Source organism: Mycetomoellerius zeteki, unplaced genomic scaffold (genome assembly GCF_001594055.1).
Source record: "Mycetomoellerius zeteki isolate Tzet28-1 unplaced genomic scaffold, Tzet1.0 scaffold124, whole genome shotgun sequence".
Classification (NCBI taxonomy): domain Eukaryota; kingdom Metazoa; phylum Arthropoda; class Insecta; order Hymenoptera; family Formicidae; genus Mycetomoellerius; species Mycetomoellerius zeteki.
Window position 1 is genome coordinate 1182205 of NW_017256169.1, and position 72089 is coordinate 1254293.

Here is a 72089-nt window from a genome sequence, read left to right on the forward strand (position 1 = left end):
TTTTTTTTTTTGCGGATGATGTAGGACTCGCAAACACATTCCGCGTGTAATCATGTAATAGTCATGTAAGGAATATATCACTGTTGATATGTTAGCACTTTAAATGTGACGGAGTAAGTTCGGAACAAACGAGAAGAAAAACTTGTAAAACTTTCGACTTTCTAGCGCGGCACGCGCAGCTGCACGCGAAAATCCGAGGGTGACATGTAAAACTACGCGAGAAACCCCACTCCTGCGTCAGCGAGATAATAAATGGCGTCTTTGCCTACGAGAAAATATGGTATTATCTTCTTTTTCCAAACAGATGTTCGCGTCATTTTCAAGATTTATTTGTCAAGAAAGATCCGAAAGATCATTATTTATTTTTCATTTTTATTATTCGCGTACGAAAAGAGAACTCTTGGTTGCTGGTTCTTAAAACTTTTGTTTCGAGATGTCTGGACATAGTTTATTGTTGGAGAGGACAAAACGACTTGATAATGAAACTCTACGAAGATAGCGTACAAAAATAGATGAGCTTTAAACATCAAAGGATTGGCTTAATGAGCTCTAGTTTCGCAATTTATTACGAAATCAAGAAGTAAATAAATAAATTCCAAAAACAAATAAGAGTCAACGTAATGAAGTTGGTGCGCAATTAAATAAAATTTTGTATTGTGGAAATTCATATAAAAAATTAAATTAATTATGTAATTTATAATTTTTCTATTTTTTTAATGTGAATTTCTATAATACAAAATTTTATTTAATCGCACATCAACTTCAGCGCATTGACTCCTATCTGCCCTTAGTATCTTTAATTATTATTGTTCTCACACACATTAATTCTTATTATTTATTTCAAGAAATAAAGTAACAATCGCAAATATTTTTCCAGATTTGTTATATACTATATATATATATAAATATATGAACAAATCTGAAATTTTTTGACATCTTGGAGCAGAACTTTGTCATCTTTCAACTCTTTCGTAATTGGTTCGAAATCAAATCCATTTATTAAATGTCTAGAATTAAACCAATTAAAAACAACAGGAGTAGCAAGTGTTAGTATATTAAAAATGACGTTAAATATTTTTGTAAATAAATTTTGAATTAGAACTTTGTGAGTTTTGTGTAAGAGAGTAACATGAACTTAATGAAAGAACATGTTTGATTACCTACTCACAGTCCTGAAACCTAAAAACAAATCCCTGTAATTTCCATTTGCTTGTAATTATAAAACTGTTAATGTCATGTCAAATTTAAAAAAAATTGAATTGCAAGAACAAAGGTAAAATTAAAGCGGTTGCTGTCAGCTGGTAATTTTGTAGCATTTTTATTTTCTCTTCTTTCATTTCGCTGGAAGAAAGGAAAGTAATTTACCGCGAAATGGGACGATCGAAAGGAAGTAGTTACAACGTTTACAAGCAGTATATATTTAACGTAGACGGCTAGAATTAGGAAATGTTTTGGTACGATCATGAATACATATTGGCACGATTAAATTCAACGCGCAACAATTTTATATCGAATCGACCCATTTCTCGTGGTTCATATATCGGCCGATGCTGGGACACGAGATGCGAGAGGATCTCTGAACAGAACAGTAAGTATTACATAAGTACGGAAACATATACCGCCATTCAAAAATCTACAAATTCTAAAACTGTATGCAAACGTTTGTTCCACATTCAATCTGCACACTTTACATTTCTGATTTAATCCTCTTCTCAATCATTCCTTAATTATTTATCTAGACACATAGAGAAGATAAACTTCATGAAATTGAAATATTCCAATTTTCCCCGTTTAATTTTATTATCGTTGCACGAAGTCGATGATATCGTTACAATGAAAAAAAAATTAATTTAATTTAAGTCTGTTTTTTTCAGCTGTCCTTTTCCACATTCTTGCTTCTCTGTTTCTATATTTTTTCCCTCACGATAAACATGACCTACGCTTGTTTCCCATATATGCCGAATACGTAGCTGAAAAAAATGGTTTATTCACCTGCTTTTCAAATACAAGTATTTGAAAACGTTTTAGAATTCTCATATCGTATCGCAAAACTCTGAGACGCAAATTAAAAAAATAAAAAAAAATTTTACAATGGATATCAATTCTAGTACAAGAGAAATACGCGGCAATTTTTTGGAAAAAAGCAACTCTATTTATCTCCTCTTTAAGTGGTGTTTGAAAATGTGCTGTTTTAGAATTCTCACATTATGTAAAACTTTGAACGCAGATTTAAAAAAATAAAAATCGAAATTTCACAGTCTATTCTAGTACAAGAGAAACGCAATTTGTTTGAAAAGAAATTTACGTTTCCTTCAAGTGGAATTTAAAAATGCTGTTTTAAAAAATGTTTCTCATATCGTGTTGCAAAACTGTGAATCATTGGAAATTAAAAAAATAAAAATAAAAATTTCATAATCGATATAAATTCAAGTAATGGCTCTATTTATCTTCTCTTCAATAGCATTTAAAATATGTGTTTTAGAATTCTCATATTGTGTCGGAAAACTTTAAGCATCGCAGATTTAAAAAATAGAAATAAAATTTTTAAATGGACATAAATTCTAGTAAAAAAAAAATGCGCGGCAATTTTTTAACACAAAAAAGAAAAGCAACCTATTTATCTTCTCTTCATGTAGCATTTAAAAATGTGCTGTTTTAGAATTCTCATATCCTGTCGCAAAACTTTGAGACACATCTCAGATTAAAAGAATTGAAATCAAATTTTCACAATTGATATAAATTCTGGTGCGAGAGAAACGCGATTTCTTTATTAGTAGATTTTAAAACAGCATAACGTCTTGTAGAATTGTAAAGTAGAACGTGATGTGAAGACTCTCACTAATTTCGGTTTTGTTTAATGAGCACGAAAAACATCATCGCGAGATTCGTTTTGAGTACGTCATCGCGTATACAAGGGAAGAGTAAAGAATTTTTTTTCTTTACACATATCGTAGTGCAACACGTTAGCGTTACATATATGTATATAATGTACAATGCGATAGTTAAAAAAAGTAGAGAGCGGTAGTTCCGCTATATATCATGACGCGTCTTGAATTATTTTTAGAAATTTCGTTGCTTTGTACAGAGCACAACATCAAAGTAAAGAAGATACGCCTTCGTAACGATCATAAATATATACAATATATATAATTGTGTGTATATATGTATTTATATATTTATTATATTTTATTATATATAAAACAAACGACTCTCTCTAGGCTGTACGAAACAAGCTCAAGGATGCCTGTTTGAGCTTTCGCATGCTGGAAACGGAATCGAAATCGACTTTAAGATCTAGCAAAAATAAATTGTACCTTTTAGAATATTCTTTAATGAGAAGGTATATAACAAGCGAGTCGAGTTTATTTTTACTTACTGACGTAACGATCGATATGAGATTTTATAAAAATACACGATAGCCTTAACGTTGATCGACTGGCATGAAAACTATTCAATGTCGCATCGGATTTCGATTCAATTTCAAGCCTCGACCGTGTTTCAGACGAAGCATAGACGATAAGCTGCCTTCGAATTAATTTTACATCGTCGGAAGCTACTTAATTTATCGCGGTGTGCTCGTCGTTTCCGGCCGGAAGTCGAAGTACCACCGAGTCGCATTTTAACATTATAACTTAATTTGCCGGGAACGAGCGCTTCCCGGCCGATTGTCACGGATAGAAGTTTTGTGTAAAGCACTTGGACAGTTGTTAGAGGTTCCCAAAACATTCGCGAGATTATGCCTTCGCATGCGGCGTCTGTGTGAGATGGCGACTTTGAGCGAGGAGCAAAGGCACTGCAAAGCAACGTAGATATTAACCAGGAGATTTTGATACATTAATAAGGTAACAATTAATTAAACTATTAAAAAAAATTCTAGCGTGGTCAAAAGATTATTTTGTATTCTAAACAGATTACGTTCGCGCATTTCAACCAAAGTTTTTCTTTCAGACTATATGTATTTATAGGGATCGGATCTGTCCAGAGCGAACGTTCGACGTTTGAAGAAAAAAAAATGGGCTGAGAATGATCCAAGGAAGATTCATTGTCTCAATAAAAATTCGAAGATATAATCCTAAAAATACGGCGATCATTTTACTTGCGATCATTTGATCTTGCGTTTGAATCTGCGTTTAAATTGTGATTAAACCTTTAGAGCTGACATCAAAATCTATACACAGTTACTGAGGTGATTTCTAAGAGAATTAATTTATGTTATTTTAGCATCAAGTTGTCTGCAATTACATTTTTATTCCCTCCATCTGCAATCTGGATCTTTTTTGTTCAACCCAAGTTTTTTTACTGTTCTATATGTATAGATTTTCAAAAAATATGGAAAGATTTAGAATTACTTACTTAAATTATTAATTACTTTAAAAAATTTAAAATTACTTAAATTTAGAATTACTTTAAAATTACTTTTTTCAATATCTCTATTACATTATCAAATAGTTTTTAATTCAAATATTAAAATGTTTATTTAATAAACATTGAAATTTGAGCAAAAATAAGGATGAAATTTGAGAATGAAATTTTGCTTGTGTCAAAAAATGCCCAGATTGCAGACGAAGAGTTAAAAGACACTAAAGTTACTTTCAAGAAATCAAAATGACATAATTCGTATAAAAAGAAATGAATGCTAAATACATTTTAATAAAAATAGATGCATAAAGAAAATTGAATTGTTTGACAAAGAGATTTATAATTGAATAGGTCCAATAGACCTACCGCCAGCTATGGAAGGTTAAAACCACAATTGAAGTTTCGAGCGTTCGCTCGATTGCATAAAGCGCGTCCCATTTGAAATGTTACCGCGCAGAATAGACAGTTCAACGAATGACTCGACCCACAATTGTCCTCTCCTCGTCGTACAACTGCAATCCGACTTATATTAATCGAGACCCGTCCCAGTTACCGCTTATCAACCAGCGCGGTAAAACTCTCTGAAGAACATTTAATGAGTTTCTCGCGGTTCTTGAAGTATCGTGGAAAGCGATGCGGAAATATTTTCTTCGACGATACCGCAGCTCAGAACACAAGTTTGTATTCGTTACTTTGGATCGAGTACACTCGTCAATATGTAAAACCTTCGTCTTTGTTAACTCACGCACGTACAACTATTTTTCAAGAAATAAATCGGCTAGATACTCTTGTAACAAATATGCATTCTGTAATCTTTCTTAGACTTTCTCATTTTACATGTTTTTCATATCTTTTTATCTTTTTATCGACACCAGATATTATTTATGCATATTCGCAATATGTAATTATTATACGTATACTATATATATGTATACGATTTGATTCACATATTTTTTATCGATTTGACTGATTGTCAAATCGATAACGTTATAATATGCCTTTCATTATCAATCTCGTTTCTTCTCATGACAGTGCATCTTATCACTGAAACTTTACGTTAAGTACGTAAATACACGTATCATTATGCGACAAAGAGTACGATCAACTTGATATTATAAATGCTTTGAAGAATTCTTTGATTAGTCATTTAATGAAATTCCCTCTTCTGATTGGTCAACTTGATGCTACAAATGCTTTGAAGTATTCTTTGATTGGTCAATTAATAAAATTCTCTCTTCTAAATGGTCAATCAAACGTTTCGAAACATTTGTAATAAGATCGCACCCAAAGACAATAAGATATCGTATAAAATCTTATTACAACCTGACTAATTACTCTAAATTGAGTCATGTATCGCAGTCGTCTTTCCCATTCATCTCCCATTCACACATCAATCTCGGCATCGAAGGACCAACGAATGCTTAGTTGAAATGTCATCCTAGACATGGTACCACGCAGTGTCCTATGTCTCTCTTCCGTCGCTTGTCAATTCTTCTCGCACAGAGCGGGTTGAGATTTAGACCCTTCCTCAGGCCTTATCAGACATCGCTGAAGAAGTCGCCGGCACCCAGACGATTGCCATCCTGCATCGTTTCAGGATATCGACCAGGCGCCAGCAGCCAGCCTCACGTTTTAGCGAACTTGTAGACCACACCAAAAACCAGCACGCTCACCAGCATCAGCACCATCGCGGTCACCACTTTGGCGAAGGCGTTCAGCCCGCTTTCCGTCGGCTGCTGAGACCTCCCGCTTGGGACGCTCTGTTTGGCGGCAAGACCGCGCGCTAGAGCAGGAAAGGCCAGACTCTGGGTGAAGGTTAACTTGTGGAGGGATTCCGACAGCGAGTACGGACCCACGGAACCGCGGGCTGCGGCCCTCAGTAAAGCATATTCCAAATCCAGAGCATCGAACATGCTGTATCTGCTAATGAAGAAAAAACCATGGAGATCTTTTAATTTTATACGCCACGCGTTAATTATCATTTGTTCTAGTTAAGTTGTTTTAGTTAATTGTTTCTATATAACCATTTATTAATAAAATTTATTTAATAATTACTATATACTATTTGACTATATTACATTATTTGAGATAACATATTCTTGATGCACCATCTTTAAAAGTTCAATAAAAGTAAATAGTACGTTTGAAAAGTAATAAATTAAGAATAGTGTAAGAGAGTATAGTATGCAAGTTAATGATTAATAAAGTATTGCAATAAAACATTGATATAATGAAATATTTTTTTTAATTAAGCAAAATTTTTAATTAAGTAATTAAAGCAAAAATTTGTAGCGCTACAAATTTAAAAATTTAAGCAGCTGTATCTTCGTTAAAAGTAAACAAAATTTAAATTTAAAAAATTAAAAAATTGGATTTTGAAGTTTAGAATCTCTATTTTCGGAAGAATACTATGTCTTTCGAATTTCTGTGAGTTTCATCATTTTTACATATAGAAAACGAGCTGGATAAAATAGGAAATTTTCTTGTCGCTTTGTAAGGTGGTCACGTGTTCAAAAAAACTTAGGAAATTTTCAACTTTCTAATGTGAAAACGTTCGTACTTCGAGTTGTTTTCGGTGAAAAAAAATGTGATCGCACGCTATTAAGAAAAAATAAAATGGAGTCTCTTAAATTAAAAGCTGTATTGTTCCAGCTTGGTCGGAAGCGCCGAGATGCTAGAGGCGTATGTAGACATTGTCTCCAAATATCAATCATGTCAGGAGCGTGATACCAACATAATTAACCTTTAGAGGGCGGATGAGTCAATTTTTCAAATCTTACAGCTTTCCTTTAAGTAAGATTTATTACAGTTTCTTGCCTCAAAACATGACACCCTTTCAGAGCACTATATACAGTAGTTTCCCGTCTTTCTGTTACAGTAATGTCAATATTTAAAAACGGACAAGTTTTCTAAAAATTTGTTATAAGAGATTTTGAATTCACTGAATTTAAATTTAAATAACTAACTAACAATATTTTTAACGTCGACAAATAATAATAAAAAAGTATGTATAATGCTTGAAAATCGAATGAGATAGGCACATTACAATATAAGCAATCAAGCACGAATAAGGTTTATTAGGCGTAAGTTTTTATTTGCAAATATATATAGTAATCATTGGTATTCACCTAACAGTTAATTTTAATATTTGGAGTCTGATAGAACAAGTACTAGAGCAAGTATAGAAATTACAATATAAAAAATAAAACAACACTTATATAATGCTGCCATTCTGTAAAAGTTAAAAATGAAAGTTACAGTAAAAAAGGTCCGCACGTAAAAATTGGAAAGTCCGCAGTTATAAAATATTAAATCATTTTATTTTAATTTTAATCTTTAATTGCGATTCAGATATATTTATTCTTATAATAATTAAGTATTATTGTTACAATAAGGTCTGGCACAATTGATATTCGGGAATAATATCTATATACGCTTTCATTTCGACGTTCCCTCATTCCGACCAAGATGGAACAATACAACTTTTACAGTTCCTAGCAATTTAAGAGCGACTCCATCTCATTGTCAGTTTTTCTTAGAGAGTGTAATCAAATTTTTTCTTTGCTGGGAATAGCTCTAAGTGTAATGGTACGAACCAACGTTTTACGAATTATTAATGTGTAATGTAAATTCAAACAGATTTTATTAATAATGTGCAACCACATTTACGGTGCTGTATTTTTATGGGCCCTAATACTATTGTTCATTTATTTTTAAAAATAAATGAACTATTCAATCTTCTTTTCTTACATCCTAAAAATTTTTATATTATTTTACATGCATTATTTCTATATTTGTTATAATTAAAAGTAGGTATATTATCTCTTTAATTATTTATTTCATTTAACTATAGATTAAATCATACATTGGCAAATTTTTTGACAATTTCGAAACCTCTTTCACGATTTTTAACAAAACCTTCGGTAGCGAATACAATTCCCCCATCGTAAGTTCTTACTTCAAAGAACTTATGATGGGAACTGTTCGCAAACGAAGGTACAACGACATAAAGTGGGCCTCTATCAAGCAATTCAATGTCTTGGCCTTGTGAGAGATTCTGCGTGCTCGCTTGTGAGATTGCAGAATTGCTACGACAAAAAAAGAACAAAATTGGGGCGCGGTTGATCTCAAGATTGGGGGAGAAAAGCGATTTTCTCGAGGTCCTCATAGAAAGAACCACTCGGTATTTGTGGCAAGAACCCGTACAAGTGATGAATAATTCTACCGACACCTACATATACACGCGCGCGTGCGCGCATACATATACAACCGTAACGCTGATACGTCGTGACGTATCTTCCTTATATTTGCATTGTGTCAAGGTCGTTCCTTGACACGAGTCAAGACCGAGTCCGACATCGACGCGTATTCTACAATAGATTATTTCTGCCATTCCATCTCTGAGACCTTGCTTGAAACGCACATACGCGGCCAAGGATAAGGTCAGAAAATAAATACTCGCCGATACTTCATACTACACAAAAAAAGATGAGAAGAAGATATTTCTTGCAATAATACTTATTGAATTTATAGTCACTACTCCGAGATCCTATTCACCACAATATGGGCTGACTTTGCTCATTTATTACACTGAGAGAAAATTATTAGCTCACACAATACAAAGCGTTCTGTTGAAAAATGTTGCTATTATATAGCTATTATATAGCAAAAATGATCTGTACTGTATGTGTTAGTATTTATAAATGCTTAGTATTATACAATAATTATGATTAAAATTTTTAGTTATTACATTTATAATGTTAAAATTATAATTATATTTTTATAATTCTAAAAAAATATATATATATAAAGTTAGCATAAAAATTATTATAATTTATAATATGAATATCTGCATAAAAATCCGATGTCTAATTAAAAATTATGGTCAAATGATATAGCAATTGCATTTTTTCTTTCAGTGTATGAGTACAACATTAGGGGAATTACCCTTTGTTTATCATAATAATGTAGATAGTCAAAGTTGTACCTATATGTTTATTATATTTTTTATTCATTTTATGTCATTAATGTGGTCATTGTAGAAGAGAATTAAAGTAAATAAAAATAAAAAAATAAAAATAAAGAAGATCATTAGCTGAAGATATCGGGTAAATGTATCAAGTCAATTACCTGCTGCTACGTCTCCTGTCTTGCGAGTGCATCGACACGATCGCCGAGCTTGGCATCGATCGCAAACTGCTGGTGGTCGAACTGGAGGGACTTGGTGGCGCGGGTCGATCCTCGTGGTCCTCGTCCAAAGACATTTTGTCCGGCGATGGCGGACTTTTCACTCCCACGTTATGATGGTTGTGATGAAGATAATGCAGCTGCAGTCGCGCGTGATCCGGATGTAGCAGGCTGGCACGACGCGATTGCTGCGGTGTCATCGCCGGACTGTTGCAGGTGGCACCGCATGGCGACGGCGACGCCTTTAACGCATTTCACAAAAATTAAGGTATTTTTTTCTTGTTATGATAAGGCAGGAATTAATTCGTGCAAAAAGTTTTTAATAAAAACACGTTCAACGTTTGTCCTACGCGAAAAGGATTTCGAATACTACAAAACATCCGTCCTCACATTGTTAAATGTTAAAGGATCAGCTTTAAGCTAATTCCTTGAGTTAAATAACATTTTGTTATTTTCAACTTTCAAGTGTGTTGTAATTGTTATAAATATTATTTTCATTGAAAAAAATGTGATTAAAAAACAACACTCGTTTAATCAATCCATTTTTGTGGTTGAATTGCTTAATTTCAAAGTAAATAGCATTCATATTAACGTATATACTTATTGTTAATAAATAATAAACTAAAAGACCCTGTACTAACTATACACCGAGAACTATACATCAATTTTCCATATAATTAGTGCGAATCTTGTGAGTCAAATTTAATACGTTTCTTGAATTAAATTATTTAATTTCATTGTTTTAGTTCTTTTATACAGATCGGAAAAAAGAGCCATTATAGTGGCGCAAGGAATATTAAAGCAAGGAATATAATGAAATAATAAATTATAACATACCTTACTCAAGGAAAAAGTGTAAGATTTTAAAAATAGATCCCGTCCTCTAACGTCTTAAATTAACAATGTATTGAGTAGGAGTATAGTGATGAGTTATAGAAATGATTAAAAATAACTCAAATTGGATACGATTTTACGTTATGAATTTAACGACAGTAAAATTTACGGCGTAAAAATGCCTTGAGAACACTTATGTTTATTTAATTCACGCAAGCACAGTTGAAGAGTATTGATTTCTAAGTTTAGAGATTTAATAAGGAAAATAATATCACACGTAAGAGTCACACCTGGATGGATTCGATGCCGCTGTCGTTGACGTTTTCCTGCACGTCTGGGAATATAAAAGCTGGGGCCTGTTCGTCGGTATCGGCTCTGGGCGAGTCGCTGGGCCATACTTGAAGAAGCGGAAGTGCCCCGCGCGTTTCGTTGCAGACCTCGGCGATGACAACGTTGCTCGTTGAGCGACCCGTTGATATCCCCGTATTGAGGCACAAACCCAGCTCTCTCAATGGCTTCTGCTGAACGATTTAATAGTTTTATAATTTTATCATAAATTCTATATACTGTAGCGTGTAAAAATCTCCGGTCACATAGATTTTTCACGTTTTTTTTTTAAGATCGAAGTAATTTTTCCTAGTTGGTATATTATCCTCATTGTCAATGTGTTCGTTAAATAATAAAACTAATTTTTTTCTCTTATGTTAGCAATCCTGCTTCCCGTTGGTATATTTGATTTTGATCCTTTCCATACTCCAACTCGAACTGCATTGATTTTGAAGTAACAAATTACCCTTTTGCTTCCAGATGGGACGGAAATATATTCCCACAAAAATAAAGATAACCATTTCTTTTTGAGCTCATTTTATGAAAATGAAAAAGGATAGAACTATTTACAAAAAATCAACAACACCCTTTTGAGTTTTACTTCTTGATCTGCATATCTTATCAAATATGAAAATAGGATAAAAGTGAAAAATACATATATCTTCCACAAAAATTAAAATAGCAAATTTTTTCGCTAATTTTATTCAAATTCATGACTTATATTTTGATCCGTCATATTGAATCCTCCATTTTGAAATTTTGACTACAGATTCATAATGGGCGAATTAGATGCTAATTATTCCTAGAAAGAAGTCAGGCACGAAAAGATTAAAATGTTAATAACTTCCTGTGTTGCTTGTATAATAAAAATGGGATCACGCACAGTGATATACCACCTTTTTGTGTTCGCAACGCAAAGCTTCAACAAACCTTTTTTGCCATAGTATTGTCACAAAATTTTACAAAAAAGATGACATACCGCTGTATGATATACGATGTATGATTCCATTTTTGTTATAAGCAATACAAACATGTCTTAATATTTAGAGCTGCTGCTCTAAACTGAAACAACGCAGAGTGCCAGTTAGAATTAGAGTAGAGAAAAGACCAAGGACAAATGTGGTCAGTGGTAACAGGTGGAGGGTTGCTAACATAAGAGGAAAAAATCAATCTCATTACTTAACGGACATACTAGCTGTGTACATAATACATGCCATTTAAAGAAAATTATATAAGAAATTAACGTATTTATATAATTCAATTATATAATATCAATCAAAATTAAATCAATATAAAACTAATAAAAAATTGTCTTTGTTTTTAAAAGAAGACATGAAAAATCCATTTGGCCAGAAACCTTTACATATCAATGCATTTTTTTTTTTTAAATCTTATCTTTTTTTCTGTTCTTCGCAAAGATTCTTCAAACTGGAAGACGTGTCGGAATAAAATGCACTTTGAAAATGCTCATCAGATTACCTTGAATACGAATAATAAAAAGGAAAAATTTTAATTTTATTGTTTGCGGCATGCACTTGGAACTGTATTGACTTTGAAATATTACGAGGCTCGCGTATCGCGCGACACGAGAACGCGAGAACGCCTTGCGACTTTTAGCTGCTCGATGACTCTCGATAAATATCGTCGCTAGAAACTTCGTAATGTCGCCATAGCACGAGACAAACATTTTCTGCGTTCGCGCCACATAAAAGGCCGGTCCTTCACGGCTGGGTATTAGCATGTGAAATATTGAAAAGAAATATTTTTAGCCATGGTCGCGTTTCAAGAGCAGATTAATCGATGCGATACTCAGTTATTTCGCTACCGCGAGCTTTACTTCCATCCTAATGACGTTTTAAAAAGAGTAATAAAAGTAACAGAGAGAATCTCTCGCGTATATGACTTGTTTATCAAGATGGAAGAATAGCTTGACGCACCTGGCACGATGGGAACATCAAGTCTCAGTTTATCAGTCATCGTATAACAGAGCACGGATTTTCACGGATTGTTATTGTAAAATTGTGATAAATTGAAACTTCCGCGCGATACGCTATTCTGAGAGCATTCGTCACGAAATATCGTGCACATGACTTCTTATCGTTCATTCGTAATCCTACAAAATATCTTTGAGGTCATATCAGAGATACGATTATATTAATTTTCTTAATATATACATCTGACTAATTGTAGTTAAGAGTTTGATAAATTTCGAAAAATACGGTCAATATTTAAAAAATTAATTAACGTGTTTTTATGAAATCATATTTAACATGTCACGTTAGTGAATTGTTAAAAGTCTTAAGTTAAGAGAAAGTTTTTGATATTTATAATTATAATTGCATGGTAAAACATTTTTAGTTATTACTGTAACGCTTAGAATCGTTTTCTGGCACAACCATTTATATTTTTGATATATAAAGTAAATGTACACATCAGTTAGTGGGCAGTTAGTGGACTGACCCAATTATTGGACAAAATGATAAAAATTTTTAATATTAAGCTCTTAATAAAATGTACGATTGTAAATAAATTCATCGTTTATAAAAATATAACAACGAATGTATATATTTATATAGAATGTAATTTATTTAAAATGTAATTATTAACCGCTTTCTATAGAATTTCTTATAAGATGCTTATTTACATCATCAAGGATAAAAATTGCTTGTCAATAGTATTAAATTGCTTGTGATATTACTACTGCAGTTTTGATTTAGGATTGTGTTTCAAGATAAATAATCAACACACAGTTTGCTTGAACTGGAAATTGTATAAATTCACAAGAAATATTATTAGGCACAAAGAGCTGCCTTAATTAACTAAAACATTTTTCACTTATGTGAATTTATTTAGTCGTGCACATCAAAGCTTAATATTTAAAATTTTTGTAATTTCGTTCAATAATTGGGTCATGTCCACTAATTGATACGCTAATTAGTTTACCTTATAGAAATATATAAATGTAATAATTATTATAATTATTATTAAGTCGTTTTCTCTGAGATAACTGTATATTTCTTTTTGTATATTATAGAACTATAAATATAATTATTACTAACATTTAGCAGTTAAAAATATTTTATCATGCAATTATCATAAATGCCAAAAATTTTTTCTCAGTATATCAAGAAACAGTAGTATTTCGCACCAAGTATATTTTTCGTAAGATACATTCATTCATATGAACGGAGCAGGACATTCTTTACCTTTTCTTACGTTTTCTTAGGAAGGAAAAGGAATTTTCTAAAAATAAACTATTATTATTTTTAAATAAGTCGATATTATCAAAAGATGCATATATTGGAAGAGAATATAGATTTCTCCAATAATTGCGATTGAAGAATAACAGATTTTATTTTTTTTTAAATTCGAGCTTTTATCTCTATGATTATATTTGGTTCACATAATTCTTTTATTGATAAAATATTGATACAACCTGGATGAAACTTGGATCTCGAATAACATCATTATACAAACGAAAGAAACGGAAATGATATATGTTTTTAAATCACGAACTATGAAAATAGTTTCAACTACTAAACGATACCGATCAGATTTCATCGTCCAATTTAACGTGAATATATTTTTACACTGATTATAAATCAAAATCGAAAAACCTGCGTTATCGTTATGTTACGTCATGATCAGCCAAAATAAAATGTAAAGCGCAATCTGAGCTGTCATCTTCATAATTTTTCAATGAGTTATTATTCCTACTAATCCTACCCTTGCTCGTGCCTCACCTTCGGCCTTTCGCACCGGAGCATATTCGTCGCAAGGGCTCTCTCTCCGTCGATCGAGCGATCTTGATTTTTATTAAATGCCTGCGACGACGTGTTGTGTGCGGACAACGATGGATAATAATACATGGTTTAAAGTTCAAAATGTCTCGCACGTCTCGCCGCGCGAGAATCGCATTCACGCAGACTGGCGCGCGTCCATCAACAGGGCGCAATCGGGGGATAAACTGCTCGCTGGTTTCCGGTGCGGCGAGTTTGCAAAGGTCGCTTCGGTGTACAAAAAAGCGTCGAGAAAAAGTCGACAGGCCGCAAAAGCAACGCGAAACGAATCGATAAAACGCGAGCATGAGGAAGTGCGGCTGTTTAAAAAACGCGTAACTTATTCCCCCCCCCCCCGAAATCTGGATCTGTCTCTCCCTCTTTTTCTCTCTCTTTCTAGTTCTATATATAATCATTTTCTGCAAAATATTTTTACCATAAAGAATAGTAAAGGAGAAGATAGTATATTACGGTCTCTCCATTTATATTTTATACAATAACTTTATTAATAATCAGGATTTAAAATTAAAGCTTAACATTCTCTTTTTTAGTCAAAGTGTTGTTCAATCAATTCTAGACTCAAAGTTATGAAATATTTATTACTTAAGACGTTATTAATTTTCTTTCAACGTAATTTAAATAGTTATATTAGTAATGTATTGTCTCATTGTCAGACAATTATTACATAAAATTATTCTGGTAGGTATATAGCAGCAGCTTTATACTGGTGCCTCACCATTTGTGTATTCACATGCTTTCGCATTCAATGTAATTTCATGAGTACACATTAAATTAAATTAAATTAAATTAAATTAAACTGAATTAAATTAAATTATTTATAAAAATGTGGTGATACTGCGTATTAAAAAAACAGAGATGATAATGTGAACCCCCAATAAAAATAAATTAAATTTGTTTAAATTAAAAAAATTAATTTTGTTTAAAAAACACAACATTTGGTTATAGTATCCATAAATAATCATGAAAATTCACTATCTAAAATAGCGGAGATATTAATCTTTAGACTGCCGGCATTTTTTCATTAAAATAGTGGTTCTTTTTCCTCAAAAATTTTTCTATAAAAGTAACGTACACATGACGCAAAATTTCGAGATTTTTGCAAAGCCACAAAAGTGGCTTTCCCGGCGAGGAACGTACGATCAAATATAAAAAATGTTTATTTTCTCAAAAATAGTGTATTCGCAGGTTTTTGGTGTCACTGATTTCAATTCTGAACATAGATTTAAGAAATCTCGAACCCTAAACGTAATACTGACAACGTAAATGAATATAACATATAGATTTATACAGAGAACTTTCCTTTATTTAGCATTACTCAGAGCTAACGACAGATGTAAAAAGTTTATAGCTCCTTTTTGTCTTTTCTTTTTTGTTTGATTCTTAAACTTATTTTTTATATTTTTTTTACTTTTTTCTTGTTTTATAAATTTTTTACTTTTTTATATTTTTTTACTTATTTTGTATATTTTTATATATTTTGGGCAACATACACATATATATGTTTAATATAATTAGTATTTAAAATACCACCAAAAATGGTATTTTAATCCACACTCAAAAACTACAAAAATAGCTTTCCCGGCAGTTTAAAGGTTAAGAGTAGGACCATTATATCTACAAGAACCATATAATTCCATCCTTTATATTTCGAATATTTTTTCTATTGTACAAAAAAAGGACTGATTCAAGTCCTTCGGGGAGTAAAGCCAAGAGTTGATTAAAGAAGAATACAAAACGGATCGATAACATGCGAGCAGGAAGTGTGTGGCGATATGACGAAGGGTCGTACCCAAAATATATATCGAGAAATCGAAATACGAAGCTCGTAATTATTGCTCCGTGACAGACGAGAAAAGAAAAAACAACAGTCGCAAATGGAATGAAAATATTGAAAGCGTGTCGTATGTCCATCCGATGTCTTCGCATTTTCTCCTCTTGACTCTTCTATTCCACGCCATTACTTAATGTTTGCACTGACAAGCAAAACCCATTACACTTTTTTTTTACAGTTTTAAGGAATGATTTTGAATTACGTTAAAGGTCATAGAGAGGGGAATGCACGGTGTTTAAATCAATTTCTTTTTAAAGTACGAACTCGTTTCCGTTGTAATAAAAAGTTGGCTCGTCGCAAATGTGATTTCTTTTCGATAGTAGAGGTCATCTGCCAAGCAATAAAAAAGATAACTCGATTAAAAGTTAACTCAGAAAAAATATCACGTTTGTTTCATCCCCCTTTTTTGGAGAGAGGCTCCTAGAATTTTCGTCGCATCGCTCGCTACAATCGCGATCGATTCAAGCCGCAAGAAACGCAGCACAAATAATCGAACGTTACTTTGATATCCGTCACACTCGAACGTAATTTGCGTGCCAGATGTATAAACGCTTTTCGATTCTCTTTTTTCTTACGAGACTTCCGCCAAATGGAAGCTGTGAGATGCGAACTTGGCGGCAGTCCAAATTGACCAGTGGAAAACCATGCGAAAGAGCGCGCAAAAGATTATACGCGTGAGGAACAACTACGAGAGTATGTCTCTCGGAAAAAGCTCTTCCTTTCATATTCGACTTCAATTAATTTGAAATCGACGAGGAGTCGAAAGATTTGCAATTGAGAGCATACGTCACTGATCCGACGAAATGAGCGTAGCCCACTTAAGATGTGGCGAATTTTTACGTTCGAACAAATCTTGCAAACAGAAGTTATCAAACTTCAAAAATCACTCCTAAAGTCAAACAATTTCGCAGAAAGTTAAAGTAAATTGTGTCGTGCTTCTTGTGTCGAGAAACTCCGCTGCACAAATCTCGTAATGCATTTTCCCGAATGTATTTAATCTAACAGCCATGTACGCGACAATAAAAATATCGTGTACTTTAAAATATAACAAAGTTATCGAGCTAAAATAAATTACATTTCTTCTTTTTAATATTTATAAAAAATATATTTGTGTTGAGAGAGAGAGAAGTCGAAAATTTATTGCGGTAATTATAAATGATTAGGCAGGATTAATTTGTCAGAAATTCGTGAGATTGCGAGATGAAAAGTCTACTCTGTTTGAAAACGTCGCCATCCGAAACTTTCGTTCCCCCACATTTTATGATATTCACCACATTTTATGATATTCACCATATTTTATGACCCTCACATTTTATGACTCCCATGATTTATGATACTCTTGCAAAAATATCGTGTCTCTCGTGTGTATGTATGTCAGTTTTCGTGAATAGGTTTAAATAGCGATCCCATAGTTTGTCTTGCCTATTCAATCCAACTTTCTACGTGGGGAGGAAACTAATACAATTTTAATGTAATATACTCCTTTGTGAGATTCTGCCTAAGGTTTGAAAGGTCATTAAAAATGAATTGTAAGGATAGCTAATCGATTGGAAACACAAAAGGGTGATTTAATAATACCAGGGTGGAGTGTACCGATTCATTTAACTGCATAAAGAGACATGTGCTTGTTCGTGACCATGACTCTAAGATCTCGTCTTCTTGTTTGGCCTTGGCACGCGTCGGCGGTCGATGAGGGCAAGAAAAAAGGCGGAGACCGTTTCCTGGCATGATGCCTGTCTCGACTGAATGAAAAGACTTTTGCTCGGAACCATTAAACTTTCCAATGTTTTTCGCACCGTTATCGCGTATGAAAACAGTTTCGAGAAACAGAGTGGACTCATGATCTCGCGATCTCCGACATATTGAGCCTGTCTAGCTATTTAATTATCATAATGGAGTTAAATCTCCCACTTCAACATAAATATTTTATGAAATATTAGACATAATAACTTAGAAGACATATATAACTTATTTTAGCTTCATAATTTAGCTATATTTTATAATTTTACACAGTATGTTGATTACGAAATTTTAAAAATGGGAGAATGAAAAAACTCGACAAAAGCGCTGTTAAGTAATATAAAATAAAAGGGTCAAAGGAAGAATTTCTCATACAAAATATAAAACCGTCTGCCGTATGTTTGTTACATTAATCTTCCGCTAGTGTTAGAGTGCAGAATGCTGCTTGTAAACTGAATTCAACAAGTTTTCGTAGCAGTCACATCTCACAATCAGTGTAATCTAATTCAATGTTGTAAAATACATTTCAGAAATGTACAGAAGTGAAAAAGAGCCAGAATATAGCGAGATAAGTTCATTTTGCAAAACGCACATTTACTGTAAAAATTGCAAAAAATTATACAAATACAAAGACAATGGATTTGCAAAAAATATACAGATATGATAAAAAAATATTTAAATATATTCCGTTTATTTTAGCAACAAGGTTATTGACTCGTTTCCTACGATATCAAATGTTTGCGTTGAAATAGCTGCGGTTTACAGATCGCTTAGAACATTCTCCCCGACCCACCTGTATGCTTCTTGCATAGCTGACTTTCGTTAAAGAACGCGACGGATTCTCAATCAAGAATCTATTGATATTTCAATTTCGGGGTTTAAAGACTATTTCTATATTATGTCAATGTAGATGAACTTTAATCTCTTTAATTTATTCCTTAATTCCATTAATTCTTAAAATTAAAACAAAATAAAAAAAAATAAAATCAAGAGTTAAACTCAGGTAAAACATACAGTCGTAATTAAGTCATAATGATATCATAGGACATCATCATGACGTCATTTGATATTTAATTGATGAACTTATAAGTGACAAATAAAGTCATGATAATGTCGTTATGATATTATTCCGATTTCTGTGTTCTACTTGGAAAGTTAATCTAAATTGATAAAAATGGGCATAAGTAACTGAGAGCAGTTTATATACCGACCAATCCTACAGAATATTATATGACAACATCGTGAAATAATTTCAAATATCGATCGCACAAAGAATTAGATCACTCCTTTCAATAGCGCTTAATAACCCGTTTGATCGATAGACCAAGGAACTCATTTACATTTATATTCCACGTTCAAAAATCGTTTTCTATAAATTATGATCGTGTTAAAATGAAATCGAGAAGGGATCAACGAACGCGTGCGAGAGTTTACGTATTCACTTGGAGGAACGGGGTGCGCGGCGCGTCGGCCGTCGACGGCAGGGAGGATCCTACCTGCATGCTCCTGATCGCATGCCAGAAGATCCCGGCACGATCCTCCGAGACGTCGGTTTACGTGGTCCAGGATTATGACGGGTGCTCTCTCGGTACGCTCGATCTTCTCGGGGTTCGAAGTGCGACTGGATCCGGCCGCGCGTGCGGCAGAACCGTGTGCTTCGCCCCGCGGGGATTGCCAGTGGTCCGGCGGCAACAGTACGGGAAGGGGTAGAAAACCAGGCGGCGGAGGACAGATGAGAGGGGGTTGTTTTCGCTGAGCCGGTCGAGGGTGAGAGTAGTGGTAGGCCGACGCTTATCGGACTCACGAGCTGATGAGCCGACATTGGCAGGTGGGAGAGCTCGGATGTGGTTTGACGACAGGTTAAATTTTTCAGAAACCTCCCTTTTAGGGGGTGAAAGGAAAAAACTCTTTGTCTCCATTTCTCTTGTTTATTATTTCATTGTACTGAATGCGTAACTGTCGCGTCGAGTAAATTTTATTTTCTAATAAATTTTCTCTTGCGCGACAAATATGAGCGTTACGCGTAATCAAAAATAAACTTTGCACTCTGCACTCGCTACATTCTTTCATTCTTTCAAATTATTCATGCACACGCAGAGATTTTAATTAAATTGCTGAGATTCAAGTTAATTTCCCTTAAGCTACGTAAGACTTTTTACGCTACTGCTATTAACTTTTTAATTATCTTGATAATTACATTAAAATAAAAAAGATCATGTTAATTAAGAAAGAAAAATAATAATGTCAAGATAATGGTTTTAAAATGTATCCATTAGTAGAAGTCTAAAGTTAGAAATTATTAGAAGTTTAAAGTTAGAAATCGTTTCAATATATCGAAATATGAGTTTAATAAAGTCTAATGGGTTTAGTTTTATTTTCTGTTGGTGAATCGAACAAATGTTATTGGTTGCTCTCCCGTAGCAGCCATTGCAATTGATTGTTAATCCACAGCATCTGCTACGTTCCAATTACATTTTGCTAATTAAACTAATTGCGTCTTTCATAACATATGGAAATACGAATAATCCATTAATTGTTGTAATTTTAGTATATTCATTCTGGATTAATATTTATTTAGATATTTCGATGTGATAGTATAAATATATTTTAAATACATATACAATAATGACACAATAATGACAAATTTCGATCATTATTGTCAAGAAGTAATTATTTTATCTAGCATGTGACTCAAGTTTTAAGAAACGTATGGATTGAATCGTACAGCAAGAAAAAATAAAAATAACGCTAAAATCGAAAGACAACAAGAATTAAATCATATTTAATAGAAATCTCCAAATAACAGCGAAAAGAACGACATGCCTTAAATCGTGAGATGCGACTCTAGGCTCAGGATGAAAATACAAAGTTGTCAAACTTACTTTTTATAAATTATTTTAAGCATAAAAGGAAAGTTTTTATCTTTTATTGAAGGCAAGTATACAGTAAATATACAGATAAAATCAAGTAAATAAATAATAACGATGAAACAGTGAAGATACAAAAGAGTGTTATTGATACGTCAAAAATTGAAAGATTGACTCGAGAAAACTGTCAAGGTTGACATCTGGAGGACACAACGACATATCGAAGACCTTCAAAATTTGGGGCACAAGTTTAAAAATATCTCCTTCCGGTACAAGCAAGCTTCATCCTGATAAATTGAGAGAGAGGGAGAGAGAGAGAGAGAGAGAGAGAGAGAAAAGAGATATTTACACAAAAGTCTGCAAATACTGTTCTGTACCAGTCGTCGCTCTTCGATGTCCTGTCCGCTGACAACGCGGCGAAATTAACGTGAAAATGGGGAGCATTCAGAAATGAAACGTGTGGAACAAAATATGAAAGAGCTAATGAAACACTGGAAAAATAAACACATGGCGGTTGTGGTCGGGATAGACAGACGTAATTTATTATGTCACGGAAAAAGCTCGAGAGAGCCGATAAAGAGTGTTAGATAAAGGTATAGAATAATGCATCTGTCGAGATACATTCGCCATCAGTATTGTCGGGAATACGGGTAGGAATGGAGAAGCTGGTGGTGTATGGGAAGAACGTGATTGCGCTACTTCGAGAAGAAAAATAGATAATCGTGAGAACACGGGAGGATTGTGGGAGGACAATATGAATTTCGAAAAGAGGGGATTCACCCTCGACGAGCCGAGAACGTTCAGCAACAAATGGTTCCGCAGGATGGGATCGTTCGGAGGGTGCACTAGACGAGGCTGAAGGGAAAAAACACGGAAAACGAATTAGAAAAAGAAGAAAACATACGCGGTGACGGATGAGGAGAAGGGTGCGACAATGGGATCTTTTATGTCTTCTAACTACCCTGTCTATCTCTTATACATTGCAATACAACAAAAAGGTTTTATTCCCAGATCCTTCGGGAGATTCGAAGAACCTTGCGAAGACGTGTCCCTGTAGTCTCGGCAACACGTCGTACGCACACGATCGAGTGTAGCTCGCCGTCGGCGCCTCTGATTTCCCAGTCCATCGACTTCAATAACCGAGTGCATCCCCGAGGTCGCTAGACTATCGCGATGCAGGAGATATCGGATCAGATGCACCGTTGGTCACAGGTGGAGCGAGATAAATCGAATAGAGGGATGAGAGGAGGGGCGACCAAGGTAAGACGAGGACGCGGCTACGTGAGGAAGGGGACGAGAGGACGCGACGCCGGCGCGGCAGGAACCCCGTAGGTCAAGGTCATCCACCACCGGCCGTACGCAGGGGTGAGCACCGGCCATACGTTACGGCCCTGGGAAGTCCCGCTTCTAACTCCACCGGCTCGTGTGCAGGATGGACGATCTTCCGGCTCTCCTCCGACCCCCGCTGAAATCGATATACCTACACCTATTCCCAACAGCTCGACCGGTCCGTATGTGCAGACAAACAGGACCGTGGGTTCCTGATGCGCCACGCAATGCGACTGCAACGCAATTTCACTCTGCACGTATGCCGTAGGGCGCGCGTGACTTATAACGATAAACGAGCCGAGTTTGACGATGTTAAACGAGAAGGAACCGTCGCTATCGCATTTCTCGACACTTGGCATTTTCACGCATATAAGCGCTAAAAAAAGGTCACCTTTTTTGGCGGGGTTGTATATCATCTCTAAATTGCCTCGACGTGCGGGCGATCAATGGCGTATCGTGCATCATATTACGTGATCGATATGCCGTAAGTCTTCCGAGACCGATCCATATCCGGTAAATTAAGTATCGACGAGGACGCGCGTAGCCCATTTAGTTTGAAGAAAAATCGACAGTCAAGGTCTCGTGCGATCGGAAGGGATGAATATCTCCAGGGTGTAATGCTTGCGAAATTGTGCATCGCTTATCGAGACGTTCTATCGATCATTGATAGATAAATATGACGCTTTCAATTGATTATATACAATTCTTTATCTTATCTCGAAGACGACGTAAGTCGGTCGCATCTTTTGAACCTTCTTAACAACTTTATCCGCATCGATTTTATTATCTCTTGGCGTATGAAATATTATTATTTTTATCGTTTACAGCCAAAAGGCTTTTAAAAAAAAATTGTATTAAAATAAAAATAGTTTTGTGACTATAAGAACAAATCAAATATGAATCAAACGAGTCTTCGCGGTTGTTAAAATGTGTAATAAATAATATATGTATTTATAGGACTATAAAACATCATTCGCAAACAATTGGAATATACTTACTAATAAAGTTAACTGCAAATGTTTCTTCAATGCAGATGTCAAACTACAAGTCAAATACAAAAAAGTACATTATAGTTCATACTTCATTTTCTTACTAAAGATTAGAGATATACCGTATCCGGGAAGTTCCAATGTTTGACCTTATTTGACCCTTTTTTTACTATTTTATCAAATAGCTGAATATCATTAGTATCGGCAATATATTATATATGTATATCCGGCTGAAATTTTATATTGAAAGTTCACGTTATTGATACAGAATTCTATTTTTTTCAGCTAAATTTTTTGCACAGTTCATTTTTCTTCTTTTTCACATTAGGGAAATAAAGAAAATTATTATCGTTATTTTTTTGCTTTCCTTTTTTTTTTAATAGAATGGAGAAATTGTATCGCGCGGATATTCGAAAAATATCTGGTATCCGGCCGGATAATTGCCCTATCAGATATCAGGTGTCAGCATTCTTTTCGGATATCCGATATCTGGTATCCGACAATTTTACGATACATCTTTACTGAAGATAATTGAACTGTAGAGGAGAAATATTTATAGTTAACTTTGCTGTTAAGTACAATCCAATTTTTGCAAATTATATCTTATCGCCTTATAAATACATTATTTACGCACTAACAATTGCGGAGGCTCATATAGGCATTTTATTTATATTTTTGAAAAATCGTGTATTCTTTTTTATTATTATTTAAGCTTGATCTACAATATGCTCTTTGTTTTCTATTTCTTGCTTTTACCTCTTGCCTTTTTCCCTCTTTGCGATTGTTTTATTAACAATCCTTGTCACATGCTTTTTTTAATCTTTCCGAAGTTTGTCAACTTTTATCTTGAACAAAAACGAAGAAACAAAAAAGTAAAAGGTAAAAACAGGAAGCAGTGCATTAGGTATTGTAGATTAGGCATTATCGTCTTTTTTTCAACGCAAATGGCTCTTTAAAAAAAATCGTATTCTCTCTTTTTTTTATTTATCATTTAAACGCACATGTCTCTTTTAAAAAAATCATGTACTTTTCTGTTAGATTATCTCAGACTCAGTTTAAGTATTTAATTAACGCAGCGATCAATGAAGCTCTTGCAATAATAACAGGAAGAGAAATTGCGGCGTTTATACGGTCTAAACCGGGAACAGGATCAAGCGGAGTTTTGTGCTTAGCCGGTAAGATTTAGTGAGGCCATACGATCAACTGCACGAACTAAACCGCGTATTTTGCACTGTGTGCATGCGAAATCCCTCCCGTCCCATAAAACAAAGCGCAGGCTCCTGAATATTCAGCGGCATGTAATACTCCTAAAGGATTTTCTATTTTCATCCGTCTTAACTGTGAGAAATATAAATAGCTCCACCTTGAGGACGGCGGTTTTGAGGGACGATCCTGAAGGTCCTCTTGAAATACTCAATTAAAACCGGCGCATGATATAAATTAGAACAGAAGGTAGAGTGATAAAACGACACGTACCGTAATATAATCTCTCGATTTCCTGTCGGCGAAATATTAATCATACATTTCTATTACCGCGTATCTGTTAATATATACTGCGTATAAACGTTGCTCTAATTTTCATGTTTTATGCAAATGCTGACTACCGATCGATGGATACGGCCGCGGGGGACGACATTATCAAACCGCGTTTATTTCGCGGTGTTATTACGAAAATTGCGGCTCACTGTTGTTCCGCAAGAAATTGGGAAATTTAATGAAGTAGCATTACGGGTCACATGTCACGCACGTATCTGTATGTTGTATGCTACGATCTGGCATTTTCGTGATGACTTTGATTAATTCAAACTGCAAACTTTGACAATACATCGCGTGCCTGTGCACTGTGACTCGTCACTCGTGTGCATTTGTAAAAACAAACTGATCGACTCCGTGCAAACCCAATAAACGTCGAGGAAAAGTAGTAAAATAAATCCTTGTGAATTAACACATATTGAATGTTGAATCAAATTCGTTTGTTTCTCCGTGTTGCAATAAAATTTTCATTACTAAATTCATGTTTTGATAAAATATTATATAATATAATTAAATTATGCAAAATTATCGTAATATGCTTATTGTACAATTTACATATGTAATTTTTTATGAATTTTACACGGAAAAAACGGTTTTTCTAAAGTATCCAAAAATTTAGCTAGATATATATCTAAAAATAATTTGGCTGGATTAATTAAAATTATTTTACTGGACCATCAAAGTAATTATAAGACACTGAAGCATAATGAGCAAGATTATAAAAAGTTTTGATATTCTAGCAAATTAAACATCTTACATAATTATTTTGATGGTCTAACAAAATTATTTTCAGATCTGTATCTAGTTAAATTTTTAGATACTTCAGCAAAACCGTTTCTTTCATGCATGTATTTTTTAAAAGTGCTAGTCAGCGCCAGTCACCGACTAAAAGTTACAGATCCGATCATTGGTGATCAATACGCTGTTCAATGTTAATATCAGGGTTATACGTTTACGTGCAAAATATAATAATTTATATCTACGTTTAAGTATGTAAACAATATCAACTATATAAACTATGTTTTACATATCATCTATGTAAACAATTTATAAATCATTGAAGCTTAAGTTCTTTGTCATTGTACTAGACTACATTAAAGCTTTCATCTAGCATATATATTTTTATTTATCAATATTAAAATCGAAAATATTAACAATCATAATTATCTCGTTCCATATTGTTTTCCAATATTTAATTAATAATATTTTACACATTTTACATTATTTATATACGTTGTCTATATAAAAGGAGTCGTGTATTTTAATAATACGTAAATAATACATAAATATACATATAAACATTAATCATGAAATATGCGGCACAATTTTTATTAATATACTGATAAATATACGCACAAATAATTTTTTCCAAATCAGTATAAAATGATTATCGATGGCGCTTGAAGAAGAGTAATCTTGATGATCGATCCATGATGGCAGCAGTTGTTCGGCAGCGCTTTCGCACCGATAAACGATCACTTGCAACTGTCGAATTAATTTTCCCATACCGATTTCGTAAATATGTTCTATCTATATATAGATCTCATAAAAGTCTATCACCACAATCATTAAACTACTTCTTGAATCGAGACAACGTTTTGAAACAACGTTAATCCATGGAATGGTGATCGATCGGATAGATCCTCGCTCGATCGTCGCGATCGATGATCGACGGCAATGTGCTGAATCAACGATAGATGGAGTCCGTGGTAGGAGAGCAAGGGACCCTACACGGTGTGCATAAAATACCGGTAGCAGTGATCGGTGACGCTTTGGCCGCAGGCAGAGAAAGCTCACCGCCTTGAAGGCTTCGTCGAAGCCGCCCGGCTGCTCCTTTTGCTGCCGATACCGCGTACCACTGCCTCGTCTCTTCTTTCCTTTCACCACTGTGGCATATGTCACGTCAGGGCCGCATCGATCTATCCCTGAAAGACTCGTCTTTTTCATTATGATATAGGGAACGGATGAATCCCTGAGGAAAAGAAGGGCCAGTCGCGAATCGCTTCTACCCTGTCCAAGATTCGTAGTCGTATCGACGTAAACGTCTCCTGTGATTGACTATCGGAGAATTTACGTCATCCGTTGAATTTTACCCTCCAGTGCCATTCTATATTGTTTTATTACGTACTTATTACGTGGGTATTGTATAAAAATACCGCATAAAAATGAACACATTATAACAACTTTTTTAGCGTGGAACGCCAGACAAGGAATATAACGGTAACAAGCATGAAATATATGTAGATTTTTATCTTTATTAACAAAGAAGTTAAAGCATGTATGTAATGTCAAATGATAAAAGATTAAATTTATTTACTTTTCTCGAGTTGAATAACATTTTATTATTTTTAACTTCCAAGTGTGTATCAAAATTATTATTTTAATTTAAAGCGTTGAAAAAACAACCACATTTAAATGCATTTCTGGTGGTTGAATTGTATTTCAAAATAAATAAGTTCATATTAAAATAAGTAAGTAGTAAATAATAAACTAAATTTGAATCATATTTCATATATATTTCTTGAATTAAATTGTGTTTAATTTCTTTGTTTTAATTAAATTAACAACACATTAAGTAAGACTAGTGGCAGTCTATAGAAATTATCTATAGAATTAAAGATAATTAAAATTGAATATACGAGTAATTTGATGTCATGAATTTAACAGTGTAAAGTATAAAAAAAATCTCGGGTATATCATGATGAGAGGGTATACTATAATGGCACTAAAGGGTTAATATATTCGTAATGTATCGAAATCCCTCCTCAAGGAATTCTGTCGATGATAATATATTATTTTGCAGATCGCAGGATCGGAAACTATTACTACACCGAATGTGAAATAATATTCTAAATTACTCGATTTGCCAAGGACTAAATTATATAAATTTACCGCGTTGTGTATTCCAACAATTTCCTCATTCTTTTACACTCGATATCATTACCATTGACATTTATACTTTTTCTTTCTTTTTTAAAGCCGGTTCAGTCAATCGGATCGATCATCGCGCTACACTTCGCAGCAAAATTAATTTCACAGTCCTGCACGACGATTGCCATCGATCTCGCAAATTTTTCTCGAGGGTGTGCCAATGCGGTTATATTCGACGGATCCAGTCGGTAGATGACCTTATCGATAACGAGATTCTCCGACGCCGCTTTCTAAGCGCAGTCCGGCGGCATGGAAGGAACGCGCTGCGATCACTCCGTTCGGCGATTGCAATTACGTGAATCATCGCTGCACTCGACCGTCGCGACTCGAGAAAACGTAACCTGCCATTCGCTCGAGGATAGGTGAATGCATCCTCTGCATGTGCATTTCCTGCTCTCGTGATCGAGCGAGCGAGCGAGCGAACGAACGCGACCGGAACTTCGATTCCCACGGATCGAGGAAGTCTATCGCGATCGAGAGGAAGATCTTTCTGTCTCCTGAGGATTTTCTCATCTTGTGATCTTTAACGATCCACCGGTCGATCGCACCGGTCGATCGCAAAGCGTAATGAATTTGAGAGAAACGTCCGAGCGACAATAAGAATGCCGTTAAGCCGTGTAATTGAACGATAATGATAGCGCGTTTCGATACTTTCGCGTCGCTACTTAGGCAAGCTAAGTGGCATTTTGCACGGTCGCTGGTTTTATATCTGGCAAAGGGCAAATTCCTAGCGCGTGTGGATCCGCGACGGATCCCCTACGACGAAGCCGATGCATGTGCCTGCGATTGCATCGGAAAGAAATGTGCCATTGTAAGATCAGCACGACGCACGAGACGAAGCGCGAAAAGGTGAAATAAATAGTGTTATCAAATACTCGCTGATTTTAGGACGCAAGTTTTGTATTTATTGCAGTAGCTGTATTAAAGTCGGGACATACTTTCTAGTAGTTTCGAGTTCACTGTTCAGTGAACATTGTGTCGATGATTGCACCATATGGAGAGGCGCGCAATATCCGATTATGCTACTAGAAAATACGAAACGTCGAAGAATCGAGAGATGCCTCACTATTTTATATGCTCGTACGTATAAAAGGTTTTGTTGAAGTATTTAAAATTTTAGCTAGATTACAGATAAAATAATTTTGTTGAATTATTAAAATAATTATATTATTTCATAAAAAAATCACTTTCTTGTTCTTTTCAAAGTGCCATAGTACACATCTTGAAAATTTTTTTCGTGCGGAAACATTATGTTGTTAAATTTGCATAGCCTGTCAGGATTTTAAATAAATTAAAATGGGTAAAAATAGCGTTTTTAGCCATTTTCAACATTCTTTTACAGCAAAATAAAACCCTGTTCCCAAATAAAGTCTACAGCATCTAATAATACAATTCAAGAGTTTTAAAATGAAATTTAGTTTGATTAAACGATTTATTTTCAACAAGTTATGGCTATTCGAATTTTAGACTTTCATTTTTTTCTCTTTGCAGTGCCATAATACATATTCCGAGATTTTTTTGCACTGAACGATACCGCACGATGCCGTCAGAAATTGCGTAGTTTTTAGATTAGGATGAAATGAGTAAAAAATTATCCCCCATTTTTCTATTATACCCCAAAAAGTACAAATCCCAATATCGTATTCAGCGCGAAAAAATCTTCGGGCTATATATTATAGCATTTCGCAGAGAGTTTGGCTGTTGAACAGGATGCTCATGTTACATAGGATCCTCAAGCATAATAAGTAATATTGCGAAAAGTTTTAACATTTCAGCTGAAGTGTCCTATATAATTATTTTGATGATCCAACAAAATTATTTTCAAATCTATATTTAGTTGAATTTTTTAATATTCCAACAAACCGTTCTTTCTATGTATTTATTAAAATCGCGAGTATATATATATATATATATATTTCAATCTGCGAAAGTCGTTCGAAATAAACGTGAAAATAATTAAAATGACAAAGTTGTATGCACGCACGAATGTTAATAAAAAAAATCGTTAAATGGATGCTGAACATGTGTTCGCAAATCACGGCGATCCCTGCATACACAATCACACGTTGTCGCCGTGGAATTCGTAATCGACAAGAGGACGGCATTCTCATACAGGTCCACAATGCTTTTCTCGCCGACTCATGGGCTCGCAACGAAAAGCGATCCATCCCGGAATCCACGGAGAGATTCGCAAGCACCGCTTGGCATTTATCTCGAGAGTTAGTCCGACGAGATGGTGCAATAAGCACGTCTGCGCGGGCCCGTCCAAAATGCCAAACGAGCCCTTGCCCTCTTCCCTGTCTTTCTCTTTCTTTCTCTTGCTTTGACATTTGAAAAAGATCTGCCCGGACGACGCCCGCGGGTGATTACGGCGTCGTGCGGCATTGCGTCGAGAGAGACGGCGCCGCTGCTTTCGAGAGACGATTGTGTGTCACGATATTGTAATATTTCGATCTATCGGTCTATCATTACTTGGCGCGTGAGGCGATCAGCATCCGATCCGTAAATGAAACTGCGTTCACGATCGTTTCACTTTTGACCGCAAATCCACGACGGCGTCGACAATGATGATGATGATAGATCGGCGCTGTGCAGCACGATGGTGTTTCGTTCGTGTAAAATAATATTGCAAGAAAATGCAAAACGACAGCAAGGAGCGACGAACGAATATTTATTTGCTTCATTTCTCAGCGTTATGTAAAAATCTTAGGTCATCGTAGAAAGCTGCCGCGCGATGCAGGCAAATTTTCGCGATCTGCCGATCGATATAAACAAATATTACATAAAACATTCGGACGTTAGTGATAACGTTAATAGTATCGTTCACGCGACTTTCCAGCAATTACGCTCGGGAATACCTCATTTTCTACCCGGCGTTCATACTTGGCCGCCGATATACATACCCGGATTTGCGACGCATATCAGTTGTTTTACCGGAAGTATGGCTAGATAAAAATATAGCTAGATAAAGATCTGAAAATGATTTTGTTGGCTTATCAAAATAATTATGTAGGGTGTAGAAGCCGGTTGATAGAGAATGTCTTTTTATAGTATTTATCACACTTAAGTTTTCTATACAATTATTTTCAACAAAATTATTTTCAGATCGATAGCTATAATACCTAAATTTTTAGATACTTTAGAAAATTGTTCTTAATACTATCCAAAATGCGCGAAAGCTTGAGCTTATCACATATGCTACAGTTTTCTACATAATTATTTTAATAGCTCAATAAAATTTTCAGATCTGTACACGAAAAGAACGGTTTTGCTGAAGTACTACAAAATTTAGCTAGACGTGGGTAAGAAAATAATTTTATTGGACTATCACAATAATTATGTGGAACGTTTAAACTGAAATTTTTAGATATTTCAGCAAAATCATTCTTTCCATGTATCTGTCTAAATTTTTAAACGCTTCAGCAAAATCTTTCTTTCTGAATAAAACGCGCGAAAGTTTGCAAACTGATCGATTACAAATTCGTGAATAACTTAAATTGCTAGAATCGTTACAACACTTCTCGTCGCTACAAAAGAATTTCAACGGGCGATTTGAAGATTCGCTTCCCTATCGGGAGAACGACTCACTGCGGTTTAACTGCCGATAAACTAAGAAGCGATTAAGGATTGTTAATTGAATCCATGATGAGCAAGAAACATAAGTACTATCGTCATTTCTCCGATGGTATCTCAATGACGATGCAGTTTCTGCAATCCCGACATTTCGATCGTACTTTTGACATGCTTTACATGCAAAACATATTATATTTTGATTTTATCTTAACTTACCATGATTTTATGTGCCAAAATGCTAAGCGATCGAAGGAAGTTGTTATTCTTTCGACCTTGACAAACTTACGTCATTTCTCGTCACTTTCTCGTTTTGTCAGCGTAAATTTTTCTGAAATGCCAGTGATGACATCCTCGTTTAGGCAAAAAAATGTTAGAGATATTCTCATTTCATTCAAAAATACTGAAAGAAACCAGCTTCAGTTTTCAACGTTACAATGTATGTTTTAATAATAATACTATAATAATAATACTAATAATTTATTGAGATGTAAATAGATATAAAAGGAATTACATGAAAATAGATCCGATATCTGCACCACAAAAGACTAGATATTAGCAATAATGCTATTTACAAACCTAAACCTAAAAACTAAATTAAATCTAAAATTAAAATACAAACTTGAACGTAATAAAACATAATATTAATATTAAAAAAGTCTACAATGATGTAGTATATAGTTATACAATTTAAATAGGAAATAAAATAAGTAAAATAATTAGCGATGTGTGAAATGATCAAAATAACAGTGAAGAAAAACTAAAATTTGAATATGAAGTATATTGTTTGTTTTAAAAAAGTAATAAAGTTAAAAGGCATACACCACGAGCGCTCGATGTCGTTAGCGAGACCTCTTTCGAAGTCAATACAATTACATTCAATTAATAGGGGAGTTCACAAAGAAATTCACTGCGATAACATGTCATCTGCTGTTGCTATGAAACATTCACAAATCTACAAGAACACAGAATCTGGAAATTTTGTGGACTAGTATATCATTGTGGAAAACATGAAAATTACATTGAAAAACACACAACGGAAGGATGTAAAATTAGAAATTTAACGATTGCTTCACATAAACATGTATGAAGGAAGAAACTTAATCTTTAAATTTATGTTAATCTGCGTTAGCTATACTTATATACTGATGATGACCCAATTAGTAGGTCGAAACGTCTATTAATTTATTCGCTTATTAATTGAATGTAATTGTATTGACTTCGAAAGAGGTCTCGCTGACGACATCGAGCGCTCGTGGTGTATGCCTTTTAACTTTATTGTTTTTAAATTTTGACCACGTATTGACATTTAATGTTTTAAAAGTATTCTGATTCGCCGATTTTATTAACTTTACAGCGTTTCAAAAGATTTACAGCATAGATACATTCCCTACCATTATAAAGAAATATTCTACATAATGATCGGTCATATGATCATTTTATCATTCTTATATCACTCGCCATAAATTTCCGTGTCGCTGAACTTAATTTATGTACTTTCAATTAATAGCCATGGAGATAAAATCGACGAGAATAGCGAAACATATAAGAACACCGCATTGCAAGGGAATTTTTTGCGGGAAAGCATAAAATAATGAAGCATTAGAGCCAAGAGATGCAGATACGTCTCTTTAAGTTCCTAGGTCGAGGTTATATGCTTGGAACCTACCCCACCGATGAATTATTGTACCTTGTACTTTCATACCGCTGGGAAATTATTGACCAATTACTCTTCCCTTCCTACGTACGATCGTGCGATTAATGATCGTCATAGATCAAAAATATCTTCAAGGAGATATATGTGCATCCAGTATGATAGAAAAACTCATACTGTCGCTGTTATAAGTTTTACATCTCATGACATATTCAATTATTTTCGAAACACACATTATTCGAACATTATTATATTGATCAATTGATATTTGAAGTTACGTTGCTTTCAAGGTGAAAAATACATTCACGTTGAATGTCAAAGACTGCTGATTGTCGAGTCAATAATTATTCAGTACTTGCATGAAAGGATGCGATAGCGTTTGCTCCATCCAGATCCAATCGGATCCGTAATCGTGGCGGTATGTCATGCCCGGAGTGTCTCAGAAAACAAGGTGTCTCGACGGTTTCATACGTACGTTCCTGGATCAGCGGAGGTACGATCTGCACGGACGGCAATACTCAAAGATGAGAAAGAGGGGACAGGATCGTACACCGTTGTGGTGGTGGCAATATAAGGCCCGACCAGTGGCGGGCCTCAGCCAGTCCGTGAGCGGTATCTACACCTTCAAGGTCCGCGTCCTTGAAGGCGTTACTCGTCCTCGCCCGACTCGTGTGCCGTTACATGAAGAGGATCGCCGTTAGGCGTCTCGTGGCCAAGTTCTAGCCTGAGTCTTCTTCATCCTAGAATTGGAGTCCTATTTGAGCATTTGATCCCCTACCGCGCCCTACCTCGTCCCGGAAGTGGTGAACTTGTACGTTGCTACGTCGCCACCCCACCCCGATCGGTTCCCTTTTATCCCTTCTTGAACAGTAGCGTTTCAAACGTCAGTTGAACGGGAGTGATTGAGGGGTAAGGAGGTGGGTGATACTCTGGAAGCAGCTCGTGTGAGACGACGACGACGACGACGACGACGACGTGGTCGAGAAGAGGAAGCTGTATTCCCTGCCGAGGAGCATGAGGTCCTCGCTGGTGCTGCTCCTAGTAGCAGCTTTCGTCCTTGCCGGTGAGTAACAGATTTCTCTGCTCAGCTCTCTCACTGTCGCTGATATCGTTCTACGTTAACCGGTATATGCGGCTATCATATTTCCGTATCGATCTTAGACATTGATAGAGGATCATATATGTATTGCCAGTTAGAGCAAGGAGAATGTTGAAATTAGAGAAAAGGAAGGATTACGAACACATTGACTCATTTAGTTTAATTAGGAATTATTTTTTCAGCTGCTTACTTTTATATCAAAGTACACCAAAGAATACCGCGGAAGTGACTAAAATGCTTGTAGTCTCCCCTTTTCGCTAATCTAACTCATAAATAGTCCCGTTTATATATTCTAAGTAAATAGTTCTGTCTATATGTTCGATATATTCCCGACGAAACAACATGAGAGTACTCCAAACGTTACCAATAGACCAATATTACTAATAAACTTATATAGGAAACGATTCTTACAATTTGAGAATCTCGTGATCTGGATCAATTTTTCCATTAAAAATAACAGTAATTATTTTCTTACATTTTACATTTAACCTTCCATTTTACATTTACCTTCGTTTTCTTTATACATCGCATGAGAATTGCGCATAAGAATCGTAATCTGATTTTACCGGAAATGATTCGCGATATCATAGGTGATATTGAACGTACGTTCTCCAAAGCGCTGATAAGAATCTTGAATAATTAAAATCATACGTTAATTAAATTATGAAAGACATGTGCTTATACGTATCTTTTAAGAAGAGATCATGAATAAATATCTAAAAAATGCTAATCAATTGCAAAGATTAATATGTGAAGAATAATGAGAAATATCTCGAGTATCGCACAGGTGGACACGTGAGATCGTGCAGAGCCATTCAAGATGGCGAAAGTGCCGTTGCAATCTGGCGCTTGACATTTTCTTAGTCTATTGTATTTTCCTGAGGTTTCATACTTGGTTCTCCATTTTTCTAAATCACAGACAAGTAATGCTTGTAGCGACAAAAGGGATAATTTAATATAATCGAGTCGATCATCGGGACGATAGATTGCATAAGAGATTAGAGCGTGAAAGCTTCTCGGTCCGGTCGGTCCCGGATGGGTGACGTCACTGCCCCAAGCCTCTGAAAATGGTGCGGGTGGGGGCACAACTTTCCCTGTTTGTCGCTCAGCCACAAAGTCGTTTCGCGAGCCCGGAGGACCAACAGGATCGAGCGCGTTCTGACAGATCATTTTTTCAGAATTTAAAGAAAAATTCTGAATAATGTCTCTAAAAACTTGAAGATTTAAATATCAATTCGTAATATTCTCAAGTTCACAAGTTTGTTATACAAGTCTTATCTCATTTTTCTATATATTTTTTAATATACGGAAGAATTATGTATATAGATATTTTAACGAATTACATCTTATAAAAAAATAATGTATAAATATTAATATAAATAATTTATAAATAGTTTATAAATAGTTATATTGTTGTAATAGTTGTAATAAGCGGAAATGCTACAAGTATATACTACAATTTGTTTTCTTTTAGATACGAGAATTTATCCTATTATATTATTGTAACTGTAATGACATGAGTTCTTAAATCTTAAGTATTATTAAATTGTACAAATAATTAATCGCAGATAATACAAAATGCTTATTAAACTGTTTCGGTGTCTTTCAGAGGGCTCAATTCGAGTTAAACGGCAAGAAGAGAAAAAAGAAGAGAGTTTCGAGAATGAGATTTGTAAGGACAAGGATGCGGGCGAGTGGTTCAGATTGGTCGCGGGCGAGGGTGACAATTGCCGTGACGTTATTCAGTGCACGAGTTCCGGTCTGCAGGCAATAAGATGTCCGGCTGGTTTGTACTTCGACATCGATAAGCAGACCTGCGACTGGAAGGATTCCGTCAACAACTGCAAGCTGAAGAATAAAGAGAGGAAGGCCAAGCCCATGATTTACACTGAGGAAAGTAACGGAGAAAAGGACTGCACTGACGGCTCTGATGAAAACATTTGCGGTAAATCGACGTTAAAGGAAATTAATAGTCTTCATCGTAATTTAATCGCGAAAAAATATTTAAAAAACATTTAAATTCAGAATGGTTGCAATCTTTTCGACGTTCCAGACATGGACAATGATCCCAATAGAGCTCCACCATGCGATCCTTCTGTGTGTACCCTGCCCGACTGCTTCTGTTCGGAGGATGGTACCACGATACCCAGTGATCTCCCGTCTAAGGATGTTCCCCAGATGGTCACAATTACTTTCGACGACGCCATTAACAACAACAACATTGGCCTCTATAAAGAGATCTTCAGTGGCAAGCGCAAGAATCCAAACGGCTGCGACATCAAGGCAACCTTCTTCGTATCGCATAAGTACACCAACTACTCCGCGGTCCAGGAGATGCACAGGAAAGGCCACGAAATCGCTGTCCATTCAATCTCGTAAGAATTGACTCCTTCTAATAACACTGTCATTTCTCTCATTTACATGCCATTTAGAAAACTCCGTTCCGATTTGACTTTCTTCGCGAAGTTACCACGGAGAGACCCGTTCATACGCAAGGTCCCAAGAGAGCAGGTTCATGAGTTCGTAAATTGGAGGACAGGTTCACGAGTACATCTGTTCCCACGATACGTCATGTCATGTCGCTCATGACCATAGTCATAATTGTTAAAAATCAGAACACGATCACTACATAATGTTTACATGACAACTTTGGGGCAAGGCACAATGATGACGAGCGCTTTTGGTCGGACGCTACCGTCGACGAGTGGGCCAAGGAGATGGCTGGCATGAGGATCATCGCCGAGAAGTTCGCAAATCTGACGGATAACAGCGTGGTCGGCGTCAGGGCGCCGTATCTGCGGGTCGGTGGTAACAATCAGTTCACCATGATGGAGGAGCAAGCCTTCCTGTACGATTCCACCATCACTGCGGCCTTGAACAACCCTCCGCTGTGGCCATACACCATGTACTTCAGAATGCCGCATCGTTGTCACGGAAATCTTCAACACTGTCCCACTAGGTGAATATCAATCCTGATCGTAAAGAGTGTCAAGTTCTTGAACGATTCACAATGATGGTTGTCCTAAATATGACGAATAATTGTTTGCAGATCGCACGCCGTGTGGGAGATGGTGATGAATGAGCTGGATCGGCGTGAGGATCCACAGAACGACGAGTATCTGCCCGGCTGTGCTATGGTGGACTCATGCAGTAACATCTTGACCGGCGATCAATTCTATAACTTCCTCAATCATAACTTCGATCGTCACTACGAGCAGAATCGTGCCCCTCTCGGTCTCTACTTCCACGCCGCCTGGCTGAAGAACAATCCCGAATTCTTGGATGCCTTCTTATATTGGATCGACGAAATCCTGCAGAGCCACAATGATGTGTACTTTGTGACGATGACTCAGGTGATCCAATGGATTCAGAACCCGCGCACCATCACCGAGTCGAAGAACTTTGAGCCCTGGCGGGAGAAGTGTACGGTGGAGGGACCTCCGGCGTGCTGGGTGCCCCACACCTGTAAACTGACCTCGAAAGAGGTGCCCGGCGAGACCATCAACCTTCAGACTTGTGTCCGCTGTCCCAACAATTATCCTTGGGTGAATGACCCGACTGGTGACGGCTTCTTCTAAACTGCCGAGCGCGATTCTCCTTCTCGTCTAAGTCAAATTTCTCCTCCTTTCTCCTTAGTTCTGCCAATCCTTTCCTCCCTGTACCTCAACCTGACGTCGGTCGAAAGGTACGTCGCGAGTCTTCGCGATCCAACTACGGCGCCGGAAGTCACCGACCAACGCCAAGTATTCTCGAGACTTTGGAGAGCGATGGCGATTACGACGACGAGGCACATGGAGGAGACAAGGAGAAAGATCATTAGTCCGTTAAACTCCGATGACCGCCCTTAGTTGCCAATATTTTTCGCTGTTTTTATCGTTGAGAACGACGTATCTGTGATGATTAGTTCTGTTCAGTTGAAATAATACGGAGTCTAATGGACTGAAGGTGAATGGAATAAAATGAAACTTTTTACCCGCTTCGCGTTCACAGATGTCCCTTTAGCAATGACGTTTAGCTTCGTCTTCAGGTTACACCCGAAATTAGCACTCTACGTAAAAGGAAAAACACTATATTTTTTTGCGCGTGCCTGGTTATCAGCTGGTAATTAAAGCTAACGTTCATTATATGCGTCAGCAATTTGTGATAGACTCCCGAAGGCGACATCCTCGAAGTCCACGAGGCGGCAATGACGGCCACGTTGACCGATCATGATAACGATGACGATGACGAGAGCTGCGCGCATTTCCACTCGAAACCGGCAGAAGCAAAAGCAAAATATCGCGCCCCACTCGATCCCACGAGGAGAAATCGCGGATCCTTCGATGGCGGTGGCTTGGCGATCCACGAATGGGATTTCATATGTAATATAACCCCCCTCGCTCTATCACATTTCCGATATCCCAATTCCCAATGAAAGCAACGATCGATATCGATCTATCGGTAAACACGTGCTTTCTTCCCGTCAAACCTTCTCTCCCGTCCTCAGAAATAATCCTCAAAGATCGCCAATTGTTCCCCAATTTGAGGTATGCCCTTATTTTTTTAAGGGTTTGCCGATATAAATATATATATATATAAATTTATAAATATATATATATATGAAAATTAAATATTGCGTATGTATATTTGTAAAACTAAGTGATACTACCAACGTAGCGTTCTCGACGAACCTTTGAATAAAAGATTCTGAGAAATCACACATGAAGAGGTCTATTTTCATTATTTCTTTTCTCCCTGACTCATTTGCGACGTGTTAACCATTACGATCGTTCGGTAATGGGTTAGAAAGTGGGGCACGCTTAGGCCCCGCAAACTTGACCGTCATTCCAGTGAAGGAAAGGGAGGAATTTATTTCTAAGATATGAGAAAACATGGGTGCACGCGGAAATTCATCCGTTCATTATTTTTCTCATTACTTCGTTAGTATAGAACCACGCTGCGGCAAGCTTTCAAAGCTCACTCATTCCGAGTTAATTGGAATTAATGTGCTTCGTTAAAATCACGCGATACAAGATACGTTGCGGGAAAAAACATCTATTACCGTGTGCGAGCGTCGAAAGGAAATTTCATTTGCGAATTGTAAAAATACTTCCCTCGTAAAGACGTGTCTTACACATTTTTGTCGGTCGATTTGCATGCGGCGAAGGATCGTTATAAGCTGGTGTAATCGCGAGACGCGTACATCATCGCGAGATACGAGAGCTTATTTCAATTTATGCGCCATGACGGGAGGCTCATTCCAGTTTCGTAATTGCTCTGAAAATCTCGCTTGCGTGTCTCGATTGGCGGCCTTGATCTGAATTCGATTTACTGTGCGACGGACATCGATGACGCGACGAATTAAGGACGACTTGATCCTGCTACGATCCTCGAGAAAACTGAAAGCGAAAGTCTAAGAAAACACTTCGAATTTTGAGGATGAGTCCAATTATTTATTGAGAAACCATCGATTTACCAATTTACCTAAATATTATTTAAATCGCCTAATTTAATATATTCTACAGTATATCATTAAATTCTTATGAGGATGTATCCAAGTGTATAATTTCTGCAAAAAGTGATTGGAATTGGAAATTTATACTTTCCCTATAAAAATAAATGTTAAATAGTAAATAAAATAGTTCAATAAGGTCAATATTTATATTCAACAACACAATTTTAATAAAAATTTCTTTAAAAAAATTTTTTCATTTTATCTTAATTGTTTTTTAAAAACATGTCTACTTCTAATTGAAATAATTTTTAATCCTAATTGTAAAGCGCCACCAAACTTTTATGTTATTTTCAAGTACAATATATAAAAATCTACAATTTTTCATAATTTTTTCATTTAAAAAACATATTCTTATATAAACGTTGCATGCATAATAAATATGCAAATAAACATTGCATATTTTGTACCTGACAAAAATAACTTATTGAAAGTTAATAAAAAGCTTGCGCTTAATATTAAGTAGATGTTTTATTTACTTTAAATTTATCGAATGGTTTATGAAATGGAAATTTAAACATTGAATTGTTTATGAGATGTTTATGACTATGAAATGTCAAGTAACGTTTAATGACATAATCAAACATTTCTATTATAGTTTTCTAAGTGTTTGTAAAATACAACAGAGGATTAACCAGGTTTGTAACGTACTTCCAAATAATGTAACCGTCAATAAAACTCTTATAAACAATATCATCGACAAAACTCTTAAACAGATATATTCATAAACAGGTATAAACATAATCTTATTAAAAATTTAGAGCATCTCCTGACTTTTCGCCAGGATATATGCTGCAGATATTACTCTTATATATCCTTATTATTCACTTAAAAGTTACTGATTAAAAGTTACTGATTAATTACAGCAAAGTAAATGAGAGTTTGGAGTTTTTTGTCAGCAATTAGGTGCGGCAAATAATTATACATCCCAAATGGGGATGTGTAACTATTTATAACAACGCTGCACGCGAACTTCCACGCAAAACTCAAATTAAATCGCATAAAAGTGAAGAAGAGCGTGTCGCACGCATTATATAATGCCTCGAAACATGAAGCACAATTACAAGCCGTTGTCTCCATATTTTATTTTACTAATGTTTATTAAGTTTAAGTTAATTAAGGCGGATTAATGACTTTACTATTGTTATATGACAGCAAGACATTGGCGCACATGTTCGTTAATTATACAGAATATATCGATTTGCATGTTTCCGACCCACCATTATTCTCTACCTACGGATCGACGAATCGGGGAAAAAGAAAGGACGAACGCGGGAATAGGAAAAAAATAATTGTAACCTCGCGTGAAATACCAACCGGCCGCCGACGGTTGCATTCCGATGCAGCCTCTCTTTCGTCGCCGTTTAGCATCGTTTCGAGACAAACTTAATCAACGTCAAGAAAATTCCGCCGCTGATGGAAGTTTTATTCCGCAAGCAACAGGTACCTCAATCGTGATCGAGCGATCGTAAATGAGAGATTATGCATGAGATCATGTACATATATCATACTAACTTAGTTTCATGTTATTATACACGAAAGATTAGGGAGCAAAGTGTCTCAATAACTAAATGCGCCCAGTGATTGAAGATTCAACAACATATTTGTCAATAACAGCAAACAATGACAATCTAAAGAGAAGTTAAATATTTTGTATTAGAATAAGCAATAAAAATATATGATTTTAATTGCAAATTATTACAAAAAAATTATTTTCAAATTTTGCAAGACAGTCATATTTTTACTTATCTTTTTATCATCTTGAATAAGACATAATCCTATACAGAGAGTACAGAAACTTGCAACAACGTTTGCAATGTTATTACATTGTTATTGAAACATTGCATTGTTGCTGCAATATTTCTATAATGATCCTTGCCGTATAGGATAATTACTTTTCCAAATTTTTTAAAATATTGTACTATATTTATCTAAATATGTATTGTATATTTTGATTATAATGAATGAAAACTGAATTTAAAAAACTTATTTTAATAGAAATTTAGTTACTGATACAATTAATAGTGTAATATATCAGTTATGGAAATGTTCTTTTTTAAACTTACCTGATAGTATTTTTCGATTATGGACAAAACAAAGTTTCTTGTGGATATTAATTGCATTTGTAATACAACTAATTAATAATCAATAATAATATAGAACTGATCGTATCTTCTTATTAGTTCAATCATTAGGATATTTATCTTATACTAAATGTTCATATATGCTTTTGCAGTATGTGTTGGGGTAACCATAAACGTGGCTGCATTATTCATTTTCGCATTATTTAAATGCCTACTCGCATAATTGGCATGTATCACTTCTACTTGCGGTAAAGTCTTTGTTAGATAATTTTTCTGCGGCACGCAAATGGGAGGTTCACCCACGATCAAATTCCATTTACCCGTACAAGGCATGTTAATAGATTTCATAATAACAAAGGCGATATCTTTAAAGATAGTACACTGAGAGAAAAGTGTTTAATATTAGTGACTAAAATTGCAGGTAAAAAATTATATATTTAAAAAATATATGTATATAGTTAGCAATGAAAATGATAAACTATATATTATTTTGATATATAGAAGTAAAAATATAATACTTATTACTAACATTATAGCATAGTAATGGATTGCTTAATCTATAATTTAACCAGGCAGTTATAGTCATAAATAATAAACGCTTTTCTCTCACAATGTATTGTAAGTGTATTGTAAGATTTATCTTTTTATTATAGATATCAGGAATCGGCAGAAACAATTCCTAGAAAACATTTATATAACAGAGTTTTTATAATATATATACTTATATGTGAAGATTATTATAAATAACAAATTAACGAAAAGGGTTTTAAAGGATTACACATTACATTAATCTTGATTAAATAAATATTACCATTTAATTAGAACCAACTGTCGCCACTTTGACGCAGCCAAAAAATTTTTTCTACATAAATTAATCATCTCGCTAATTGCTCCGAATACACTGCAATTTAATGGACTGATTCACGAGGATGATTTAATGAGCGAGTCTCGGGAAGAGGCGGTGTCGATCCCTTGCACATCGAATAGGACGAATTTTCTCCTCTTCTCTCATGGAATGCAATGTTTCTCGGCGCCAGAACACGCGCAAAACGGCGCTAAACGGCAACCTGAAAATCTCGCACAAGCGAAAGTAGAGAAAGCTGCGTGTCTCGCGGAACCATGGCAAGGCCGTTGCTGTTTAAAGACGAAATACGCCTAACGGCGCCGTCCAGATGCCACAATCACGTGCACGGCTTCCAGATGCGCCACCGAGTATTAATCGCGTTCGCGCACCGGATCGATTATCTTCACCGGATACGATAAAACTTTCATGAGTTCGAGCGTGGACTGTTATTAAGTTCCAAGTTTATCGCACCAGTATTAGTTTTGAAGCGATATTGTTGTTTCGGTATATACGACATACTTATCTGCTAATGATTACATAAAAATGTTCGATTACTCCAAAATGTTAAACGCTTTTTATGCAACATTACATGACTCAGCTGGATGTGTTGGCCTAATTTTAATGCATGTGAAAATAAATTATGTCACATGTTCCAATGCAGCTAAAAATTTGTTATGAATATTTTCACATCTTAAAGATTAAGCTCGAAATTATAGATACCCTAGATGAAACAATTTGAACAACTCGAAACGGTCTTTATGTCAGTAAGTGTAGCTATGCAATTGCGAAGTTCACTCTATGCAAAGTCGCGTACGTTGCATTATTAATAATAATTCGCTCTGACGCGGCGGAGAGAACAAAGATAGAGAATGTAATTTCGGAAGCTGGAGGCAGCGCACACTGCTTGGCGCGCTTCCGGTGTGCTAGCTATTATAGACTACAGCTAAAACAAAGCGGACCAGGCCGTTAAGCCGCTTGCAAGTGCAAGAATCCCGGTAATGGAATATTTAATAACTTCGGCTCTCCGGTTGGCGGATCGACGCGGCGCCTGGCTCGCCTCGATACCGAGCCGAAGAAACGGTGTGGCTCCGGTGAAATTGACTCCTACTAGGTCAGTGGGTGACAGAAGGCGAGTGACGCGGCCAGATATTCGCAGATATTCGTCTAACTTGTTTACCGCTTGTTTTCAGTCAGAGACGCATGCAGATAAACATCGTACCGGTCTATCTCCGCGCTATTAATTGAAATTCTCTTTGCCCGACGATATCGGAGGCAGGGAGATTTTCTCGCAATGCTCAATTTCACTGACCGACGATATCGCGACGGATGAATTAAAAATAACATCTGCTTAGTGAAAACAGATATTTTTGCTGTACTTGTATCAGCTTTGCGAAATGAGTTGGATAACTTTGCGAAGTGTATATTTAGAATAAACTTCATAATTACGTTTTTTTTTATTATTGTTATTATCAATGTTATCAATATTATATACAGAAAATACACATATAATCTTTATTCGCGAAAAAAATTGGTTCGAATAACCAAATTTTGATTAGAACAATATAATTTTTTAATGAAAAAGTAAGAAAATTTTTGTTATTCAACATAATTTTTGTTCTAATTAAAACTTGGTTACAATAAGCAAATTTTGATTAGAATAATATAATTTCTAAATGGAAAAGAGGTAAGAAAGTTTTTATAAAAGAGTCACATATCAACAAAATAAATGATTATGTGCATACTGAACATTTTTCTCAATGTATCAATTAAAGAAATTTCTGAGCGAATACCAATTAGAATTATAGTACATATAACTAGCTTGGCTTATTTCACTGTTAAATCCGTAGTGTTAAATTTAACTTAACGTGAGTCGCCACTGCTCCTATTCAATTATATCGTTATTTTATATTAAAACAATAGCTATATTTGACACTATATATTGTCAAATTGATACAATATAGTATCAAATTTAACTATCGTTTTGGTAAAAAATAACAATATATTTAGTAGAAGCAGTGGTGACTCACGTTAGGTTAAATTTGACACTATAGATTTAACAGTGTAGCTTCCTTTTACCCTTATAATTTCTTATTTTTATTAGTACGAGATTAATATTTTAAACGAAGAGTTATATAAGTGTATAAGAAGAAATTAACGGTGACATACGAACATAGAAAAATGTTACGGTTGTCACAACCGGAAATAATGATAATTTTCGCCCATTAATACATTTGGTTGTGATAACCGTAAGATGGACATATCTTAACAGCCATAACCGTTAAGATGTGCTAATTTTACGGTTATCACAATCGTACTGTAGTTCTTATAACCCAAAAATGTATTAATGGGTGACTTTTGATCGTGGCAACCGTAGCCGTTTTTTCCGTGAATAGAATGTAATATGATATCTTCAAAAGATCCATATATTGTTATATAAAAAGATCCATATATTTTGTTGTATAAAAAATAATTAATTTCGACAGAATGGATAAAATGTAGATTGCCATTACTGTTTGTAAAAATATAACGAAGAATGTATTTATCCTAATAAAAAAAAAGTTTCCTTCGAGCCGGATTTGAACCAGCGACCTATGGATTTCTTCCGAAGGGAGCTTCTAAACCTCTACAGTCCACCGCTCTACCAACTGAGCTATCGAAGGCTTGTGCTGAAGGTTACTTAAATAAATTAGATCTTTTCGAAAGATGTTATATATACCTTTTAAAACGAAATGTTTACATATTACATTATATATACTAAAGTAAATGACAATATAATACGAAAGGAACTATTATCCGTCGAATTTATTAGCAACTTACGGAATTTATAAGAAAATAATCAATTATATTTCTCCGCTTTATGAAGCTATTGAAGATATAGAAGATACAAGTATTTACCTATAAAAAAATGAATAATAATCTGTTAAGCTCTCATCAACGTTGCGTAGGATATTAAGTATTTTTAAAAAAAGATTCTTGGAAAGAAGGTAGCAAAAAAACTCCCTCGAGTCGGATTTAAATCATTTATGGATTGCTATATTTAAATATGAACAACTGCAGTCCTCTACTAATTAAGTTTACTGTTGAATGTATAAACATCTATACAGGGTGTCTTCGAAATAGATAGCCAAATTTTATAAATATATTGTACCCACCGTAAAGATTTAAAAACATAAATTTAGAAACACTTTCAAGTAGGTTGATATGATTCTTTTTTAAGTTTATAAATATAATATACTGTTAAAGTTCGACCATTTATTTTTAAAACATTCTGTCATATCACTTCTATAAATAAAAGTGTGATATCATACAGAGAAGTATCAAGAAAGAAAAGTATTTGTGACTATAACTGTATGGCAAAATTATAGCTTTAGTGTAATTATTACTGCTATAACGTAATAATAATTATATTTATAATTCTATATATAAAAAATATACAATTGGCAACAAAAACAATTGTAGTTATAATTTCGATACAAATCATATACTTTTTTTGATATAGAGAACTATAAATATATAATTATAATTACTAATATTATAGCAATAATAACTGCAAATGAAGCTTTTAACTATAATTATTTTACTACCCTAATAGCACACTTTATTCGAGGGACGTTCTGGCGAACGTTCTTAGGACATAGGGATAGTCTCTGAATGTTCTTTGGAACATCCCTTGAAGATCTGTGCTATTAGGATACGCAATTACAGTTACAAGTACCAAACATTTTTCTCTCGTTATCAATGCAGCTATATCTGAAATGAGATAAAAAATTGATGTCTCGCAAAGAATTTTTATGCTTCAATTTAATTGCAATCTACGAGAATTATTCTTAAAAAAATATTTCATCATTCTATCGCTGAAGCTATTAAAAATACGTATTTCATTTAAGCGAAATAATTTCCGTGACAAAAATTGTGCATAATCTGACAATAATTAAAGTGAAAACACTGTAAAAAGAAATGTGTTTTATTCTTGTCCCTATTTTTTAAACACTTAAAGATGTTTTAGTTTTAAACTTTTTCAATAGACAAAACATCTTTAAGTGTTTAAAAAATGGAGTCAAGAATAAAATATTTTAATATCTCAAAATTAAACATTCTTTTTTCAGTGAACAAAGATAGAGATAAAAAAACAAGATATGTTATTAACAAAAACTATTTTTGTCAAACAAATAATGCAATTGGATTAAATTTAATGACTAATTTCTATTCGTTATTATAGGCCTTTAAAATTTGCAGTAAATAATAAAAAAATTCCTTCGAGCCGGATTTGAACCAGCGACCTATGGATGTCTTCTTTTACATAAACAATTAAACAACTACAGTCCACCGCTCTACCAACTGAGCTATCGAAGGCTTGCAGTCCATTTTTTCAGAGGTGTCCAATTATTTAAAAGAATATCATAAAGGAGTTAAAAGAATTCCTTCGAGCCGGATTTGAACCAGCGACCTATGGATGTCTCTTCTTGAATAATTAAACCACTACAGTCCACCGCTCTACCAACTGAGCTATCGAAGGCTTGCAGTCCATTTTTTCAGAGGTGTCCAATTATTTAAAAGAATATCATAAAGGAGTTAAAAGAATTCCTTCGAGCCGGATTTGAACCAGCGACCTATGGATGTCTCATTTTGCATTGAATAACTACAGTCCACCGCTCTACCAACTGAGCTATCGAAGGCTGTTGTTAATTGCGTTTAATATACCATCATAATTGATAAAAATGACCAGATAACCCAAGTGATCGGTGTGGACCCGTGTGTACAAATCGGCGATAAAAAGGCGATTTGTAAAACAGCGACGTAAATTTATGACATTATTGTACTAGCAACACACGTTTTTCGCTTGGTTTGGTATATTCCGGTGCATTGCCACGATATTAATGTAATGCTGTCGACGTAAGATAGGTAGCGAGCGTAATAATGAACCGTATCCCGCTACTGGCGTTACACGAGCGTTCCGCATGAACGAGCGAAATTCTCTTCCCACTCCGATTCCGTCGAATCGCCGGGACCGATTATTCGGGCCAAATAACAGGTACAATTGTGTGAAGCCGCCGTCTGCGTAACGAGGGACAAATTGCAGGTGGAAACCCTCGCAGCATGAGACCAATTCAATCTGGTGGAAAATCCCGTGGCGGTAAGATACGCCCATGGCAAGGGAAAATCTAATCTCGATGGAAAGTGATTATGCAGATTTCGAGGCAAAGGCAAGCCGACTGAGGCGTTTTCACTCGCGATGGAGAACCTGCTATTCGAAAATACCAAACAAGTTTAGCTACCATGCGACCTCGTTAACTCACTCCCTTTCAACTTTTTTCCGATGTTCAGTGTTGCACTTTATCGTGTTCAACTGACTTAATTATCGTACGATTTTATTTATTAACTTGTTACAATCCTAGCGAAATGAAAGTTGAAACATAAAACCCAGACCCCATTTCGCGCTAGTGTTCGTCGCTGAATCGGTATATTGGGAGGAAAGTGTTTGATATTTGTGAGTTTATGATTGCACGATAAGATAATTATAGTTAAGAACTTATTTAAGAACTTAATTAATAATATAATTTAATATAATTAGTTTAATACAATTTTATAATTGTCTTCGGGAAAAATCATATATTCTTTTTAATATATGGAACTGTAAGTATAATTATATATATTATTGTTATAGTTATAAAAATGAAGTTTTTATGCGGAAAGAAAGGTTTTGCTGGAGTATTTAAAAATTATTCAGCTAGATAGATTTGAAAATAATTATTAGACATCGGACTTTTATGCAGACATGCACAAAATATGCAAATTTGTACAAATATGCACACTATGCACAAATAAATATGCATTTTTAGAATGCTTTTTAATAAAACAAATTTCTATTTTTATATTACTTTCCAATCTGCTTTCTAAAAAAATATGAAATTACATAACAATCCGATGTCTAATAATTATATGAGGACGCTCAAGCATGATGCTGTAACGCTGCAAAAAAGTTAACATTTTCGCAATCAGTTTAAGCATCCAATACAATTATTTAGATGGCATCCAATAAAGCATCTAATAAAGCATCCAATAAAGCATCCAATAAAATTGTTTTCAGATCTGTATCTAGTTAAATTTTTAGACATTTCAGCATAAGCGCTTTTTCGTGTATCTATAATTATTTTATCATGCAATTATAGTCACGAATACTAAAAATACTTTTCTCTCAGTATAGTTTTAAATCTCTGAATAAGTTGCATATCGTACTTGCCACACCTCATTGCGTTACCCACGCACATTCCGTTCGCTTTTCTCCAGAAGGAGACGTTGCAGCATACGAGTCTTCGGAAAACAGAATCACGGACTAATGGACGACACGTGATCGGTTGGTCATTAAGATGACAGATGAGCATTGGTGGTATTGCAATAGCGAAAGCAGTTTCACCGATTTCGTTTCGTCAGCGACTCTTCCGGCTATCCCAAGGCTTCTTTTCAGACAAGCAAGGACGCGACCGGAAGATCGATTAAGCGATCGTTGGTACCACGGCGAAGTGCATTACGCGACCTCGAGACCGTCTCGTCAGTGTCACGAGAGCGCAAATTTCTTGCGATCGATCGAGCGGCGCCGTCCTTGTTATCGGCTCGCTTCGCGGGTTCTTTCATTTCCATGTGTGTTTTAATGGCGATTGGGACGCGATATCGGAAGAATTTTCGTAGTGAAAGGCATGAGAACGTGCCGTTTGCGACCTGAAGTTTATGCGACCGCCGTAGTTCGTTAATGGGCTCACGTTTGATATCTCTGTTTCACATCGCAATATCTCTAGATAGGGGAAAAGATAATTAATGTAGTCTCTTAATTAACCCATTTGTATTTCGAGGGGCGTGTGTATCTGATTATTTTTTTTATTGGTATGCGTACATTTATATCAACGGGAGAATTTATCGACGTTATGTTCGTAGATCGCTGTCAGATATTATAGACATCTCTGTATAAAGTATCGAGATAAAAGGATAGCTTTTTTTATTGACTTTCGCAGATGAAAACGAAATTGGATTCAAGAATGGCACGAGAGAACCTCGGCATCTTCCACTGTCGCTTTCAACTTTCAACTCTCCGACCATCATGTCTTCCCCACTCGGTGAGTTCTTCTCTCGCTTTTTTTTTAATGTCACTGAATGTACATCGAAGGTGTAACGGGATACCTATGTTTATTACGACACCTCTTATTATCCACAGGAGGATCTTACGAGAGAGGCTCGCCAGAAGGCGACTCATAATCGTCCGGATTGAATAAAGCACAGAAGAGCGTTATGCGATTTTCTTAATCACGAATATACGTTCGCATTATTCGATGAATCACGTACAAAGTGGATTATGATTATAATGGATTGCCTTCTTGTCTTTTAGCCTGAAAAAACTAAACAGTCAAGTACCGCATATTGAATGCAAAGTTATTAAAAGTCATCAGTCAGTTATTTGATAATGATTGTAGTTATCTTTAATAAAATCATAAGTCTAATGATAAAGATATCTAACATCAAAAATACAAATAGCTGGCAAGACTGAAGTAAAAGAAAAAACAATTCAAGAATTCTTGTCAGTGACCAAATAAGTGTAAAAGTTAAATTTTCAGAAAAAAAAATTTCATATTTTCAAATCGTTCATTGTATAAATATGGTAATTTTTCTTTGGATATATATAATAGATATAAAAACAAAATTTTAAGCTTTAATTATTATTTCGGGGACACACTTTTGAAAAAATAATTAAAAAATTTTTAAACGTGTTTGGTTCTTGCAGAAATTTTATATGTTACTTATGTTGCTATGTATCCCATATTTTACATTTACCTTCTTTCATAATATTAATAATGATAAAGAAAGAAATATTTTAAAGTAGCTTATGTAGTAGTTAAATAATAATTAAGTAATAATTAAATTAAACCCTTATATTTCCCATTTTCTTGTCGGAACAAGATTGTTTACAAAGTGATGCTATTAATGATTTGATGCCATAACTCAGACTTTTTTTGAATGTACTTAATTGAACTGTAGAAAACCTTTTAATTACAGTTTCTTGTAGAAAACTTTTCAATTACAGTTCTATATAATGCACATATTCATGTCGATCAATTTATTTATCTAAACGTTCAAGGGACATAGACTTATGAAAGCAGCCCATTACAGATGATCAATATTCTTACATAATATTTGATATCGCAATATTATTAATCATTGAAGATTATATTGATTCTCCAGATTGCTTATTTTAAAGGGGACATCAATATTATACAAAATAACTGTACAATAATGCTGAGCGTCTAGGGAACGCTTAATGCAATTAGCATCAAACGTAAGACATCGTATAAACAGACGCTGACATTAAATCGCCGACTATAAACCGCACTGTACAACGAGCTATATAACGGGATTTTTCTGTCGCGTCGTTGCGACATTATCGTATTATTCGCGTAAGCGGGGTCATTCTCATACTTACGCACATACGAGAATATACGGTCGGTCCCGCCGACGAATCTCCCGAGATTGCGCGGATAATACGAAATCCTCCTCCTCATCCGCCGTCCCCGCTGCATCACCGACTTCGGCCCTGGATTACATGACGTACGACGTTTGACAGTGAAAGTTCTCGGCGCGCAAAACCGTGTTATGTGCCCTCGAGCTGCCATGCAGTACGTGAACCACTCGTCCGCCCTGTCTTTTCTGACTCCCAGCCACGAGGACACGATTTTCGAGCTCACGGACCTCCAGAAATCCACATCAGTTAAATGAGCGATAGATAAGATCAGCGTGTCTCGAACTTTCAGGGAGGGTCCAAACAGCGTTCCTATTCTTTCTCTATCTTTCTTTTCTCTTTTTTCGCCATGTTAGAGTAGACACATCGAAAATAACTGAGACATCGTGAATCTTCTCGTGTTTATCGAAAATAAAATCGCAGACTATTTTCTCATCGTGGAAGGAGTTTATCTCACTTGGCTACTAGGTTGCAAAATCTAATTTAATGACGATTTAGATGCAAAGTAGGCAAGGCGAAAGCGAAACTTTCTGAAAACTGATGCGCTTCTTCTCACGTTTAATCCTCTTATCACTTTCTGCCGTAACATAATATTCCTTGAGACTAGAATCATCGATGGTGCCATTTTGACTCTGTTAATAACTTCGATTTGTTTCCTTTTCATATTAAATATACAATACAGACCTGCTATATAACATAGGCTTCCAAGGGTCGCCCTAATTCAGAGGATCTTACTCCAGAGGACATTTCCACAAAGAAAGAAATATATTAGATAATTTAACAAAGTTATAGCTTGTCGTTTAAGTCCAACATCTATAAATAAAAAGATTTAATAATTTAACAAAGAAATTATGTCTGTAAGTAATTATCAGTATGTTTATTTAGCTAATTTTTTGCTGTGTGTGCAATTAGAACTGCTAATAAGTTTTCTTCAGTAGCAAAAGTATGCACTATTTTAGCTAGCATGTTTTGTTAAAAATTTTGATCTATTTGGATTGAATTTCATGGAAATTATCTTTGCTGTGCAAAAATAATTTTCTACAAAGTATTTTAATATTAATAAATTTTCTGTGCTATTACAACAAATATGATTATTTATAATCGCTGATTTTATATAACTTTGTTACTTTATATAAAAAGGCTGTTTGTACTCGTACATTATGGCTGTAAAAATTTGTTGAATGAGTGAAGTGTTTAATTGTTTTAATAAATCTTTTTTTCCGCAGGACGTTCCTCGAATAGGTGCTGAGTGAAGAATATTGAAAATATAAATACAAATAATATAAAAATACAAATAATATAAAAATGAATCTTCATTTACCGAAAACAAGGATAAGAAATTACCAAATTGATATCTTCGACAGTTCTACAACAGGATACCATCAGTGATTCTAGTATTAAAGTTCGCGTTTTCTCGTCGCTCGAAATGGCATGAGATCGTAATCTATGCTTATTCAGGAAATCGTTAACGATCGGGATTTGCCGGGTGAAGAGCTATGAATTTCGTGGATCGATCGCTTGTCTTAGGGACACCCTGACCGCACTCCACCTCCTGCGCATCGTACCGCACCTCCTCAGGGGCAAGGTCGACCACTCCCTACTACCGTAGCACGAACGTCTGCACGTACACGTACGCGTACACGCGTGTGCACAATTTCATTGGTATACAAATGGAAGTTTGCACATGACTGCAGCTGCATTCTGCGTCTGCTTCGCTCTTTCTCTCTCTCTCTCTCCTTTCTCTCTTTTTTTCTGTCTTTCTCTTTCTCTCATTTTCGCTCTACTTTTCTTCATCCAGGGCACCGTGTGCCAACTTATCCGATCCTGTGGACGAACTGGTGAAAGTGACAAAAGGCAAGGTCGTCCCGAGCCGCCAGCGAATTACAAAATCAGGAATTCCTCGAAAACCATGCAGATTGGCCATGTATTGAGCGGGTATTCGATCGGCCGTGCGAGGATAACTTGCGCAAGGTTTATAAAAATTAAAGATTGAGCATTAAAACTGTGCATCCTTAGACGACAATTTGGGAAATGTCCGTGGTAACGCGGAAAACACCTATATCCTCGTGTCATCATAAAAACGTAACTTTTGGGGACGAAGTGGACAAATTTCAGTTAGTATATTTTAAATAAAAAATGTTCAGAATTCATTCATTCTTTCTTTATCTAGAAGAATATGCCAAAAATTTTATTTAAATGGATATTTGATATTAAATAAAAGTATGAACATTTTTGACAACAATGTAATTAAGTTCTAATGATTAATGTACAAATTGGCCGAAAAGAAATGATAGTGTAACTTGCTCCATTTTCCCATGTGATTTATATCTCCGGCAAACAATTAAATTTCACCGGCGATTTCTAACGTTGCAATTCAAAGAGAAGCATCGGTCTTCTTCACGAAAGCGTGACAAGGTGGTCACCCATTTGGGTGACCATAAAACGACTTCAAGTTATCTAGGTGCAGTCAGCAGTCGCAGAAAATATTGCAATCTCTAATAGTAATGATTAAAAAGATGATTTTCTTATTAAGTGAAGTCACGAGTCGACTTGTTGCAGCTTGCGTATCAAAATCAGTTCTAATCAACGTGGATAGTGGAATCAGGATTAACCAATGTCGTATTATCCGACCGCCGGATTATTAGATTTCGTTATCGAGTGCTTTATTTCAGTCAGTTCAATCAGTTTTGAATGTGCAACGCTCTCATATATAAACGCTGTATCCGTTTCACAATGTATCAAAGAATTGTTTCATTTTATTAAGATTTCAGGAAGAATGTAGTTGATACATGGAAAGAACAGTTACGTACATACAAAGTTATAAATAAACAGTTATATACATGGAAAGATCAGTTTTGCTGAAATGTCTAAAAATTTTGCTAAATATAGATCTGAAAATAATTTTGTTGAATCATTAAATTGATTAGGACATTCAAATTGGCTGCTAGAATGTCATCACTTTTTGTAGTATTACTCATCATGCTTAAGATTTCTACATAATTATTTTGATGGTCAAACAAAATTATATATTTTCAGATCTGTAGTTAGCTGAATTTTTAAATACTTCGGCAAAATTATTTTTTCTATTAAGGATATAATTAAAATAAGTTAAAAAAGATATAATTAAAATAATATAAATATTCTTTTATATAAAAAAGATATATTACATTTTATTAAAATAAAATATAATTTTTATTATTCAACTTCCGCGATTATTTGATCTGGGGCCGATTCACATTAAAGATAATCAAGGTTCTACAGTATATCTTCACAATAGTGAAGAAAACGAACAATCTTAGGCGTAATCTAATAATAAGTATGGGCGTCGCATATCGTTGCACGTCGCCGAGCGAGACGTAATAAGCGGTAGTAAAGTTACGTGGATCTCATGGAGAAATGTGCAGGAATAACTTGAAGCGATCCATGGTAGATTTCCGGGAAATCAAGTAAATCGCGATCTATGATGACTGTTTGATCGTGACAATCGATAGCTTCCTTATAGATAAACGATCTGTGAGTATGGTCGTGACGCGTTTACACAAACGACGTTGAAGATATACGATTACGGGTTATTTTCCATGAAATATGATTTTCCAGCATTAAACTGACGGCGTAATGAAAAACGAATGCAATATATTAGTATGAAATATTTTTGCACGCAGTTATGTGAAAATTAATTGTTTTTTCCTTACGTAAAAATTATTATTCATGTATAATAAATTTTAAGCATTTATAATTAATAATTATAATTAATATTTTTAAAGTATTTAAGCATAAAAAATTTAGATTAAAATTGTTATTTATTAGAGTAAAGAAATCTTTAATTCAAAATAAATAATTATGCTTTTGATAGAATTTATAATTTTTACTTCATTTTTATGTGCAGCATTAAATTATTTTAATTACTTTTAAAACAAACATAGTTAATAAAAGAAGAGAGAAATTAATTGTTAATTTATAGAGATATAAAATATGTTGTAATATTTTGTAATATACAAAATAATATAAAGAAAGAAAGAGAAGATTACGAGATAAATAAAGGCTTGACTTTTTTCCCTCAATTACTTAGAATTACTTTTATGAATTTATTGCACAAGGAAAAATGTCATATAGGATCGACATAAGGTATCTTGCAGCGAAATTAAAGCCAAGAACCTTTAGCCATTCTATTAATATTCTGGACATTCTTCCTCTCTTGTTTTTCGTTTGATATAAAATCCGATATGTCAGGAACTCATCTTGTTTTCAAACTGAAGATGTGTAAAAATGTAATAGCATAAGCCGGTCCTGTCGACACATTGGCAATATAATCTAGAGGTCAATTTAGAAAGGTGGATCATAAAATTTGGGTCGCTATATGAACTTTCTTCGAATCGTACAACTGTTTCTTCTAGTGACTTTTTTTAGTTTCTTTTTGCCGCGAAAAAGTGCACACAACGCACGTTCCAAGGGCCGCAGCTAATATTTCTTGTGCAACAAACGATATATAATGGCCGGCGACAATATATATTTTCGAAAACTCCATTTAACCTGCCACGTAGCAAAGTTTCCTTAAACGCTATTCTTCTTTGTCTCGAAATGACTCGGTGCATAATAAACGTTCGGTTGACACGTGAGTCGCATAAAGAAGCAATACACGAAACAAAGCGCCGAACAAAATTGACATCAATTGTATACACAAAGAACGGTTTTGCTGAAGTATCTAGATAGTAAAAATTTAGCTAGATAGATTTAAAGAAAATTTTATTGGATCATCTAAATAATTATATAAGGATGTCAAAATTGATTATTAGAACATCAAACTTTTTACAGCATTGTCATCAACGTTTAAGCTTTCTATAGAATTATTTTTCTGGCCTAACAAAATTATTTACAAATTTGTATATAGTTAAATTTTCTTCAGCGCCCTTTTCGTGTAATAATCTATTAGGTTTATACTCATTAATTAGACAAATTATTAATTATTATTTTCAGCTTCTGATTATTCTTTATTATTTTTTATGAAAGTCTATAAAGTGAAGCATACATAGAAAGAACGGTTTTGTTGAAATATCTAAAAATTTAACTAGATACAAATTTGTTAATTTAATAAGTAATATTACTTTTCTAGTTCTGCTCATAGCGTTTTAAAACCGAAAAAGATTTCAACAATTTGTAGAATCAGATATGTATATAAATTTACACAGAAATATTTAAGCACTAAGATCCTCTTTGATCGAACATAGGATTTTTCTTATTTAATTATATTTATTTTCATCGGCCCAAATTTATGTCATAATTGTTTCTCTGCATGGCAACGTAAGCCTCGATTCATTAGACTTCATCATCGCAATAGTGGCTGATAGAATAGCACGCAGTGCATGCATGCTTACACCTAATACGGTTGTGTCCTTCGAGTGAATGACAGAAAAATTAAAAGAAACAAATTCTCAGCGTATGACAAATTCGACTAACAATTCGAAGAAAGCGCCACGTATTGGCGCATTCTAACGCATTCTAACCGCCGAAGGGAATCAATAGCGCCACTGGCCGTGGAGCGATTACGGTAAATAACGGAAGGCTGTTTGTGCAAGGTGAACCACCTTCCTTCTCACCTACGGAACAGATCGGCCGACGTACCTTTCCAAACAGAATTTCTCTCTCGCGATTCTCTTTCTGAAAGTTTACGGCGTCGGAAAAGAAATAATCCCCGATGGATTATTTCGCGTCTTGTGTATACGCGGTGTTCTATAATCTTCCAACGTTAATTAAAATTTCATTAATATTGAGATACCTGACGAGTGATTTAAAGAAATATTGCAGATAATAACCAATTTGTTTTTTTTAAAGAGGACTAAAAATTTTAACATTTCATTGTCACAGGAGGAAACAGCTACATATGTGTTTCAGGACACCGCGTAAACGTAATTCTTCTTAATACCATCTTCTTAATTAACTCCTTCGCGAATGTGACTAGTGATATTAGCTCCAGGCTAGCAATTATGGGCGCGACGCGCCACGAGAGTTAATCTCTGCATAAAGTTTTCTATTTAATAGGACGCCGATGAGAGAATAAATTCCGCTGTCGGTTCGGATAAGATTTTACGCGGAAGCGACCAATAATTCATTCCGTCGTTCTCGTTGAACTGTTCCCATAATGCACGCTTTCTGCATACATTAAGATCGCAATCGTCGATATACATTATCAATGACGCATTCGAGTAGACTATTTTGGGAAAAAATTTTTTTAAAACTTTTTTCACCTATAGTTTGCGTATGTATAAAAGTGTACTTTTCTCGATGATGTTTCTTTTTCTCATTTATTTTTTGGTAAAATAATTATCTAATTTATTTCGTTTTTTTTTTAAAATTATTCTTGAAATCAAATTTTTATGGCTGATAAATCATCCTCTTGCGACAAAAAATTTTCTCTTTCGAAAACTTTAGATTTTTGCGTTACGAAAGAAAGTGGGAGAAAGAGGAAACTTTATATAATATACTAATCCTCTCTTTTTTCTTCGATAAAAAATATTTTACATATTAATGTTTAATAGCTTTTAATAGCTTTTTCGTCGATCGAGAAGCGAGGCGGAAGATTGCTGTCACAAGGTAAACCGCTTTCATTCCTGTGCAATGATTTTACCATTAAGTTGCCTATTCGAACGAGAAATAATTCAACCATATATGTACAGTCTTCCTTATATTCTAAGAAATTTAATTAAGATTTTGTATTTAAAAGGCTCATATAATCCGTTCCATATACGCGATTTATTTCAGCAGTGCATTTGGTTTTGCTAAAGGTGTGTGTGTGTGTGTGTGTGTGTGTGTGTGTGTGTGTATTTATAAATTTAATTAAATTCAGATCTAAAGTAATTTTATTGAATTGTCAAAATAATTATATAGGACGCTCAGCTGCTTGCCAGAATGTCAAAATTTTTTACAACATTGCTCATCATGCTTGAGTTTTCTACATAATTTTTTAATGCTCTCCTATCTGCTACTTGTTCTCTGCCTCAGTTTTCTACATTTCGTTTAAATATAACTCGTTTTTACATTGTTTTATAATTTAATTGAATTGCATGCTTTGTAATTAAGTGTTTTCATATTTAATGTTTACTCTAATTCATGGCTATTCTGTACGTATATTCTAAATAATTATATCATGTTACGTTATTTTCTGATTAAATTTTTATATTTTTCCTATCTATTTATAACTTTAATTACTGTATGTTAATGCATCTGTTTCTTATTATATGTATTTATTTTCAATAATTTGCATATATGTACGCTCAAGAATGGTTTTAATCCCTTCAAGTTTACGTACATTGTATGTACATCAAATTTGTGTGTGTGTGTGTGTGTGTGAAGACATTATCCGTTGAAATTATTTAGTTCTATCGACGTTATCTGAGATCTGATATACATAATAATGTACATGTTGGAACAATAATCAATTTTGAAAAAATTAATTGTTTAATATGAATTACTTATTAAAGTACGCATGAATGGAATTACAAATTTTTTTAACTTTGTTCAAATAAAATCAAATCTGATTAAGGGATTAAGTCAACTACTTAACTGCCTATATCTATTGCTATATTTATCGCATGCACAACTGGATATCTCCAATATTATATTATTATAATAATATTGTTATTATTATTAGATATTATTCCCTGTAAATCCCTGCACTCAATAAAGTTATTATTATTATTATTATTATTTTGATGGTTTAATAAAATTATTTTCAAGTCTGTGTTTAGTTAAATTTTTAGATACTTCAGCGCAAACTCGTTCTTTCCGTATAGGTGTTATCAGAGACACAGTAACGTTTCTGGTATCAAATGCTTGTTTATTATTATATTTATATATTCTGTATCTATACTGTATATAGTGTATATATATTGTATATATAATATATTTAATTCAAAAACACGGGAAGAATTAACGTTTAATCTCATGAGGATTTATTGGAAAAATGTTTTCGTTATTACCGATAGTTTTGACACTTCGCGAATAGATGACCCGATTACTACGCCTTCGCCTTTTTCCTCGTCGGAAAGCGTTGGTGTCTTCGATGGGAAAGTCTGGATAAGGCGAGCCGCACAGCAGCGCATAACGGCGAGGAGAGAAGCATTTCGAAATACGAGATGCGCATAATTATGCGCGCCTACTTAAGTGCATCGGGAATGCAGCGACGTCTCCCTCGTTTTTCTGTCACGCCCTTGTGGCCGCTGTGGCCATGTCTCTACCTTTCGATCGGCGTTTATGGTGGTTTTTTTTATTTCTCATAGAAATAAACCGACGGCATCTGCCATCCTCGTCGCGCTGCCATGCCGTCGTTAAGTCGAACAAAGCCGGATTCTCCGTCGACAGGAAAACTTCTCAGGAGAAATCGCGCCGCGCCGCGTCGCAGACTTTGCGTTTTCGCCTTCGACTTCGACCATTATGTATTACGTGTAATTGCATGCTTGCACACGGTTGTACCTAGCTGCAAAATAGATTTCGCACGTAGCGAGTCGCGGTGCGAACATTCCGCGACCTTATTTCGTAACAATTACATCATTATACATTTTGCAATGTGTATCGAATGAGAACGTCAAACGGTCAGAAAGCTACTGTTTTCATCGATTTATTACACGGTAGATTTTTGTTCATCGTTTTTATGCAGCAACACAATGAAATTGCAATTTTTTGTGTACGCATTATTTTCACATTGGCGCATGCTCCTATGTTTTAGATTTTAGATCTTTCAAATTATACGAGAAGATTAATTTTACATCATGTTGCTTGCATTGAAAGATTTAATTTTATAAATAAACGCAATAATACGATTTTGCGTGTCTGTGTTCAACGTGAACTGAATTGTTTCACATGATGTATAAAAATGTAGTGAAAAAGAAACTCGGATCGTTTTGCATGTAACCGATATTCCAGGATAAATCAGGTCAGATCGATGATCGTAGATTAAAGCATGATTTGATCGATTGATTTCCAATCACGTAGCGGAAGAGGGCTTGTTTATATGATCGACGCATACCAGGGACGACGTGATTTTCACCTTGACCGTGAACAGGTTATTGTCCATCAGTTATTCCGACATCGCGAGATGGTCGACTTTTCGGATCTGTTGGGCTAATTTGGAAAGCATCACGTTTGTTTAAATTCATTAATTTATTATACATTTTGTAACTTTGATTATATACAGGAAGAAGCATTTTATATTTCCGTTAGAAACGGTCCACTCAAGTCCTTGTTAAAATTTTGTGTTGAATTTTTAATATATTTAGGTATTAATTTAACATAACGTAATTGCGTTATTTCAATATTTTGTATTAAGTTAATATAACATTTCTTAATGTTATAATAACACAATTTATGAATAAGCGAAAATGTTAAATTTATTGTGCAGCATGTTAATTTAATATATATAAATGTTAATTTTAATAAAGAATTTTAATAAAGAAATGATTGTTTACAAATTATGTTAATGTTACATTTTTGTGATAATTTTTTACATAATATTTGTGTTATTTTACATTCATCCTGTTTTAAGTTAATTTTAAATCGAGAAAGTACCGTTTCGATGTATTAAATTTAATACTAATTTTTCTGCTTATGTATAAATATATAATATATACATCTCATATATAATAAAATAGATAAAAAATTATGATTAAAAAAGGTATGTGTAAATTTTTAACGAAATAAATTGGAATTATATTTATATTCCAAACGCGTGAAACTTTCGTTTCCTAATATACTCTAATTTATACGAAACAGTGTTAATTTGAATAATTTGAACAATATTCAACAGGTTTTAAGATTATAAATTAGGAAGATACCGAAGACCAGAATTTCTCGTGAGATCATTAAATCGTTACGACATTGTCGAATTAAATTTCATGGATTGCTAATCTGTTTTGAAGATTCTGAACAGTTATTTGAAATGCCATATTACTACGAAAATTTAATAAGATAACTAATACTTATATAAGCTTTACGATTTTTTTTTAATTTTTGCTAAGTGTAAGATTGAAAATTGATGGAAAATAGATTTAAAAATGGAAACATTTCAGAACTTTATAAAGAAATATAACAAGACATTTTCAAATATTTATATGCGCGAAAATTTTTGAAAAACGTAGTTTTTAGGTCATATTGGATAGATATGTAAACAACATTCAGAAATTAATTCTTCAGTTGTGTGCATGTAGAGAGAGAGGAATAGGATTAAACGGAAAATCAGAAGATTAGAAAATTGGAAATATTAACAGTTAAAAGCGACGATAATCTTGCGGAACAAAGTGAGAGATATTTAACGATAAAAATTGTTCTTACTAGAAAATATGAAAAAAAACTTCTGCGACAGGTTTGAAGATTCAATCATTAAGAATTTCATACGTCTCAATTTAGAAAGGTAAATATTCGTTATAAATTGCATTTCAAGGGAAAGATTAATGCATAATATATTTATAAGATGAAAATATGTCATTATTAATTGGTGTATAGCGAGGTGTTGTCAGATGCTATATGATTCATCAAATTTATTAATAATTAATATTTATGATGTTTGGAGAGTTTAAAAAGAACTTTTCGCGATTCGCAAAAAGTCCTTTAAAACTATCTCACAATTTGTAGTTCTCTACCAACACATTTTTCTCCCTCTTTCTCTCTCTCTCTCTCTCTCATCATGGTTAATTCCTATTTATCTCATAAGATATCGAATTGTAATTGCTAGATATACATTTCATCAATTGCAATCTTGCAACTTACACGCGCAATCTAAACAACGATGCTTATCGCATCTACAGAGATAATTATTGCGTTTCTAATGCAATAATTGAGGCAGCTTTATGCAAAAACTAATGTAAAAAGACAAGAATCGTTCTTCAATTGATATTCTTCGTTGTTTCTTTGAGCGATGTCTTAAGATCTTTCTGGGAGCATCCGAGGAGTCGAAGGTGAACCCGCGTCGAGACTATCCGAGGGATTCACAGTAGTTCAAGGAGAGAGCGAATGAGAACGTGGCGTATGTAAAAACAGTCGATGAAAGATAGGTGGGTGGGGAACAAGTGGAGAAAAGCTACAGTTCATTGCACCGTCAAAGACGGCGGCGTCTCCGTAGAGAAGAGGCTTCGAAATGTCGATTGGCATTTGACATTTATCGCGACCCCCGCGGCCGTCCTAGACGAGGTAATGAAAATTTTCTCGTCGCCTGGTCTTTTCTCACTTCGAATGATCCGCGTTTTGCAATCGGTGAGGAGTTTAGAAGTTCGAACGTCGCGATATTTATGGTACCCAATCGAAATGTTTCTTTTGGTCTTACAAAACTTAGAGAAACACTGTGTTCACTACACAGAAAGAACGGTTTTACTGAAGCACTTAAAAAATTAACTGGATACAGATCTGAAAATAATTTGTTTGGACATTAAAATAATTATGTAGCACACTCACACTAGAAGAGTGGTCATTATTATCTGTTTCTACGTTTTAGATTAACATTATATTACTTGTATAAAAGACAGGATTCTGAAATTTTTTGAATTTTCAACAATTATGTGCTTTGGACTGATATTTCATTAATAATAGATAGTTAATAATGAAATATTTGATCTTTGATTACTTTTTTTATTTTGATAGAGGAAAAGGTGACATTATATGGCTAGTGTAGATATTATACATATATATGTATATATATATAGCCCTTTTTAATATTTCTGCTGTTATAATTCTAGTGATTATTTATAAAATTTTTTATTCAGTAGCTCGTTGTTACACCAGACGTTAATATGCCAATACACAATAGTCATTTATTATAACGCACTTTTTACTTTCAAGCATTTTGAAATGTTTTTAAAGTACAGTTTAGCATTCAATCAACATACCTCTTCATTTTTCTTAAACTTGAACGTATTATTATACAAATATATATATATATATTTGAGAATATATATATATATTTGAGAGAATATTAAAGTATATATATATGTTGTTTGTTATTTAATATTTTATTTGGATCTATACATTACAAATTATGCAAACAATGGCTGCGTTCAGTAAAAAAAAGCAGTTTTGCAACTGTTATAAAATTCTTTGATATGATTAGTTTATACATTTAGATCCAGTGAACTAAAAGCCAGAGTAGTCATTAGCATGACGTTTTGTTAACATGGCCCCTTGAGAGTATTGAATGCTGACACTCTAGCTTTTTCGAGATTCTCATTAATTTCGAAAATCGATTGTAGCTCTACTATTAATCTACAGTTTATTTTATACGTATTACAGATTTTTAGTACTGAATAGTCTATATGCGCATAATAAAACATAATGATTAATACACAAAGATAATAATTTCCTTTTTAAAAGTTTTGTTTTCGAAGGGAATCGAAATAATTTTAAATCGATATTGAAATTATGAAATATTGATGACCCAACAAAAACTGTATAATTTGCTTGTTTAAGAGTCTGGCAATGAATATATTTCGATTCGATGAAATTTCGTTAACTTTAACATCAAATTGACGTCAATTTGATGAGTCATTTCTCGCTGGGGCGAAAGGAGTTATTTGTATATATATGCATTTGCATACATTAATTCTGCAATATTTTACTTTTTTGTTAATTTATATAATCAAATATTGTTTTTTTAAAATCAATTTTTAAAATCTATTTTTGTGGAAGGTCACATTAGCATCCGTGTTTTTCTTCGAGATATTTTGCAGTGTCGTAACATTTTTACAAATAGTGTCCCAAGTAATAAATGTTTCATAAGTTTGAGTCTAGAATCGATTGAACAATACTTTGGCGAATGTAATCGATAAGTTTTAAATATCGTTTATTGACCAAGTTATTGTATAAAATGTAAATGGGATAATATAATATCATCTTTTTATCTATATAATAATTTATTCACTTGTCTTTTTAGTCATTAGTGAATAAAAAACTTCTGGTGTAAACTGGTTATTAGAATGTTAAATTATTAACTACTATTTATTGTCATCAACGTTTAAGCATTCTACTGAAGGGGTAACCACTAGTTGAAATATTGTCCCACAGATTACACAATTTCATATGATTTAATCTGATTATAAATAATTTTTTTCGCTACATATGAAGTCATTTGGCAAAATATATGATTTTATTTAATATTATACAATGATTTCTCGTGATTGCATATGTAATTATCGGATTATACATAGAGATTTCATATGAATTTTATAATGATTTCAAAGACTCTGTCCCAAGATTACATTAAGTGGTTACCCCCTCGCGTTCTACAGAATTATTTTGATGGTCCGACAAAATTATTTTCAGATCTTTATGTAACTAAATTTTTAAATACATCAACAAAACTATTCTTTCCATGTAGGTATTGGCTGAATAAGCTTTCGGATACTAGGAGATACTAGGAGATAATGGATTTTAGAGTCAATCCTCCCTCCATTGAGGAAATTTAAAAAAGGAAAGAAGAAGAGTAACACATGTTCATAAATCCGTAGAATCCGTTTGAGCAGCGACCAGCGGAGTATAAGCGGTAAATCGGCATCGAAAGTAATGCCGGCCTTTGAATTTGTAACAACGAACGCGATGTACAGTTAATGCGACTGCTCCACGGCGTGACCTAGAACAGCGGCGAATGTGTATCCGAGCAGTCGGAATAATTTTTAACCGGCCAACCGCTTTTACTCGGCAACCGGTCGCTCCGCTTGACGCAGTAAAAGATGAGGTCGATCATGAGGATAACGAGAATACGCGTTCGGGCTCACCTAGAACACCGCAACAACGGAGCGCGTTGAAGAAAGGGGGAGGAACGGAATGGAGAGGTCGACACACACCGTACGCGCATCGCGAATACAACGAAAACTGGTTTCCTGCGTTATTCCCCATTTATTTATTACACGTACGGTGGTGAACGTGTGCCCCCGTCGGCATCTCGATGCGTGCATCTCGCCAAGGACTCGACTCGACTCGCGAGCGCTTATTTAGAAATGCCATTGGGTCCTCCCGTGTCACAATACCGAGGAAAGCTTCGCCGAAATGTATACACTTAGGCCAGAATTTATAATCATAAATCATTGTACTAAGGATTTCAATTTTTAATTGAGAACGCGATTAATTCTTAGTACACACGATATTTTCTGATCCTTTACTACGATGGGTCATTCATATTCCAGGTTAATTTTTATCACTTTAACAAATATATAAAAATTATTAAGTAATTCTTAAATATACTTTAACATCTTTAGAAAGCATGTAAAGTTGTATCTTTAAAAAAATTGTATACAAATGTTATAATTAATTACTTGATGCTTCTAGTTTTTCAAAGTAAAAGTGCAAATATAATATGTGTGGTATTATGTTATGTATAATATTATAAAAATTTGTGTATTTACATAAAAGTGATAAAATATATTTGTTAGTGTACTTTTCCGTTTAAAGATATATTTATGCAATTAGAGGTAAAGTACTAATTTTTAGAAAAATACGCAGTTTATATATATATTAATTATATAAATTGTATAATTTTTTTTTATTCACATTATTTATGTGATTTTACACATCCTTTTTACAATGTGGATTAATGTTGTTTCCATGCAAATTTTAATCGTTTATAATGATAACGCTTTTTATGGCTCATTGCAGTATCATAATTATTCGTGTGAATTGAATTCTTAACATTGCATAACGTAATTGTGATATCACAAGTCAAACGCTCAACTCAACAATTCTCAAGCAGAAAGCAAGATTTTTCGTACCGGAGCGAGTTTCTTATTATGTGGTTTTGTGTCACCTTCGTGACATCGATATACCGGCCTACGTATAATTCTGTCTTTTTTTCTTCAACATTGAAGAAGATCTATATTCTTTTGCACGTGTCACACGGTACGCTCGTAACCTGAATTTGGAATAAACGTCTTTCGCCGTATGATGCAAATGCCTCGTGTAATAATATGCGTATTGCGATGTTACTTCGCCCGCAACGACACAGATAACCTTTGCTGCATAAACCGCAAATTTATTGGTCATCCGAGATTACCATCATCTCGCCAAGAACCACGAGGATGCGTTCATTAAAATAATATGGCGATTTGATATCGGTAGAAAAAGGATATATACACAAAAAAAATTTGCAGGTTTTAAATAAATATTTACTCCGATAGTACTAACGAAATATTTACTAAATGTAAACATATATTTATTCGATTTAAACATAACTGTTTTATTTCGAATAAATATTTATTTACTATAAATAAATATTTCGTTAGTACTATTGGAGTAAATATTTATTTAAAATTTGCAAATTTCTTTTTCAGTGTATATTTATGTGACCGTCCCTCTCATGTTAAAATATAACTCGCAAATTCTATTCTAATGCTACATTGTTTCGACAAAATGCGTTTTTGGAAACGTGCCAATAGATTTCGCCAAAAGGTTAAACGCCTCTCGATACGCGAAAAATTCGCCACGCCTCGCTGCACATGCAAGTAATACTGCTCTTCCGGAAGGATTCATCTCGCAGTTATGTACTTAAAGGGATTAAAACATTAACGATTTCACAGAGAAGCGAGCAGGCAGTTAATTTCCCAGTACGCTGCGAGCGATTCCGCAGTCACATATATATACGCACGAACGTTACATCTCAAATTATATCTCTCTTGTTCGAATAACTTTCCTCTTCCCACGCGCGGATGTTCCGTTTTCAAGCGGAACTCTCTTTGGGCGTCCATAACGCGTTCCTCTTAATGGGGGCTATACGTTCAGTTTACTTTGTGAATATCCTGATACTCCTTGATACTGTGCCTTGAAATAGCACTTAAGTGCAACGTCAAGTGCGATTCTCGATGAAAGTAACGGCGGCGCGAGTGACACTTTCTCAGGTTTATGAGTGCAAGGCTTCATTCGCGACATCGCTTTCAGGACAGGATACTATTTTCATGAGGATCATAAAAAGAAGCTTCGTAAAAGATTTCGTTTTCACTTCTCGATGTGCGGTGATCAAAGTCACGGCTTGGACCTTGAATAATGGATATAGTGACACACTTGTACTGAAAAGCTTATTTTCGTTGTACTAATCGATATTTAAATATAAAACTCTTAGGGATTTAAGTGCTAAATCTTTTAATTCTCTTAGATACGCAAAACAACATCATAAATTCAAAGAGTCTGCCGTGTAGCATTCCTGATGCGATTTTTGTCCGAGGAAAAAGCCTCCTAATCTAGAGATCCACCGAGTTAAAAATGGTTTGTACGTCGGGCAGGTCGGTGGCGCAAAAATGAAGAATAAATAATGAAGCCAGGTAGAAAATAGGACCCGAGTGCAAACGATTAATTCTGTATTCTATCCCACACTCAACCCGCGTCCTATCTCTCTAAATCCTAGATTTCCATTTTGTCTTCGTTTTAGAGATTATAGCTCGTATTCAGAACGCGCTTAAAAATGTTAGAGCGTATTTAGCAATTATAGTTCACATTACATATACAATTGGAAAATTTGTGTTAAATTTAACATAAAATGAATATGTAAGAAGGTAACGCAAGCATTATATAAAAAATTAATATAAAAAATGTAACACTGACACAATTTGTAAGCAATCATATTTCTTCATACACATTAAATTTAACACAATACATTAACTTGAACAGGAACTTGAACAAGAACTTGAACAGACTGTTTCTAATACAAATATAAAATATAAAATATTTTTATTGTATATATTATAGAATTTCAAAAATAAAAATACTTTTTAAATATGGGCCTATATATATAGGTTTAAAGATTACGCTACGTTTATGTCTTTCTTTGTCGATGTCAGGCGAAGAAAAATGTTAACGTAATAATCACATTGATAGAATGATTTTGCTGAAGTATCTAAAAATTTAGCTAGATCTGAAAATAATTTTGTTTGACTATCAAAATAATTCTGTAGGATGTTCAAGACGATTATTAGAATGTCGAGACTGTTTAAGTTATGCTTGAAGTTGTCTATAGAATTATTTAATATTTTGATGGTCCAACAAAATTATTTTCAGATTTGTATCTGTCTACATTTTTAGATTTTACTTCAATAAAATAGATCTTTGTATATACTATTATAACATTGTAACGATTATCATGCATGTAATAATTTTTGCAGCTAAATTTCCAGTGATAGTAGAACTCAACTATTCGTCCACTTTTCGTCTTCTCTGATAAACAGGACATCGCTTCTTTCTTGATGCCCACTTGAAAGGTGGCAGCACGATCCGGAAGGTGAAAGTCCCAGGATGAAGAGGGAAGGAGTGGTGGTGCACATATAGAGGGGCGGAGAGGGCGCGGCTTGTCCAGACGTTCTCTGTCCTGACGACGACGACGATGTCGCCGAAGTTGATATTTCTGCTGGGATCCTTGTGTCTACTCGTCGGTAAGTGCAATCTATCAATAATCTTACGATTTAACCGTACGAAAATTCCTTGTGTTGCGATTCCGATGTCTATTTGGTACCATTTATAGTCACCAAAGAGTTCAATTTTTAAATTTCAATTTATAGTATATATGTCAAACTTAATGGAGCAATTGCCCGAAGTCGTGAGATATTAATGTTGTTCAAAAAACGTTAAGAGTTTGAATATCCCATGGAAAAGGAAATATTGTTAGTAGATATTTAAAAATTGAAGTTGTAAATATAGATAAGAGAGAATCTTTGAAATCGATGTTGGCAGTGTACATGAGGGAGAGAGAGAGAGAGAGAGAGAGAGAGAGAGAGAGAGAGAGAGAGATAAAACCTACTTTGGAGAACCACTGTCGCTTTCCCCTCCCCCGTTGCCCTGACATTTTCAAGACTTTCTACTTCTATCGGAGTTCATCGACCCCTCCTTCGATTCGCGATCGCGAAGCGCACGATCGTGTCGTGAACCGATCGTGACATTTTCAACGATTAATCGAATTCACCTCCGCTTTGTCCCTGTGCAAAATGTCACATTCAATTGAAGTCCGCCTTTGATCACATCGATTGATCTTAATTTTTACTCTACAACCCTCATGACATTATCATCTCTACGGAAATAATTATAAGGATTTAAAAAAATTTAAGCTATATATAAAAAGTAAGATGACTCTTTTTTATACAAGAATATATACTTATTATTAAATTCTGTATTTTGTATAAAATTTCTAGAAGATTTAGTAATTATTAAACGCGTTGTGACTGTCACGCGAAGAAAATATAAATTGAATTTAATAGAAAGTTAATTGTGTGACTCACACAATGCAAAATGAGCATTATTAATTAATAAATCATATTCTGCCTTCAGGGACACAGGTCAGAGCGCAAGATGAGGAAGGTGCCGACGGGGTTGACGCAAACGCAGAAGAACTTTGCCAGGACAGGCCGGGCGACGAATACTTTCGCTTGAGCGTTGAAGGAGACTGTCGCGATGTCGTGAGGTAAGCCGTCGTACTATTCCATGAATACAGGATCGGATCCCACTTCAACGTTCCGAGCAGAATAATATTATATAAACCTCTCTCTCTACGCTATTTCATACAGAAATTAAAAATTTAGGCACCGGTTTCCAAGAACTTGGAGAACGTCGCGGCGAGCTACCTCCGCGCTTTATATCATTCTAATTATACCGCCTTATATAATGCATTTAATTTACAGCGAGTGAATGGAATCACGCGCAAGGTGAATCGGGTTTTAAATAAAAAAGCTAGCTCGCTGACTCACTTCCGCCTGTATCTCGTCTTATATCACTGACTTTACCGGTCGCCAGGAAGCAGACTCGTCAGACTCAATCGCTGTACTTTCCCTGGATCACGCGCCGGTTCTAATCTCGCTAATATAATCCTAATGTGCTTACTTTTACGCACACACATTCAAAAGAGCTTTGCTAAAATTATCGTTAAAAGATGCAGGAAGCGAGATGCATGCTACATTTTATATCTCTAAGATTACACCAATGTTACTTTGATTTTTAAGCGAGACTTAAAATTCTCTCTGTTTCGTTTTAAAGTCGAAAGAAAGACAAAGACAGATAGTTTTAAGCCTCGCAGAAAATCAAAGTAATGTTGATGCAATTGGGTTTAAATCATGTAAGGGAAAGAATCCTATTTTTGACCACAAAGCAGATGTTGGTACTTGATAATTCTTATGCAAAAATTTACATTATTAAGCATCAAGATCCGTTTTTGACGAAAAATAGGATTCTTTCCCTTATTTGATTTTTACATCTTTCGTTCGCCATGACAGAGAATGTAAATCTCAAGGGCGTCCGGTTTTGACAGAATGTATAATAAATACATCCCGGAATGCAGATGATGATAAGTTATGGTTGATAAAAATAACGTTAACGGTTTAATCATTGATCCAGGATGTGACTGATCAGGAATGCCTCGATCAAAATTTTCCAGGTCTCAAGGCGATCCGGTAGATGCAACTTCGAGATCAGTTTAACATTTCACTTGCCATTTGATATTTTTTTATCGACACGAGTGACTTTCCTTTATCGTATTTCTAATGCAGCAATCATCGTTCCTTCATTTATTCAACGACTTTCATTCACGAGAGTATCATTAAAACATAAAATCATATTAACGGAATACAATAGAAGCGCATAAACGCTATGTTACTCGGTTATATTCCATCACAACAATGGCTCACGCATAGTGCCAGTTTATAATATGGCAATGCCCTTATACTTGTTTATTGTAAACACATTGTTTCGTCTCTATTGTATTGCGTGTTTAACTATTTCGCGAAACGAAGCGAAATTTGAAATTACTTACCGCGTTCTTGAGAGACCGTTAAATGTGCGTGGAAAATAGAGTCCCTCAAGCAAGTCTGGCCAGATATTATTTCTTGTTACAAATTGATTAACTTGAATCTGTGATCAATGATGGTAGAATCGGAATTTTCCATTTAATAACATGGAAATTGAATGAAAAAAATTTTAACAGAAATTAAAATAATAAAAATGATAATTATATATTTAATAGTAAAGTTATAAAATTACAAAATTATAAAATTTACATATCTTTGACTATAACTACTATAAGAATATATTTTTTGCTCATATTTGAGCATTGTCTGACACTATCGAAGTTGGTTAGACTCTTGCCCGAGGGACTCTAAAGGGAAAAGATTTTCGATATGAGAATGATCTTAGGTGCGACAAAGCCAGCGAGATTGGAGTAATCAGGCTGGCGACGGTGCGATGTCCCACGGGTCTCGCGTTTGACATCGAGCGGCAGACCTGCGACTGGAAGACGAATGTGAAGAATTGCGATCAGCTCGAGAGTAAGCAAACGTCACGTCTTTTTCCTTAATTAGACTCACGCAGGCACCCTTTGTTTTCTGTTCCGGTTCCGGCAGGTGTACAAGGTCCGGCCTGAAGCAAATCACGTGTCCCAGCGGATTGGCCTTTGACTTGGACAAACAGACCTGCGATTGGAAGGGCAAAGTCACCAACTGTGACAAGCTCGAGAGTAAGTCGGAGAATCGGCGATGGCCAATTTTGCCGGTTAAATCGCCGATTCCCTCGTAGACTCGCAACGTAGCACGCACCGTTCGCATCATTAGAACTAACGCATGATCGTTTTCACGCACCTTACGCAGTTCCCTACGATGCGCAGCGACCCTGAACGTCTCTGAATGCTCATCGGGAGATATTAAATGAAAAAGAAGTAGAGATACCATTGGAAGTCAAAGGACCTTGCATTAATCATATAACGAAAAAGTCAAATTGTCTGAAACTGTGACATTTTTTTAGCTTATGAGATGCTAATTAAAAGTCTTTTAATAATCACAATCATAAAAAAATAGACAAATTTTGCTGTAATATTATTTAAAAGTTGTTATTTTGGGTTTAATCGGATAGAAAAGTATTTTTATCTATAGTACACAAGTTGTTTTTTGTACTATGTAATACATTTATAGATATCGTTGCCTATATGTGATAATGTCAAGCATATTAATGGAATATCCAACGACACAGATACATACATACCTATACATCTACATCACCCTGCGTGCACACACACACACACACACACACACACACACACACATACATACACACACATACACAAATTGTGTAACATAAACCTTTCGATAATGAACACACTGTATGGTTATACAGAATGTCCCGTAAAGACCG

General features: G+C 34.7%; 3 protein-coding genes and 4 non-coding genes across 10 annotated transcripts in view; 2 read left to right on the forward strand and 5 right to left on the reverse strand.

Moving 5' to 3' along the window:
• Window positions 1-5593: 5593 nt before the first annotated feature.
• On the reverse strand, window positions 5594-19678 carry LOC108731310 (uncharacterized). Of its 3 annotated transcripts, none has more exons than XM_018461573.1 (4): window positions 19575-19678; window positions 10671-10898; window positions 9490-9788; window positions 5594-6282 (listed from the first exon to the last, which is right to left on the reverse strand). In XM_018461573.1, the coding sequence occupies exons 1-4, from the start codon at window positions 19578-19580 to the stop codon at window positions 5985-5987; spliced, it is 831 nt and encodes a 276-aa protein (XP_018317075.1). In that variant the 5' UTR covers window positions 19581-19678; the 3' UTR covers window positions 5594-5984. The 3 variants fall into 3 exon arrangements, with proteins under 3 accessions (XP_018317075.1, XP_018317076.1, XP_018317074.1); XM_018461574.1 differs by having other exon boundaries at window positions 5594-6279; window positions 10671-10901; XM_018461572.1 differs by having other exon boundaries at window positions 10671-10901.
• Window positions 19679-35953: 16275 nt separating this feature from the next.
• On the forward strand, window positions 35954-38321 carry serp (chitin deacetylase-like protein serp). The gene is made up of 4 exons (XM_018461652.1): window positions 35954-35995; window positions 36104-36425; window positions 36710-37009; window positions 37100-38321. Exons 2-4 carry the CDS (start codon window positions 36106-36108, stop codon window positions 37626-37628), a joined length of 1149 nt encoding a protein of 382 aa, XP_018317154.1. The 5' UTR covers window positions 35954-35995; window positions 36104-36105; the 3' UTR covers window positions 37629-38321.
• A 6709-nt stretch (window positions 38322-45030) lies between these two features.
• TRNAY-GUA (transfer RNA tyrosine (anticodon GUA)) lies at window positions 45031-45129 on the reverse strand. Its single transcript has 2 exons — window positions 45093-45129; window positions 45031-45066 (listed from the first exon to the last, which is right to left on the reverse strand). It is a non-coding gene; the product is annotated as a tRNA-Tyr (tRNA).
• Window positions 45130-46721: 1592 nt separating this feature from the next.
• Window positions 46722-46822, reverse strand: TRNAY-GUA (transfer RNA tyrosine (anticodon GUA)). Its single transcript has 2 exons — window positions 46786-46822; window positions 46722-46757 (listed from the first exon to the last, which is right to left on the reverse strand). It is a non-coding gene; the product is annotated as a tRNA-Tyr (tRNA).
• Window positions 46823-46888: 66 nt separating this feature from the next.
• Window positions 46889-46985, reverse strand: TRNAY-GUA (transfer RNA tyrosine (anticodon GUA)). The gene is made up of 2 exons: window positions 46949-46985; window positions 46889-46924 (listed from the first exon to the last, which is right to left on the reverse strand). It is a non-coding gene; the product is annotated as a tRNA-Tyr (tRNA).
• A 66-nt stretch (window positions 46986-47051) lies between these two features.
• On the reverse strand, window positions 47052-47145 carry TRNAY-GUA (transfer RNA tyrosine (anticodon GUA)). Its single transcript has 2 exons — window positions 47109-47145; window positions 47052-47087 (listed from the first exon to the last, which is right to left on the reverse strand). It is a non-coding gene; the product is annotated as a tRNA-Tyr (tRNA).
• A 21117-nt stretch (window positions 47146-68262) lies between these two features.
• The window catches only part of verm (LDLa and CE4_CDA_like_1 domain-containing protein vermiform), an 11788-nt gene continuing 7961 nt past the window's right edge, over window positions 68263-72089 (forward strand). Inside the window, exons 1-3 of one of the 2 annotated variants that reach the window (XM_018461642.1) lie at window positions 68263-68356; window positions 69246-69378; window positions 71100-71230. In XM_018461642.1, the coding sequence (XP_018317144.1) occupies window positions 68308-68356; window positions 69246-69378; window positions 71100-71230 (313 nt within the window). In that variant the 5' untranslated portion in view covers window positions 68263-68307. Of the gene's footprint in view, window positions 68357-69245; window positions 69379-71099; window positions 71231-71305; window positions 71419-72089 lie in introns of both variants that reach the window. The other variant, XM_018461643.1, reaches the window with a different exon arrangement.

Coding starts and splice junctions, on each gene's coding strand:
- LOC108731310 (XM_018461572.1), bottom strand. Junction 9,789..10,670: donor GCGGCATCGAATCCATCCAG/GTGTGACTCTTA, acceptor AATGCGTTAAAG/GCGTCGCCGTCGCCATGCGG. Junction 6,283..9,489: donor GACAGGAGACGTAGCAGCAG/GTAATTGACTTG, acceptor TTTCTTCATTAG/CAGATACAGCATGTTCGATG.
- serp (XM_018461652.1), top strand. CDS start 36,106: ATGGACAATGATCCCAATAGAGCTCCACCATGCGATCCTTCTGTGTGT. Junction 36,426..36,709: donor ATCGCTGTCCATTCAATCTC/GTAAGAATTGAC, acceptor CTTTGGGGCAAG/GCACAATGATGACGAGCGCT. Junction 37,010..37,099: donor CTTCAACACTGTCCCACTAG/GTGAATATCAAT, acceptor AATTGTTTGCAG/ATCGCACGCCGTGTGGGAGA.